This window comes from Oncorhynchus nerka, linkage group LG27, assembly GCF_034236695.1.
Source record: "Oncorhynchus nerka isolate Pitt River linkage group LG27, Oner_Uvic_2.0, whole genome shotgun sequence".
Taxonomy (NCBI): domain Eukaryota; kingdom Metazoa; phylum Chordata; class Actinopteri; order Salmoniformes; family Salmonidae; genus Oncorhynchus; species Oncorhynchus nerka.
Genome location: NC_088422.1, coordinates 36,040,827 through 36,111,972, shown reverse-complemented (window position 1 = coordinate 36,111,972; position 71,146 = coordinate 36,040,827). Strand labels below are relative to the sequence as shown.

Here is a 71,146-nt window from a genome sequence, read left to right as displayed (position 1 = left end):
GAACAATAAGGGGAATATGAGGTCCCCAGAGCGGGTTGTCGGGGGCTACAGTTGCCCAGCGGCCATGTTAGAGCCAGTCTCTAAGTGTTGCGAGGTTCCTGTCCATCCAGTGCTGGTTCAGTCTGATGGTCTCTAAAGCCTCCTGGACGCTACGCATCCGAGAGCCCCTTTCCTTCAGACTGGAGAAGAAACCCTGGACCTACACAGACAAGAGTTGACATGAGAGAAGAGGACTCTACGCATCTGATACACAGACATGATATAGTCAGCATGGTTCTGAGGTGTCAGCTCACTTCCTCCAGGTGTGTCTGAGTAGAGAACTGGGAGGTGGTGGACTTGATGATGCTCTGGATGGAATAGGACCCCACTGGAAACCTACACACACACACACACAGCCAATTAAAAACAGGCCACATCTTCACAACAGCCAATCCAAACAGGCCACATCATGCAATCAAAACAGGGCCATAGATTCTAATTGGGAAACTGTATTGTTTATGTGTCCATTTCTGTATGTTGACGTGTAAGTCTGTAAACGTATAATTGATCTTATTCTTTAGGGGCACTCACTTCTCTATGATCCTGTCCCAGCTCTCTTTGACAAAGTCCCAGACGAACAAGTGGCCAGCGAAGCCGTCGCTCACAGTGCTGATGACCAGTGGCAGCTCCTGGGTGTGGATAATCCCTCCCTCGAGCACCGTACTCAGAATCCTGAAGGAGGATGTGTTTAGTGTTGCAGAGACACACACCACAGGCCGCTACAAACATATCTGGGAACAGCTTAATTACAACTGTGACTCTCCGCACAACCTCTGGGTAGAGGTTAAGTTGGCCAGTTAATTGTCTGTATATTTATTGATTAAGTACCATGGACTAGAGGCCTTCACTGGTCCAAAAAGCTGGACCCGTTCTGAAATGGACCTGGGGAATTCCAGTCCAGACCCAATATATACGTATATATGAATATATATTTTTTAATATACAGACCCGTTCCCGAACGGACCCGAGGACAACTAGATCGGTTCCGTTTAGACCTCGTCGGATCCAGACCCGACCCGAGTGAGGGAAGCAGCAGAAAAATCCATTTTTAAGCTACTTTACTAACCCAGAGCTGATTAAGCACATTGGCGAGGAGGTAGAGAGAGGTGACGATCTAGCAGGGGCCGTGCTGTGCGGGTGACACAGGGTACAGGGAGGGAGAGAGAGACCGCAACCAAACAAGCCGACTCGCACTATAGTAGACTAAAAGCTGCCATACTGTAGCTAAGTTATTTATCATCCAATATGAGTACATAGTACCCGTCTTGACTGCATCAAACCAGGAGAACCTGGTTAACTAACCATCTAGGCTAATTGAAGCTACATGCGCTTTCTCATCCTACAGTTACAAACAACAACTCCATTCAGAATATAAAGTAGCAGCCTACCTGTTGGCTCTTGATTGTTGTAGCTCATCCTTCTCCTTTAACTTTCCATTCCATAACTGATTAGATATCTCCTAACCTTTTCCCCACACGGAGGCTATGACTGTAGCCTATTGATCCGTGAAGACCTCTACCATGTACCCCCACCCACCCACCCACCCACCCACCCACACGCGGTCTCCCTCACCATACGATGCGTCGTGGGTCCTGTGTGGAAGCGAGGGCCTGCAGTATCTTGCGTTTCTCCGAGTCGTAAGTGGAGAGTCTGTAGGTGTCCAGCAGAGACAGCCAACCAGAGTCAGACTGGGCTGCTACAGAAAACACCGCTCGCTGAAGATCACCTGGGATGCTGGAAGAGACAACACATCACTACATTACCACAAGATCACTATAGAACACATCACTAGCTTTACTCATTTCTGATGAAGACAATGGCAGCCAAAATATCTAATAGTATATATTTTTTTAAACAAGCAAGCCTGTCTTCATTGTTTATATCCATAAAGGGGCAATATACGATAAATACATACGTTTTGGACCTTTTACATTCATGATATATTGCCATTGATTCTTGAAGAATATTATAAATGCCTCATAAATGCCTCATGAGCTTAGTTCAACTGTTGCACCCCATCAGAACCCAAAATATAATCTTGTTTTACTACATCGTTTGAACAATTTTCAATCAGTCCATGTGTGTACCGATTGGTTTGGTTGGAGCTGGTCCACTGTTCGTAAAGGGCCGTGGCCTGGTCAGTACAGTTCTGCCGTCCAAGACTACATGCCACCTCTAGAAGGGCTGACCTCCGCTCCTGACTGGAGACGCTCTCCTCCACTCCCCAGTCCTGACTGTCCATCAGAGGGCCAAAATGACCCAAGATGTACGCCTGGAACACACATTACAAAGAGAACGTTAGCGCAGTCAGTTTGTCCCAAATGGTGGGACTAGGCCCCAGAACAAGGTACCTGACAATCTAGTGTGTACCTTCATGCGGGCCACCAGTCTTAGCTCCGGTCTCTTGTCCAGTAGTCTGTAGACAGAGCTGAGCTGTGATAGGGCCTCTGTCAGAGGAGCAGTCTCAGTCTCATTGGTAGTATAGTCCAACAGGCTGAGAACCTGACGGAAGGACACACGACCCAGCCTGATGAGCGGGAGAGAAAGAAATGAATAGATATGAATCAATTTAGTCTATTTGTGTCCGTTGTCTGTTCAGTTGAGCATCCAAAACATCTAACATATAGACATGTTCAGGTAATCGTACAAGTCCAGGCAGAGTAAAGGCCTCCAATTCATCCATTTCTTAACTATTTACCAGGTAGGTTGACTGAGAACACTTTTTTTTTACAGCAACGACCACAGTCTGAAAAAAATGAAATCCCATCCTTCTGACCATGCCACATTACAAACACACACACTGACCTGGACAGGGAGAAGATGTTGTGTATGAGCGAAGCGCGGTCGTGGGGTGTGAGTGTGCTGACGTCAGTCTTTAGAGCGTCTATGAGAGCTGCCCAGCCCTCGTCTCCATAGTGAACTATATAGAAGCCTGTGTTCATGTAGTTCAACTTCAGCCACTTAACACTCTCTGACACCTTCAGAGTCGCTAAGAGGAAAACACAGAACAATGCACTCAGACACATGAACATGCTCTTACCTCAGAGCATACAACCAGCAGGCCAAACATCACTAAGTACTATACAAGCCTGACACACGAACTAGACAATGCATAACATTAAGTCAGACTAAATGACAGCTACCCAGCTCAATGTACAGAAGTTGAATGTGTTATACCTGTCTTATTCCTCAGAGTGAACATCTGTCTGCAGGAAGGGGCGGAGCTACAGCTGTCATTCACGTATGTCACAGGGATGTGCCACAGGCTGAGGACAAAAATAAAACAGGTTGGTGTGTGTGTGTGTGTGTGTGCGCGCGAGCATATGTGTGTGCATGCATCTCACCTGGAGGTGTGTGTGGTGTTGTCTGTGGAGAGCAGGAAGTGTTCCTGTGTGAGGGTCACCTCACCACCCTTGCGGCTGACGGTAACCAATGGGAAGCCTTTCTGCAGTGTCCATGTTCTCATCATGTCTGACACACTCTCCTGCTGGGGAAGCACTTGGACCTGGCACATCCAGAAACAATAATCAATGATATATGTCCACTAATTAGGGCTAACACAATTTAATCAATTGGTCGATTGTTTGATCGATAGGCTGTTGGTTGAAGAATTTTTTTTAGTCAAGCAGTGGCAAATACACTATACATACAAGAGTATGTGGACACCCCTTCAAATTAGTGGATTTGGCCATTTCAGCCAAACCCATTGATGACAGGTGTATAACATCGAGCACACGGCCATGCAATCTCCATAGCCAAACATTGGCAGTAGAATTGCCTTACTGAAGAGTTTGGTGACTTTCAATGTGGCACCGTCACAGGATGCCACCTTTCCAACAGGTCAATTCATCAAATTTCTGCCCTGCTAGAGCTGCAACGGTCAATTGTAGTGCTACTGGTTTGTAGTCATTTAGGCAGTTTACCTTGGTGTTCTTGGCACAGGGACTATTGCCAGTTGGTCAGCGCATGCTCTGAGTACACGTCCTGATAATCCGTCTGGCCCTGCGGCCTTGTGAATGTTGGCCCGTTTAAAGGTTTTACATCGTTTACAGAGAGCGTGATCACACAGTCATCCAGAACAGCTGGTGCGCTCCTGCATGCTTCAGTTTTGCTTTCCTCGAAGCGTGCATAGAAGTAATTTAGCTCGTCTGGTAGATTTGTGTCACTGGGCAGCTCACAGCTGTGCTTCCCTTTGTAGTCCGTAATAGTTTGCAAGCCCTGCCACATTCGACGAGCATCGGAGCCGGTGTAGTGGGATTGAATCTTAGTCCTGTATTGACGCTTTGCCTGTTTGATGGTTCGTCGGTGGGTATAGCGGGATTTCTTATAAGCGTCTGGGTTAGAGTTCCGCTCCTTGAAAGTGGCAGCTCTACTCATTAGCTGTGTGGATGTTGCCTGTATTCCATGGCTTCTGGTTGGGGTATGTACGTACGGTCACTGTGGAGACGACGTCGTCGATGCACTTATTGATAAAGTCAGTGACTGATGTGGTGTACTCCTCAATGCCATCGGAAGAATCCTGGAACATATTGCAGCCTGTGCTAGCAACACAGTCCTGTAGCTTAGTATTTGAGTCATCTGACCACTTCCGCATTGAGTGAGTCACGACTACTTCCTGCTTTAGTTTTTGCTTGTAAGCAGGAATCAGGAGGATATGGTCAGATTTTATACAGTGTCGGAAGTTTGCTAGCACGAGCATCGGGGCCAGACCAAGTTAATAGCTGACAATGTTTCAAGTTACTTGTAGACAGGCCATACGTAGTCAATGTGATTCTTAGATACTTATCAGGATATTTTCTACCTGCGGGCTGCAATGTTTTTATTTGTTGCTTTTATGTTGGGTATTTTTATATATTGGCAATGGCAATAGATGTTACTTTTACATTATATGAAAATTATAACTTGCACGCAGATCAGTAGAAATGGTACGATAACTTAGCACTCCAAACGGAAAAGGTTGCCGACGGCTGGTGTAGCCTATTACCGCCAACTTCAGGAGCGTAACGGTGATGTGTCTCTTCATTTTTAATCACAGTGTTTAAAGCATCAGACAAGCTCAGTAGCCTAGATACAGTAGATTGTATTCAAACATATGGAAAAATACACGTTTCATTTTTTCCTCGGTCGACCAATCTTTTGTTGTTGTAAGGGGCAGCCCTACTACTTATATTACTAGTTGTCACATTGGGCCAGAGAGAGCTGGAGAATCATCCCCATCAGTAGTACTAACACAATAGACAAGACATCTCCACACACAATACGCATGCAGGGTGATGGTGTGAAAGGGGGAAGGGTACTACACCAGATTTTGCAGACACAAAATAAGGAACCTGTGAAAATAACTAAACATCAGGAAACAGAGACATGGTTTCACAGACAGACCACTGCTACCCGTGTGATGCTGTTCCAGAGGTCGTCAGTAACAGTGTTAGATCCTCTGTATTGACGCAGGTACTCGAGGAGACCTTTCCTGAACTGACCGTCTGGCAGGGTGGAGTTCAACATCAGCAGGAGGGACGCACCCTAGAAAAAAAAAAAACACACACACACATCACTGCTGTGACCATAGGGCTCGATATCATTCACTATACTAATCAATTAAGTTGTAAGTAAAGGCGAATAATGTAATTGAAGTACCTTCTCATAGGTGATCGAGTCAAACATCTCAGACACCTGTTCAGGTGTGTTCACCTGGGCCGACACTGAGACTGGGTGGGAGGAGTTCAGAGAATCTTTGGCCATCGCCTTGAACCGCTCCTCCAGGAACACATTGCCCTGGAGACGGAAGAGAGGTCATTCTACCGCGGCCATCTTAATCTACATTGACCCCTTGCACAGCACTTACACGTGACGTGGTACTACTTACTAGGTACAGCTGTGGGAACTCTGTCATTAGAGATGCGTACTGCCAGTAGGTGGCGAAGCCCTCGCTGAGCCACAGGTCATTCCACCAGCGCATCGTCACCAGGTTCCCAAACCACTGACACATGGCGGCATTAGAAGAGTGTTACGGCAGCTTTATAACAGTATCATAAGAGCATTAGACACTGTTAAAGCAACTGCATAAGAACAGCAGCACTTCTTAACCAAACGTCAACACAGCATTAAGACTGCCGACGTGCACACACACACACACACACACACACACACACACACACACACACGTGTTCCCCATTGCTGCATAATCGTCTACACACCTGGTGAGCGAGTTCGTGGGCTACGACGTTAGCGATTAGTTGTTTGTCAAGAAGAGAGGACTGGTTTTGTACCAAAAGGCTGGTCTCTCTAAAGGTGATCAGACCCCAGTTCTCCATCGCTCCCGCCAGGAAGTCTGGGATAGCAACCAGGTCTGGGAAGAAAGGAATGTGTGTGAGTGAGTGAGTGAGTGAGTGAGTGAGTGAGTGAGTGAGTGAGAGATATAGAAACGTGGAGGGGTCAATACCACTGTGTATTTTGTATCACATTATTGAAGACAGACTTTTCCCTCACATTGTTTTTATTCATCTTTTGGCCTTCATTTTTATTTTTGTGTGAGGGCAGAGTGTCTGTCTGTGTGTTTCGGTCTCTCCTCTCACCCAGTTTCCTCAGAGGGTAGTCGATGTCAAATACGGTATTGTAGAACTGCAGCAACCTGGACGCGGTGTCCAGAGCATATTGTGTGTGTTCCTTCTTCTCTGGCACAGAGTACACCGACACCTGCAACACACACACCATACACATGGAATAAATACAATAGAACCAAAGTTGTGGGGGGTAGGCACAGAGTAGACAGAGTTGCATTCTAGTGTGTTGCAGGCCATAGGACAGGGTATACGTACCAGTGTATTGGACACATTTCTAGTGATGCTGGTGAAGTTGGCTACAATGAAGGCCACCAGGTAGGTGCTCATATTAACACTAGTCTGCTCAAACTCATCCTCCAGCATGCCGCTGGGTAATGTTGTCGTCTTAGCCTGGGAAACACAACAGTTAGATTACATCTATATTTTAGCAAACGCTCTTATCCAGATTGACTTACAGTAGTTAGTGCATAGTTTCATTAACAGATGGTTTACACACTGGCATTCTTCATGTGAAGCGTCTCCAATAATCATTTGATGTAAATATACATTACAAAATGTGTTGACAACTTAAAAATACACAGGTGCACGCAAACTCACACACACACACACAGTGTACCTTGGGCATGTTGGACAGAGCGATGTATTCAGGTTCTCTGGTGATCCTGACCAGGAAAGTGGCTTTAAAGGCCGGCTCGTCAAAACAGGGGAAGGCCTTTCTGGCTGCCTGGGGCTCAAACTGTGTGGCAGCTAGGACCCTGAGGGTTGAATAGAATCACTCAGTCACAGAGAGCAAGGACTAGGCTTGAAGTTTACTAAAGGTCAACATACACTCAAGTTTTCACACTTAAAGAATGTGTCTCACTGCATTCACACAGAGTTATGTTGTTATTTTTAGGACAAACTTGAGTAAATAGTCTTTAGAGTGTTTTGCATACCTCTTGGCTCCAGTCTTGTCATTGTAGGAGCTGTTATAGAAGCCGTCGTAGGTGTGTGAAAGGTTGGCTGTGTAGTCCAACGTTAACACACACACCTGGCCTTCCTTCAGATCCGCTGGGAAGCTGACAGCTATCTGCTGCCATGGTTTATACTCCAACACCTTCACCTCAACACTCTTACCCTCTCCAACCTGGAAGGGTTACAGTAAAAACAGTATTTAACAAGGTGAAAAAAATCTAACTAGGTAAAAACATTTAGCTTAATGATGTTTCCCTTGCTAAGTAATACATCATTTATCTCCACAGGGAAAGCAACTCTTACTCTCTTCACATTGCAAGTAAGGAAGTTGCATAAGAACAATAACAGTTAAGTTTTCAATAATAAAATAATATTACCATTTCTGATTAAATAGTCAATGTTCGTAGCATTGCTACCTGAAAGGTTGCCTTGATGATATTGATCTCGGAGCTGTGCAAAACGACACGCTTGGTGTTGTGTTGTATAATCATGTTGATGATGGTGTGGCCGCTGAAGGTCATGGAAGTCAGGTTAGGGGTCAGGGAGAGGTCGTAGTTTACAGGTCGTACACTGGCTGGGAGGCGGAGCTCATTCCAAGGAAACAGCTCCCCATTGGTGCTTTTAGGATAGACCAGCTCCATAGGAGTGGAGGAGTTAGCCTTAGGACAGCCAGTCTGGGGAGAGAGGATCAACACGGTGAACACACACACCACCCCGTAGCTGTGGAGGCCGATGCAGTAACCACAAACGCAAGCACACACACACAAACGCAAGGAGGCACACACAAACGCAAGGAGGCACACACAAACGCAAGGAGGCACACACACACACACCTTAGTGAAGGTACAGCCAGGCAGGAAATAGAGAACCATCGCCATGGACGTGACCAGTACCAAGATGAACACGCCCACCACCAGCATACGGGCAGAGGGGCGGGAACATGACCTGGCCAAAAAACAACAAATAAAACGATTTAATAATCTATAAATATAATATCCATCTTTAGTATTGTTTCTTTCGTTGTTTCTATTTTACTGTAAAGTGCCTGTCATATTTAAATGCACTTTAAACCAAGTTTATTTCGACTTGAAAAGTAACCTGGGTGGAGCCTGTCTGATGTAAGGGGAGGCGCTAGGACTGCGGGTGGAGCTTCTGTTCATGAAGGACATGCCCAGTAGACGGGCTGACGACTCATAGTCCTCCTCCTCATCGTCCAGGTCGTTCTCTCCCAGACCTCGCACCAGCAGACGGGAGCTACGGGGCTCGTACACCACCTCATCTGGGTCCAACGCCGGGAACTCCTGGAGGAGGAGAAAGAAGAGAGAGAAAATAAAAAGAGAAGGCAAGATATAAAAATCAAACAGTTGGAAGAAAAAAAGGGAATAGTGATGAGGGGTTAATGTCAGTGTTGTATAGTATATCATTACCGGGAAGGCTGTAGAGTCCTTGGCCAGGTCCACTACGTCAGGTTCCTCCTCAAACATACTGTTCTCTATCATGTTCCTGGGCAGGGACGCTCGCTCTGGTTACACATACAAGCAAACAAAAGGTTAATTAATATATATAGATAGATAAGATAGATAAGATAGATACACACACACACGTTCAATAAAACGTGCATGTGTGCGTGGAGCTCCCTTTCATTTGATTCTCCCCAGTATCTCCTTAGAAAAACAGAGAAATTGTCAACTATTTGTTTCAATAACAACAATTACAACAGTAGTCGAACTGTAAAAAAAATGTCCCGTTGTGCCTCTTTGTAAAGGGTCCCATTTTTCTCCTGTAATAAAACCGTGCAGAGGGACTGAGCCCCTATGTGTGTTCTGATTCAGTGGTGGGTGAATGCAGGGCAGGGTGCAAACAAAGCTCTCACACACACACACACACACACACACACACACACACACACCCTGAAGTCCCAGTGCGTGTCAGTGAATAGTGGGTGTTGCGTGTAAGTGAACAGAGAGCCAGTATCATCATAACCGATGACACTATAAAAAAAGCCATCTCATACACCTAGTACGTTCTATTGCGCGTTTTCCATTGTGTGAGAACATGCACGCGTGTTGGTAGGGCCCAGCTGCCTAGACTGAGTGACTAGGAGAAGGCTAACTGAAGCCATCAGAGTTCATCCTATCCCTCCGTGCAGCAGATCTAGTCCTGATTCAGAAGTCCTGTGGTCTGCAGAGTATTCTGCTTCTATTAATAGGCCTTGATATGGAGCTGAATATTTATTTATTTTACCAGGTAAGTTGACTGAAAACACTTACTCATATACAGCAACAACCTGGGAAATAGTTACAGGTGGGAAGGGATCAATGAGCCAATTGGAAACTGGGGATGATTAGGTGGCCATAATGGTTTGAGGGCCAGATTGGGAATTTAGCCAGGACACCGGGGTTAACACCCCTACGATAAGTGCCATGGGATCTTTAGTGACCACAGAGAGTCAGGACACCCATTTAACGTCCCATCCGAAAGACGGAACCCTACACAGGGCAAATGTCCCCAATCACTGCCCTGGGGCATTGGGATATTGTTTTTAGACCAGAGGAAAGAGTGCCTCCTACCGGCCCTCCAACACCACTTCCAGCAGCATCTAGTCTCCCATCCAGTGACTGACCAGGACCAACCCTGCTTAGCTTCAGAAGGCTAGCCAGCAGTGGGATGAAGGGTGGTATGCTGCTGGCACATATTTAATAATACCCCAATCAAAATAAGAACCATAGCAACATTTTAGTCCATGTTAGAACTAGTATTGTGTGTCAAATGAGGCCATTATAAAAATGTGGTAACTGTTACTAAGACCAAAATGAGTGCACCTCAAATTGACACAGCAAGGTCTAATGTTATAGCTGAAGCAGCAACGAATCTGAAAGTGTCCGCAGCATCTCACCAGACTCTTCCTGTTTTCAAACAAACAGACACAGATCCACAGACAGTCTACAGACTTATACGTTTACCATATATGACTTATCTAGGGCCACACAGACCTGAAGTTCAAGGCCATAGTGGTGCTGGGACTAGACTCACCCCAGGCAGAGCCCAGACCAGGTATACTTGGTGCCTCAGGGCAGATAAGGTCAGGCAAGAGGCCTTTCCTCTGGGCTGTGTTAGTGAAAACAACCTGTGTCAGCTGAACAAGGAATAATCTCCTGGCATTTCGTTTCCATACTACTGCAGTCTGTGTCCAGGACAGGATTCACCCATCAGTTAGGCTTTCCATGTAGGCCTTGTGCATTCTGAATTGAAGTAGGCTAATGAAATAACATACAGTTGAAGTCGGAAGTTTACATTCACTTAGGTTGGAGTCATTAAAACTTGTTTTCAACCACTCCACAAATGTCTTAACAAACTATAGTTTTGGCAAGTTGGTTGGGACATCTACTTTGTGCATGACACAAGTCATTTTCCCAACAATTGTTTACAGACAGATTATTTAATTTATAATTCACTATATCACAATTCCAGTGGGTCAGAAGTTCACATACACTAAGTTGACTGTGCCTTTAAACATTTTCTGGAAAATTCCAGATATGATGTCATGGCTTTAGAAGCTTCTGATAGGCTAATTGACATCATTTGGGTCAATTGAAGGTGTACCTGTGGATGTATTTCAAGGCCTACCTTAAAACTCAGTGTCTATGCTTGACATCATGGGAAAATCAAAAGAAATCAGCCAAGACCTCAGATAAAAATTGTAGACCTCAAGTCTGGTTCATCCTTGGGAGCAATTTACAAACGCCTAAAGGTACCACGTTCATCTTTACAAACAATAGTACGCAGGTATAAACACCATGGCACCACGCAGCCGTCATACCGCTCAGGAAGGAGACACGTTCTGTCTCCTAGAGATTAACGTACTTTGGTGCGAAAAGTGCAAATCAATCCCAGAAAGACAGAAAAGGACCTTGAAGATGCTGGAGGAAACAGGTACAAAAGTATCTATATCCACAGTAAAACGAGTCCTATATCAACATAACCTGAAAGGCCGCTCAGCAAGGAAGAAGCCACTGCTCCAAATCCACCATAAAAAAGCCAGACTACGGATTGCAACTGCACATGAGAACAAAGATAGTACTTTTTGGAGAAATGTCCTCTGGTCTGATGAAACAAAAATATAACTGTTTGGCTATAATGACCATTGTTATGTTTGGAGGAAAAAGGGGGAGGCTTGCAAGCCAAAGAACACCATCCCAACTGTGAACCACAGGGGTGGCAGTATCATGTTGTGGGGGTGCTTTGCTGCAGGAGGGATTGGTGCACTTCACAAAATAGATGGCTTCATGAGGAGGGAAAATTACATGGATATGATGACCCACTGGGAATGTGATGAAATAATTATCTCTACTATTATTCTGACAGTTCACATTCTTAAAATAAAGTGGTGATCCTAACTGACCTAAGACATGGAATTTTTACTCCGATTAATTGTCAGTTATTGTGAAAAACTGAGTTTAAATGTATATGGCTAAGGTGTATGTAAACTTCGACTTCAACTGTACATGGAACATGTTTCAATTAGGCAAAAGCACTCAGAGAAATATAGCAGTGTCTGTCTATTGAGTAGCAGTGTTTCCATTGACACCAGTATATGTGTCTGTGTGTTCCAATCTGAACAACCAGAAGCCCTTTATTTATTATTTGCGGTAATAAAGCTGTAGAGCCATAAAGCAGACAGCTTCAGCAGAAGGGGTAGTGCTACTGAACCTACAGCAAGAATCTGCGGGTCCTTATCAGATTGAGCACACACCCCACACAAGGAGCCCTATCAAAAGCAAAAGGCTTGACCAAGCAAACAGTTGAGTGAGTTAAAAGGACATTTTATGGGTCTTTAGAACATAAACAAACTACTGAACTAATGCAGCCTCCAGTCAAGACTGTAAATAACACTAACACAGCTTGGCCTAGCCTCTAAAACAAGAGGATTTAGCATATTCGAGCAGCAGAAAATGTAAACCAATCCGAGTTGGATTTCCTCACCTTCCTTGGTAGGGCAAAGTGTAGGCCAAGGCTGAACAATAAGAATAATGTCCCAATAAGCACAAAGAGAAGATGGGGTGTCAGTGCAATCGAGTTTTTCAATCCAACAGGTTTGCTCAGATTTTCCCCTCAGATAACAGTAGGAACTTGGTTGCCATAAGATTTAAATTCCCTGCTCTTTAGATGGCTAATATGTAGCTAGCTAGCTAGCTAGCCTTTAAATGGGTTAGCTAAATAAATCCCTCTGGTGACAAGAGTCAAAAGTCAACCCTGACCTCAGCCCGAATGGGGAATGTGTTTGTGTCCCCAAGTGAATGTCACACTGACATATTGAGAACATAAGACACATTAGCTAAGAGACTCCCGGTTTATTCAGCCGAACCCGAATGTAGTTACTGTACTCAAGGCCAGGCGTCTATCAGATAACACACCCATCATTATAAGTGCATATATTGCTGATTAGTCCGTTAGCCAGGGAGCAGTTTTGGCAATCAAGAGCCTGACATTTGTTGACTTGAAACATTCGGCTATCTTAGCTAACCTTACTACAAGCTCAACTGATAGTTACTACAGAGAATGTGTCTGACTAGAAAGTCTAGGTAGCAGTTCGCTGGATACGCAAGCGTCGTCATTCCTTACCACTGTCAAATGGGTCCTCCATGACAAGATATCTGGACGAGCCGAACTGTCCTCACTTCACCAATAACAACACCCCGCTGGAGGACGAGGGAACCACTGCGGACCAAACTCCGCCACCAAAAAGACTGATGCTATCAGTAGCTTGTCAGATCAGGTGACTGTACAGCCAGGCTAAGTGGGCTAGCTAGCTTGGCTGCTAGCTAACTTCTGACACTAGAGAGCGGCCACAACTTTCCTCTCCATGATTTAACGTTTTTGAATTATAGATACGAGTCACAGTCGGTGAAGTTAGTAGCTTACGGAATAAAATAATGAATATGGTCAATCGTCCAAACGATGGTCTGTCAACAAACTGTTCGCCATGCATTTCAATGATAGCTTCCCATTCCCTTTCTCTCCGGGCAGTTATTGACAGATTTCTGTCATGTATTTACCGGAATTCTATTGGTCGGGGCTAAGAGTGGTGGCTCGAAGGTGAAAAGACAAATCCCTACCGCTTGCTGTGAAAACAAACTAGAATTTAGGAAATTCGTGTGCGTGTCAACGATATCTTATTGTACTGGATTTTCCATGTACTTTTTTTGTGAATCCATTATTAAATGTTGTGAACATCGTCTCATCGTACACATATCGTTATTAATTCTCAGGAAAAATAAAAAGTGTGGCTGGAATGGAGTACATGGAATGGTATCAAGCACATGGAAACCATGTGTTTGATGTGTTAAATACCATTCAAATTCCATTCCAGTCATTACTATTGGCTCTCGAGTTGGTCTAAGGGATGGCATCTCAGTGCTAGAGGTGTCACTGCAGACCTTGGTTCGATCCCGGGCTGTACCACAACCGGCGGTGATCGGGAGTCCCATAGGGCGGAGCACAATTGGCCCAGCATCGTCCGGGGTAGGCCGTCAGTAGTTTGTTTATCTGTTCTAAAGGCTCTGTGCAATATTCACACTAGCAACTGCAGGGGACACTCCAGTTGGCCTACATTATGTGAGTCAGTTGAGATTATCCCACAACTCAACCCTGTGCCTCTTTTTTTTTTTACATTTCGTTTTAACTCACTCAACTGTTTGCTTGGTCAAGCCTGTGCTTGATAGGGCTCCTTATGTGGGGTGTGTGCTCAATCTGATAAGGACCAGCAGGTTCTTGCTGTAGGTTCAGTAGCACTACCCCTTCTGCTGAAGCTGTCGGCTTTATGGCCCTACAGCTTTATTACCGCAAATAAAGGGCTTCTGTCTGCTCAGATTGAAACACACACACTCTGGTGGTTAATGCAAAACAATATGAGCCTGTCCTCCCCAATTAAGGTGCCGCCTGTGATTAAAAGACAGTTAGACCTCTGTGTTTGACCCTCCCTGTGGGTCGTCACCCCGCCTATTTCTACAATTTATCTTCTTAAAATGTGATTTTGAACCTAACCCTAACCACACTGCTAAATTTATGCCTAACCCTTACCTTAAATTAAGACCAAAAAGCTCATTTTAGTTTTCATGAATTTTACAATATAGCCCAGCATTTCGGGACCCTAAGGGGTTCTCTTTTTGGTTTTTGCAGTAACAGTACACAGCTGATTCAAATGATCAAAGCTTGATAATTTGTTGATTATTTGAATTAGCTGTGTAGAGCTAGGGGCAAAAAGCTAAATTCTGCACCCCTTGGGGTCCCGAGGACAGAGTTTGGGGGGAGTTATTACACTGGCCTGTCTCTCTCTCTCTCTTTCTCTCTCAATCACATGCACACACACACACACACTGTTCAGGAGGTCAGGAGTCACATGCAGTAAGATGATGTCCCCATGGCCCACAATCAGCATGTGACTGAGCTTTGGCCACTTATCTTTATCAAAAGACAGTCAGTCGCCACAGACAGCTATTCAATGTAGAGATGGATGCTTGACAGCACTTCAGTGTGTCACAGCACTTCAGAAACATTACAAGGGTGTGCATCTGTAAATGTGCAATAGCTAAGAAGTTCATTATGGGTCAAAGGAGCCAAGGGAACGGAATTGTTGTTTGTGTTCGTGTGTGTGTGTGTTTTCAGGAAGTGGTTGTTTCAGTAGTGTGAGAAAGTTGTACATTGCCATCAGAAAGTGTTCACACCCCATGACTAATAGATTAAAATGAGATTTTGTGTCACTCACCTACACACAATAGCCCATCACATCAAAGTGGAATTATGTTTTTAGAATTTTTTACAAGTTAATAGAAAATGAAAAGCTCAAATGTCTTGAGTATTCAACCCCTTTGTTACGGCAAGCCTAAATACGTTCAGGAGTAAAAACACATTATAAGTCATATTATAAGTTGAACTGACTCACTCTGTGTGCAATAGTATTGTTTAACATTCGTTTTTGATGACTACCTCATTTCTGTACCCCACACACACCCCTTTGAGCATGGTGAAGTTATTAATTACACTTTGGATGGTGTATCAATACAGCCAGTCACTACATACAGTTGGGCTCCCAAGTGGCGCAGCAGTCTAAGGCACTGCATCTCAGTGCTAGAGGCATAACTACAGACCCTGGTTAGATTCCAGGCTGTATCACAGCCGTGATTAGGAGTCCCATAAGGTGGCGCCAGCGTCTTCCAATTGTTCCAGCGTCATCCAGGTTAGGGTTTGGCCAGGGTGGCTGTTATTGTAAATAAGAATTTGTTCTTAACTGACTTGCCTAGTTGAATAAAGGTTACATTTTTATTTGTATTTTATTTCAATACAAAGATACAGGCGTCCTTCCTAATTCAGTTTACAAAGAGGAAGGAAACCGCTCAGGGATTTCACCATGAGGCCAATGGTGACTTTAAAACAATTACCGAGTTTAATGGCTGTGATAGAAGAACATTTAAAATGGATCAACATTGTAGTGACTCCACAATACTAACCTAAATGACAGAGTGAAAAGAAGGAAGCTTATACAGAATACAAATATTCCAAAACATGCATCCTGTTTGCAATAAGGCACAAAAGTCAAATTCCCAAAAATGTGGAAAATAAATTGACTTTATGTCCTGAATACAAAGTGTTATGTTTGGGGCTAATACAACACATCACTGAGTACCACTCTTCATATTTTCAAGCATGGTGGTGGCTGCATCATTTTATAGGCATGCTTGTCATTGGCAAGGACCAGGGAGGTTTTTTTGATAAAAATGATGGAATAGAGCCAAGCACAGGAAAAATCCTACAGGAAAACCGGGTTCAGTCTGCTTCCACCAGACACTGGGAAACAAATTCACCTTTCAGCAGGACAATAACCTAAAACACGAAGTCAAATATACTCTGGAGAAGCTTACCAAGACAACATTGAATGTTCCTGAGTGGCCTAGTTACAGTTTTGACATAAATCATCTTGAAAATCTATGGCAAAACTGGAAATTGGCTGTCCAGCAATGATCAACAACCAACTTGACAGAGCTTGAAGAATAAAAAAAGAATAATGTGCAAATAGCACTGCTGGGTGACTTAAAAAGTCATAGCCAGTCAATCAATAATATAATAGTACTTTTAGTGAAGGTGTTCATCTTTAATTTAGAATCTGTGGAAACTATGAGAATAGAAAAGTTCAGAACTTTTGTGGAACATCACAGCACAGGAAAATATTTGTCAAGTAGAAGTCAAGACTGGATGGTGTTTAGAGATAGATTGGAGGGGTTGACGGTAGCTGAAGGGTAAAATAAAAAATACAAATAGATAACTAATGTAAAATGTACCATGTCCGTGTACCATTTCTGTAAAATGTATATAGTATGTTAAACTGGAAGTAGAAGCCTAAGTATTGTTGTCCCTTAGTTTACTCCAATTAGGGGATGGGAGTTAGGGTTAGGGGAAAATAATAACAGAAAATATATCAAATAAATAAGCAAATAATATATGGGGAATAGGAAATTATGCAAATAATTACATTGATAGAACATACAATCTGCAGTATTTAGGCTGATCTACCCCTAAACATTAAAAAACACCAAAAAAAACAAATGTACAAAGATTTCTAAAAACATGTTTTTACTTTGTCATTATGGGGTATTGTGTGTACTTCTCCAAACAGCTTTTTCTGTTTATTTCCAGAACAAGTATCAGGTTAGCACCATCCACTTTTTTCCAGGCTATTGTCAAGACAACAGAGGAGAGATTCTGAGGTTCTCATTGCCTCTCTATCCATCCCTCCATCTATGATTCAAGCAATGTGCACGATAGGTCTGTTTTTTGAGTAAACCAACACTCAGAACACCCAGCAAAATGAAAAACATAGATATGTATACAACATGTTTACACACATACAGTTTAAGTCTGAAGTTTACATACACCTTAGCCAGATACATTTAAACTAAGTTTTTCACAATTCCTGACAGCTAATCCTAGTAAAAAGTCACTGTCTTAGGTCAGTTAGGATCACCACTTTATTTTAAGATTGTGAAATATCAGAATAATAGTAGAGAGAATGATTTATTTAAGCTGTTATTTCTTTCATCACATTCCCACTGGGTCAGAAGTTTACATACACTCAATTAGTATTTTGTCGCATTGCCTTTAAATTGTTGAACTTGGGTCAAACGTTTCGGGTAGCCTTCCACAAACTTCCAACAATAAGTTGGGTGAAATTTGGTCCATTCCTCCTGACAGAGCTGGTGTAACTGAATCAGGTTTGTAGGTCTCCTTGCTCGCACAAGCTTTTTCAGTTCTGCCCACAAATGTTCTATAGGATTGAGGTCAGGGCTTTGTGATGGCCACTCCTATACCTTGACTTTGTTGTCCTTAAGCCATTTTGCCACAACTTTGGAAGTATGCTTGGGGTCATTGTCCATTTGGAAGACCCATTTGTGACCAAGCTTCCTGACTGATGTCTTGAGATGTGTTTCACGGTTGGGATGGTGTTCTTTGGCTTACAAGCCACCCCCATTTTACTCCAAACATAACGATGGTCATTATTGCCAAACAGTTATATTTTTGTTTGATCAGACCAGAGGACATTTCTCCAAAAAGTACAGTCTTTGTCCCCATGTGCAGTTGCAAACCGTAACCTGGCTTTTTTATGGCGGTTTTGGAGCAGTGGCTTCTTCCTTGCTGAGCGGCCTTTCAGGTTATGTCGATATAGGACTCATTTTACTGTGGATATAGATACTTTTATACCTATTTCCTCCAGCATCTTCACAAGGTCCTTTTCTGTTTTTCTGGGATTGATTTGCACTTTTCGCACCAAAGTACGTTAATCTCTAGGAGACAGAACGCGTCTCCTTCCTGAGCGGTATGACGGCTGCGTGGTCCCATGGTGTTTATACCTGTGTACTATTGTTTGTACAGATGAACATGGTACCTTCAGGTGTTTGTAAATTGCTCCCAAGGATGAACCAGACTTGTGGAGGTCTACAATTTTTTTTCTGAGGTCTTGGCTGATTTCTTTTGATTTTCCCATGATGTCAAGCAAAGAGACACTGAGTTTGAAGGTAGGCCTTGAAATACATCCACAGGTCCACCTCCAATTGACTCAAATGATGTCAATTAGCCTATCAGAAGCTTCTAAAGTCATGACATCATTTTCTGGAATTTTCGAAGCTGTTTAAAGGCACAGTCAACTTAGTGTATGTAAACTTCTGACCCACTGGAATTGCGATACAGTGAATTATAAATTAAAGAATCTGTCTGTAAACAATTGTTGGAAAAATTACTTGTGTCATGCGTGAAGTAGATGTCCTAACCGACTTGCCAAAACTATAGTTTGTTAACAAGAAATTTGTGAAGTGGTTGAAAAATGAATTTGAATGACTCCAACCTAAGTGTATGTAAACTTCCAACTGCAACTGTATGTTTCCTACTGAATCTTCAGCAGTCCCCTCCCTCTAGTGGCTGTGAGGTTGTAGTGTGTGAGACCAAGCTTCATTCTGTCTCACATACAGAGACTGCTGTTTTTGCCTTTTCAGGCTTCTCCTACATTCACTGTTGACACCTACAAATTGGTTTTCTGTTCGTATTTCATTGGCTCTTACTCTGTGTAATTCCACATGATCTTGGTCTTCTTACTGCTCTTACTCTGTGTAATTCCACATGATCTTGGTCTTCTTACTGCTCTTACTCTGTGTAATTCCACATGATCTTGGTCTTCTTACTGCTCTTACTCTGTGTAATTCCACATGATCTTGGTCTTCTTACTGCTCTTACTCTGTGTAATTCCACATGATCTTGGTCTTCTTACTGCTCTTCAAAGACTTTGACAACTCTTCATTATTAAACATTTTCATCAAATTCAACAAAACCAATTCCAAGTCCCTGATGTAAACTGAAAATCATGACCAAATTATATACACACACAACTATCCATAAAATAAATCAAATAAAAACAAAGCTCTAATCAAGCATGTTCTACCGCTGTCTCTCTCTCCCTATCCCCCATCCCTCTGTGTCTCTCTCCCTATCCCCATCCCTCTGTCTCTCTCTCCCTATCCCCATCCCTCTGTCTCTCTCTCTCTCTCCCTATCCCCATCCCTCTGTCTCTCTCTCCCTATCCCCATCCCTCTGTCTCTCTCTCCCTATCCCCATCCCTCTGTCTCTCTCTCTCTCCCTATCCCCCATCCCTCTGTGTCTCTCTCTCTCCCTATCCCCATCCCTCTCTCTCTCTCTCCCTATCCCCATCCCTCTGTCTCTCTCTCCCTATCCCCATCCCTCTGTCTCTCTCTCTCTCCCTATCCCCATCCCTCTGTCTCTCTCTCTCTCCCTATCCCCATCCCTCTGTCTCTCTCTCTCTCCCTATCCCCATCCCTCTGTCTCTCTCTCTCCCTATCCCCCATCCCTCTGTCTCTCTCTCTCTCTCCCTATCCCCATCCCTCTGTCTCTCTCTCTCTCCCTATCCCCATCCCTCTGTCTCTCTCTCTCTCCCTATCCCCCATCCCTCTGTCTCTCTCTCTCTCCCTATCCCCATCCCTCTGTCTCTCTCTCTCCCTATCCCCATCCCTCTGTCTCTCTCTCTCTCTCCCTATCCCCCATCCCTCTGTCTCTCTCTCTCTCCCTATCCCCCATCCCTCTGTCTCTCTCTCTCCCTATCCCCCATCCCTCTGTCTCTCTCTCTCCCTATCCCCCATCCCTCTGTCTCTCTCTCTCCCTATCCCCCATCCCTCTGTCTCTCTCTCTCCCTATCCCCCATCCCTCTGTCTCTCTCTCTCCCTATCCCCATCCCTCTGTCTCTCTCTCTCCCTATCCCCATCCCTCTGTCTCTCTCTCTCCCTATCCCCCATCCCTATGTCTCTCTCTCTCCCTATCCCCCATCCCTCTGTCTCTCTCTCTCCCTATCCCCATCCCTCTGTCTCTCTCTCTCTCCCTATCCCCCATCCCGCTGTCTCTCTCTCTCCCTATCCCCTCCCTCTCTCTCTACCAATCCCCCTCTGTCTCTCTGTCTCTCTCTCCCTATCGCCCCTCCCTCTGTCTCTCTCTCTCTCTCTCCCTATCCCCCCCTCCCTCTGTCTCTCTCTCTCTCCCTATCCCCCTCCCTCTGTCTCTCTCTCCCCTATACCCCCCTCTGTCTCCCTATCCCCCTCCCTCTCTCCCTCTGTCTCTCTCTCTCTCTCTCTCTCTCTCTCTCCCTATCCCCCTCTGTCTCTCTCTCCCTATCGCCCCCTCCCTCTGTCTCTCTCTCTCTCTCCCTATCGCCCCTCCCTCTGTCTCTCTCTCTCCCTATCCCCCTCCCTCTGTCTCTCTCTCTCTCCCTATCCCCCTCCCTCTGTCTCTCTCTCTCTGCCTATCCCCCTCCCTCTGTCTCTCTCTCCCCTATCCCCCTCTGTCTCCCTATCCCCTCCCTCTCTCTCTCTCTCTCTCTCTCTCTCTCTCTCTCTCTCTCTCCCAAAGAGCACTTTTCCCTCTCTCTTTCTCTCCCTATCCCCATCCCTCTGTCTCTCTCTCTCTCCCTGTCCCCTCCCTCTGTCTCTCTCTCTCTCCCCCTCTGTCTCTCTGTCTCTCTCCCTATCGCCCCTCCCTCTGTCTCTCTCTCTCTCTCTCCCTATCCCCCTCCCTCTGTCTCTCTCTCTCTCCCTATCCCCCTCCCTCTGTCTCTCTCTCCCCCTATACCCCCCTCTGTCTCCCTATCCCCCTCCCTCTCTCCCTCTGTCTCTCTCTCTCTCTCTCTCTCTCCCTATCCCCCTCTGTCTCTCTTTCCCTATCGCCCCTCCCTCTGTCTCTCTCTCTCTCTCTCTCTCTCCCCCTCCCTCTCTCTCTCTCTCCCTATCCCCTCCCTCTGTCTCTCTCTCCCCCTCCCTCTGTCTCTCTCTCTCTCTCTCTCTCTCCCTATCCCCCCTCTGTCTCTCTCTCCCTATCCCCTCCCTCTGTCTCTCTCTCCCTATCCCCCTCCCCATGTCTCTCTCTCCCTATCCCCCTCCCTCTGTCTCTCTCTCCCTATACCCCCTCTGTCTCCCTATCCCCCTCCCTCTCTCTCGCTCTCTCTCTCTCTCTCCCAAAGAGCAATTTCCCTGTCTCTCTCTCCCTATCCCTATCCCCCTCCCTCTGTCTCTCTCTCTCCCTATCCCCCTCCCTGTCTCTCTCTCTCTCCCAAAGAGCACTTTTCCCTGTCTCTCTCTTCCTATCCCCTCCCTCTGTTTCTCTCTCTCTCCCTATCCCCCTCCCTCTGTCTCTATCTCTCTCCTTATCCCCCTCCCTCTCTCTCTCCCTCTCCCTCTCCCTATCCCCCTCCCTCTGTCTCTCTCCCTCTCCCTATCCCCTCCCTCTGTCTCTCTCCCTATCCCCCTCCCTCTGTCTCTCTCTCTCTCCCTATCCCCCTCTCTCTCTCTCTCCCAAAGAGCACTTTTCCCTGTCTCTCTCTCCCTATCCCCCTCCCCTCTCTCTCTCTCTCTCTCTCCCTATCCCCTTCCCTCTCTCTCTCTCCCTATCCCCCTTCCTCTGTCTCTCTCCCTATCCCCCTCCCTCTCTCTCTCTCTCTCTCTCTCTCTCTCTCTCTCTCTCTCTCTCTCTCTCTCTCCCAAAGAGCACTTTTCCCTGTCTCTCTCTCCCTATCCCCCCTCCCTCTGTCTCTCTCTCTCTCTCTCTCTCTCCCTATCCCCCTCCCTCTCTCTCTCTCTCCCTATCCCCCTCCCTCTGCCTCTCTCTCCCTATCCCCCTCCCTCTGCCTCTCTCTCCCTATCCCCCTCCCTCTGCCTCTCTCTTTCTCTTCAGTCTATCTGTCGGTCCAGCCAGCTCCTCAGAGTTCCCAGGTTCCTTTGCAGCCAGAGGATGTTCTTCTGGATGTTATCCATGGCAACCTCAGTCACTCTCAGCTGAGATGCCTGCTCATGGATCGACTCAAAGAATACACGCACCTGGGGAACACACACACCTGGTAAGCATGGCCGTGGGTTATGGGACACACCCTCTCCCTCGCTCAAACAGAACTTTGCTTCTGACAACAAATGATATTGCCATGGAAAGATCAGTAATCTCACCTCAGTGAGTTCCTCTGTGGAGGAGAACTGGGCTGTGGTACCAATGATGATGTTTCTAATAGAGAACGATCCCAACTGGAACCTGCAGGGTAAAAACAAGAGCAAAACACCACAGGTTGGCAAAAGCCCCCAGGCTATGGGATTGCTGGCCTACTACTACCTACTTTGTCATCAGTATTAGTCTCTCAGTTAATCTTTCTCCCTTTCCCTCTCTCATTCTCCACCTATTTATCCTCAGTGTTAGTCTCCTTCTCTACATTTACATTTACATTTAAGTCATTTAGCAGACGCTCTTATCCAGAGCGACTTACAAATTGGTGCTTTCACCTTATGACATCCAGTGGAACAGCCACTTTACAATAGTGCATCTAAGTCTTTTAAGGGGGTGAGAAGGATTACTTTATCCTATCCTAGGTATTCCTTAAAGAGGTGGGGTTTCAGGTGTCTCCGGAAGGTGGTGATTGACTCCGCTGTCCTCTCCTCCCTCCCTTTATCCCTTCCCTCTCGACCACCTACTTGTCCACCAGGGTGCTCCAGTATTTCTGGACGTAGCTCCAGGCCAGATGATGTCCCCTTGGGTTCCTGGCTACCATGGCGATGAGGGAGTCCAGGTCCTGGGTACGGATCACCTCTCCCTCTAGACCCAGCTCCAACAACCTGGGGTAGAAACACACACACTGAATGTAATGTCAAATATTGAATTGACCGAGTATAGAAGACTGTACACACCTGGTTAGTTTGTTAGTGTCTCGGCTGCTGGCCAGGGCAGAGAGGATCTTGCGTTTGTGCGTCTCTGAGAGGGAGTGGGTGTATGTCTGGAGGAGAGACGCCCAGCCCGCGTCCTCCTGGGCCCCTACTGAATACACTGTCTCTGCCACGTCTGCAGGCAGGCTGGTGGATGGAGAGGCACAGACAGGACATGGTTTACTTCTGCAGTCAGGCAAAGTTTGCACCTTTGATTGGTCATGGATTTCAGGAGGTATGTTACTGTCAAAGGGATGTAACCACACTCGCAAATAGCTGACAGACAGACAGATAGGCAGGCAGAGAGACCTACTTAAGCGTGCTGTTGGAGTCCAGCCAGTGTGTGAAGCTGCGCTGGGCCTGCTTCAAACAGGGGAGGTCTCCTAGATGGCAGGCCAGGGAAAGGAGCTCCGACCTCAGTCGCCTCTCAGACACAGAGCCCTTGTCGCTCCACGTCTGACGGTCAATCACATCACGGAAATACCACAGGATGTACGTCTGCGGAAAACACACACAGAGAGGACATCAGAGAGGACACAGAGAGGACATCAGAGAGGACATCAGACCCGACACAGAGAGGACATCAGACCCGACACAGAGAGGACATCAGACCCGACACAGAGAGGACATCAGAGAGGACATCAGACCCGACACAGAGAGGACATCAGACCCGACACAGAGAGGACATCAGATCACACACAGAGAGGACATCAGATCACACACAGAGAGGACATCAGACCACACACACAGAGGACATCAGACCCGACACAGAGAGGACATCAGACCCGACACAGAGAGGACATCAGACCCGACACAGAGAGGACATCAGATCACACACCGAGAGGACATCAGACCCGACACAGAGAGGACATCAGATCACACACAGAGAGGACATCAGATCACACACAGAGAGGACATCAGACCACACACAGAGAGGACATCAGACCACACACAGAGAGGACATCAGACCACACACACAGAGGACATCAGACCCGACACAGAGAGGACATCAGACCCGACACAGAGAGGACATCAGACCAAACACAGAGAGGACATCAGATCACACACAGAGAGGACATCAGACCACACACAGAGAGGACATCAGACCACACACAGAGAGGACATCAGACCACACACACAGAGGACATCAGACCCGACACAGAGAGGACATCCGACCCAGAACAGAGAGGACATCAGACCACACACACACAGAGAGGACATCAGACCACACACATGGAGAGGACATCAGACCACACACATAGAGGACATCAGACCACACACGGAGAGGACATCAGACCACACACGGAGAGGACATCAGACCACACACGGAGAGGACATCAGACCACACACATGGGGAGGACATCAGACCACACACATGGAGAGGACATCAGGCCCCACACGGAGAGGACATCAGGCCCCACACACAGAGGACATCAGACCCCACACACAGAGGACATCATACCACACACATAGAGGACATCAGACCACACACATAGAGGACATCAGACCACACACACAGAGAGGACATCAGACCACACACGGAGAGGACATCAGACCACACACATAGAGGACATCAGACCACACACAGAGAGGACATCAGACCACACATGGAGAGGACATCAGACCACATACATAGAGGACATAAGACCACACACATAGAGGACATCAGACCACACACAGAGAGGACATCAGACCACACACAGAGAGGACATCAGACCCGACACATAGAGGACATCCGACCCGACACAGAGAGGACATCAGACCACACACATAGAGGACATCAGACCACACACATAGAGGACATCAGACCACACACGGAGAGGACATCAGACCACACACATAGAGGACATCAGACCACACACATAAAGGACATCAGACCACACACGGAGAGGACATCAGACCCGACACATAGAGGACATCCGACCCGACACAGAGAGGACATCAGACCACACACATAGAGGACATCAGACCACACACATAGAGGACATCAGACCCCACACACAGAGGACATCAGACCACACACATAGAGGACATCAGACCACACACAGAGAGGACATCAGACCACACACAGAGAGGACATCAGACCCGACACATAGAGGACATCCGACCCGACACAGAGAGGACATCAGACCACACACATAGAGGACATCAGACCACACACATAGAGGACATCAGACCACACACGGAGAGGACATCAGACCACACACATAGAGGACATCAGACCACACACATAGAGGACATCAGACCACACATGGAGAGGACATCAGACCACACACACAGAGAGGACATCAGACCACACACGGAGAGGACATCAGACCACACACGGAGAGGACATCAGACCACACACAGAGAGGACATCAGACCACACACGGAGAGGACATCAGACCACACACATAGAGGACATCAGACCACACACAGAGAGGACATCTGACCCGACACATAGAGGACATCCGACCCGACACAGAGAGGACATCAGACCACACACATAGAGGACATCAGACCACACACATAGAGGACATCAGACCACATACATAGAGGACATCAGACCACACACATAGAGGACATCAGACCACATACATAGAGGACATCAGACCACACACATAGAGGACATCAGACCACACACACAGAGGCCATCAGACAACACACATAGAGGACATCAGACCACACACATAGAGGACATCAGACCACACACAGAGGACATCAGACCACACACACAGAGGCCATCGGACAACACACATAGAGGACATCAGACCACACACATAGAGGACATCAGACCACACACATAGAGGACATCAGACCACACACACGGAGAGGACATCAGACCACACACGGAGAGGACATCAGGCCCCACACGGAGAGGACATCAGGCCCCACACACAGAGGACATCAGACCCCACACACAGAGGACATCAGACCACACACATAGAGGACATCAGACCACACACATAGAGGACATCAGACCACACACATAGAGGACATCAGACCACACACGGAGAGGACATCAGACCACACACATAGAGGACATCAGACCACACACACAGAGGACATCAGACCACACACATAGAGGACATCAGACCACACACGCACTCAAAACTACGCAACTGAACCAGAATGTTTTTAGAATTGTTTTATGTGTTTGTGTGATGTGTGTGTGTGTGCACATGTATGTGTATGTGTCCTACCCTGAGGTTTTGTGTGACATCAGGTATGTCTCTCCTCTCCACTATCCTGTAGAAAGCTTCCAGGTAGCCCAACCCCTCGAGTAAGGGAACGGTGTGACTTTCTGATCGCAGGTAGCCAATAAGGTCCAAGGCTTTATCGAGTGACAACCGACCTGCCCTATCGAAGTAGTATAGAGAGATGACGTCAAAAATAAAACTCTGTTTGTGTTGTCTATTCACATATATACGTATATATATTTTTACCCCCTTTTTCTCCCCAATTTCGTGGTATCCAATTGTTACCGTCTTGTCTCATCGCTACAACTCCAGTAAGGGCTCGGGAGAGACGAAGGTCGAAAGCCATGCGTCCTCCGAAACACAACCCAACCAAGCCGCACTGCTTCTTTAACACAGCGCGCATCCAACCCGGAAGCCAGCCGCACCAATGTGTCGGAGGAAACACCGTGCACCTGGCGACCCGTTTAGCGTGCACTGCGCCCGGCCCGCCACTGGTGCGCGATGAGACAAGGATATCCCTACCGGCCAAACCCTCCCTAACTCGGACGACGCTAGGCCAATTGTGCGTCGCCCCACGGACCTCCTGGTCGCGGCTGGCTGCGACAGAGCCTGGGTATGAACCCAGAGTCTCTGGTGGCACAGCCCTAGACCACTGCACCACCCGGGAGGCTGTCTATTCATATATTAACACACACGGGTAGGTTTCTTACGTGGTGAGTTGGAAGGCGTTGTGTATGAGGTGTGTTCTGTCCATGAAGGTGAGAGCTGTGTGGTTGTCCTTCAGTAGTTGTATCAAGTCGTCCCAGCCTGAACCATCATAGTGGACCAGGTAATAACCAGCCATGTCCACATTCACCTTCACCCAGCCCACCTCCTCCCCCACCTCCACACTGTCTGAGGAGAGGAGAGACTAGGCAATCAATGAATTAGTGAAACCTCACGAGCGAGACCACAACTATCTTCCCTGTGAGTGTGGTCATTAGGTGTCTTACCTGTGAGTGTGGTCATTAGGTGTCTTACCTGTGAGTGTGGTTATTAGGTGTCTTACCTGTGAGTGTGGTCATTAGGTGTCTTACCTGTGAGTGTGGTTATTAGGTGTCTTACCTGTGAGTGTGGTTATTAGGTGTCTTACCTGTGAGTGTGGTCATTAGGTGTCTTACCTGTGAGTGTGGTTATTAGGTGTCTTACCTGTGAGTGTGGTCATTAGGTGTCTTACCTGTGAGTGTGGTCATTAGGTGTTTTACCTGTGAGTGTGGTCATTAGGTGTCTTACCTGTGAGTGTGGTCATTAGGTGTCTTACCTGTGAGTGTGGTCATTAGGTGTCTTACCTGTGAGTGTGGTTATTAGGTGTCTTACCTGTGAGTGTGGTTATTAGGTGTCTTACCTGTGAGTGTGGTCATTAGGTGTCTTACCTGTGAGTGTGGTCATTAGGTGTCTTACCTGTGAGTGTGGTCATTAGGTGTCTTACCTGTGAGTGTGGTCATTAGGTGTCTTACCTGTGAGTGTGGTCATTAGGTGTCTGTGGATACTTGTTGAGGTGTCAGTCCTGTATGTTAGAGGGATGTGCCACAGGAACCTAACACAGAGAGATCAGCGAGGGGAGGGATGAGGCGCAGGAATATGACCTCACTGCACATGACAATCACAGAGAATGTGTGTTTGTGTGTGTGGTGTGTGTGTTTACCCCTGCTGCAGGCTGGGCCATGCTGGATCAGAAGGATGTGCGGTCCTCAGGAACCTCTCTTGTTTCAGCAGGAGATGAGACCCCTGCCTAGTAACCGTTACCAAGGGCACACCTGTCTGCAGAGTCCAGGTGTTCATCATGGATGTCAGGTCCAGGTGCTCCCCAGCGTACAGGTACTGACACACACACACACACACACACACACACACACACACACACACACACACACACACACACACACACACACACACACACACACACACGTAAACGTCACACTCTTAAATCAATGGTAAGATTTGACTGTTGGTATTGTTATGTAATGTACTGCTGTGTAAAGAGAGGTGTGTTTACTGCATTCTTAGCTGCCTGCCTGCTGCTGTAACAGTTTTCTCCAGAGCTGAACTCCTCCTCTGAACACGTCTGAGAACAACAACACAGCACCTTACATTTACACACCAAATCATCCTACACAGAGGGATCAATTAAGCAATAAGGCACAGGGGGGTGGTGCCTGGATACAGCCTTGGTATATAGGATGGATACATATATATGGATACAGGCCATGGTATATTGGCCATATATCACAAACCCCCCAGGTGCCTTATTGCTTTTATAAACTGGTTACCAACTTAATTAGAGCAGTAAAAAGAAATGTTTTGTCATACCCGTGGTATATGGTCCGATATACCACAGCTGTCAGCCAATCAGCATTCAGGGCTGGAACCACTCAGTTTATAATAAAATATATATCATTTGAACGATCTACGCACATTGGCCAGGCTGTCCCACAGGTCCTGGTTGTGAGCGTTGCTGTAGCTGTACCTGCGAAGGTAGCGCACGATTCCACTCTGGAACACTTGGTCAGTCAGGTAGTGTCTGAGCATGTGCAGGACACATGCACCCTGGTGGATAAACACATAAACAGTACAGTACATTAACACTGTGGCCCTGATCCAATACTTTAGACACTCATCCTTACTCCCTCCCTTGAAGCAAAGACAGGGTTGATAAAAGCAATGTGATGGAAAAAAGATGTGCGTGTTTGCGTACATGCATGTGTGCGTTTTTGTCTACCTTGTCGTAGGATACTGTGTCGAACATCTCTTCAATCTGTGTGGGGCTCTCAGCCGCACTGGAGATGGGACGGGAGGAGTTAAGAGAGTCTCGACCAATCGCAGCAAAGCAGGTGTCCACCAGATAATCCTCCTGAGCGATAAAAAAGGGCACCTTTTCAACAGGAATATCCCTCAGGGACATGTGAAACATTCATACTAATCAATAATACTACTGTGAAGTTGGAGTAGGGATGTGTACAACATATGAGTAACAGGATCCTACCACTCTGAGTTTGGGGTATGTGGCGTTGACTGAGATGTACTCCATGTATCTGGCGAAGCCCTCGTTCAGCCAGATGTCATTCCACCACTGCATGGTCACCAGGTTGCCAAACCACTGATAGACAGACAAACGGGCAGGCAGGAGAGGACAGACAATGAGAGATGTCAGAGGAAGAGGAGGACAGACAATGAGAGATGTCAGAGGAAGAGGAGGACAGACAATGAGAGATGTCAGAGGAAGAGGAGGACAGACAATGAGAGATGTCAGAGGAAGAGGAGGACAGACAATGAGAGATGTCAGAGGAAGAGGAGGACAGACAATGAGAGATGTCAGAGGAAGAGGAGGACAGACAATGAGAGATGTCAGAGGAAGAGGAGGACAGACATCCTTCCAGTCATTTCATTCAGGTCCATTCACTGTGAGGAGATCTATTTGTCTTCCAGTGAGGATACACTTCCCGAAGAATGCAGAGGGTTATGACATGAAAGTCTAATCCCTCTTCACACTACCAAGGTTTACTTCCTGCCATGACCTGCTACTTCCTGTTCAACACCCTGAACAACTTTCTGTCCGGCTCTCACCTGGTGGGCGAGCTCGTGGGCGATCACCATGGTAACCCAGACCCTATCGGAGCCTGAGGAGGTGGCGGGGTCGTAGAGCAGGCTGGTCTCTCTGAAGGTGATCAGACCCCAGTTCTCCATCGCTCCGGCCTGAAAGTCTGGGATAGCAACCAGGTCTGGAGGGGGGGGAAGGTAGCAACTGCTATTGAACCCTGGTCATCAGCACCGTTGAGTTACCTTGTTTAGGTAGTGGGTATTTGATGTTGAAGTATTTAGTTACCTTGTTTAGGTCGTGGGTATTTGATGTTGAAGTATTTAGTTACCTTGTTTAGGTAGTGGGTATTTGATGTTGAAGTATTTAGTTACCTTGTTTAGGTAGTGGGTATTCGATGTTGAAGTATTTAGTTACCTTGTTTAAGTAGTGGGTATTTGATATTGATATATTTAGTTACCTTGTTTAGGTAGTGGGTATTTGATATTGATATATTTAGTTACCTTGTTTAGGTAGTGGGTATTTGATGTTGAAGTATTTAGTTACCTTGTTTAGGTAGTGGGTATTTGATATTGATATATTTAGTTACCTTGTTTAAGTAGTGGGTATTTGATATTGATATATTTAGTTACCTTGTTTAGGTAGTGGGTATTTGATATTGATATATTTAGTTACCTTGTTTAGGTAGTGGGTATTTGATATTGAAGTATTTAGTTACCTTGTTTAGGTAGTGGGTATTTGATATTGATATATTTAGTTACCTTGTTTAGGTAGTGGGTATTTGATGTTGAAGTGTTTAGTTACCTTGTTTAGGTAGTGGGTATTTGATGTTGAAGTATTTAGTTACCTTGTTTAGGTAGTGGGTATTTGATGTTGAAGTATTTAGTTACCTTGTTTAGGTAGTGGGTATTTGATGTTGAAGTATTTAGTTACCTTGTTTAGGTAGTGGGTATTTGATGTTGAAGTATTTAGTTACCTTGTTTAGGTAGTGGGTATTTGATGTTGAAGTATTTAGTTACCTTGTTTAGGTAGTGGGTATTTGATGTTGAAGTATTTAGTTACCTTGTTTAGGTAGTGGGTATTTGATGTTGAAGTATTTAGTTACCTTGTTTAGGTAGTGGGTATTTGATGTTGAAGTATTTCTCATAGAACTCCAGTAGTTTTACTGCAGCCTTCAGAGCATAATGGGTCTGCTGCCATTTCTCAGGAGCAGCATAGACAGATACCTGAAACATATGACAGTGATGAAATCACACATACCGCCTGTACACACACACGTACACACATTCACACTCACCCCTGTCCCACCTACCTTGATCCCTGAGGCCGTTGTTGCGCTGACAGATCTGAAGTCACACACGATGAAGGCCACCAGGTAGGAGCTCATCCTCACACTCACAGCAAAACGGTCCTCCATTAGACCATCATCCAGGACCACAGTCTGCTCCTAAAGGGGAAACACACACACATTGTAATGCACACTCACATACTATGATCCACCTGCCACCTGTGTTGCTTTTGTGTGTTAACTCACTACAGGCATGTTGGACAGGGCGGTGTGTGCCCGGCTCCTCCTGATACTGATAGAGTAATTAGCCTTGAAGCTCGGCTCATCAAAACAAGGAAACGCCATCCGAGCACTGGTGGGCTCAAAATGAGTGGAGGCCAGGTTCCTGGAGAGATAGATAGAGGGTGGGCAGAGAGAGAGAGTGGAGAGCAGAGAGAAAGAGAGAGAGAGACATTACAAGTTGTTTATCATGTGATGTCTCACAAAAAAAACATTTGGTTAGGGAGTGATGCACAACACAGCCTTTCTCCCTCCCATGGAGAGAGAGAGGGAGATACACTCACACACGCTCCGTACCGTGTCTCTCCGCTGCTGGTTCTGTAGGTGCTCCTGTAGAAGCCATAGAAGCCTTCTCCTAGCTCCGCCCCAAACTCCAGAAATAGGAAGTACTTCTGCCCACCACTGAGCACTCTGGGAGAGAAGATGGCAGTCTGCTCATGGGTAGGATTGTGGAGCACAGGGAGCACCTGAAGACACACATGCAGTAGTAATTAGACATGTCAGAGAAGACAAAAGTGGGACATTGATACAAACTGAGCATGACGGTTTAGTTCTGAGGGAGTAGCCTACCTTGTCTGACAGGTGAGCCAGGTTCTGGTCCAACATGGTTGCTGTAGTGATACGGAGCCCCTTGCTGTGCAGCACCACCCAGTTGGTATTGTTCTGAACCTGGAGCTCTATCCGGACAGTACCGCTGTAGCTGAGCATGGTGAGGTTAGGGTGGAGCAGGAGATGGTAGTGGAGCGGAACAATGTACCCCGGAAGACGGAGGTGGCTCCAAGGGAATGAGAGGCTTCCTGTACCTAAGGGAGGCTGCTCCTCAGTGGGGTTAGGGGGCTCAGAGGCCTGGGTCGGGCTAGCGGAGGTCTGGGCCACACCAGCCAGAGACAGGAGGGCCAGAACCAAGAACCTGACCATTATGGTGGAAATGTTGTTGGAGGACTACTGTAAGGATAAGGATCACTCTTGAGAGCATCAAACAGTCTGCAGGCATTCAGTTGGTTTTCAGAATGTAGAGAAACACAGGGAGGATAGCTGTTGATAATTACACTTCAGGAGGAACGTAGTCTCTCTTTGGTTAGACGGAAATGTATAACCTTACAGCAACAGGCTAGGAGAAATGTCCAGAAGTTATTTCTTGAACCTGAAGGAAGACAGAAGAAGGAGCTATGTTATTTTTTCTTACAGTGAATCTATTTCATCTAGGATCTCACACAGTAATGAAGTGGTAATGTGTTGAATTAATTAGGTCTGATTTTATATAGCCAAGAAGCTGAACAATTTCAATTCCGGTCTGGTCGAGAAAGGCTGCTATCTATTCTATGCAATGATACACACGCTTACAGCCAGGCAGCAAGCCCAGTGTGTTAAATGTCAAAAAAGAACATGGTGAGTGGAAGAGATAGCTGGTTGTAAGTTACCCTAGCTGTCCAGGCAGGCTACAATAGAGAAGGACTGGTTGTTAGTTACCCTAGCTGTCCAGGCAGGCTACAATAGAGAAGGACTGGTTGTTAGTTACCCTAGCTGTCCAGGCAGGCTACAATAGAGAAGGACTGGTTGTTAGTTACCCTAGCTGTCCAGGCAGGCTACAATAGAGAAGGACTGGTTGTTAGTTACCCCAGCTGTCCAGGCAGGCTACAATAGAGAAGGACTGGTTGTTAGTTACCCTAGCTGTCCAGGCAGGCTACAATAGAGAAGGACTGGTTGTTAGTTACCCTAGCTGTCCAGGCAGGCTACAATAGAGAAGGACTGGTTGTTAGTTACCCTAGCTGTCCAGGCAGGCTACAATAGAGAAGGACTGGTTGTTAGTTACCCTAGCTGTCCAGGCAGGCTACAATAGAGAAGGACTGGTTGTTAGTTACCCTAGCTGTCCAGGCAGGCTACAATAGAGAAGGACTGGTTGTTAGTTACCCTAGCTGTCCAGGCAGGCTACAATAGAGAAGGACTGGTTGTTAGTTACCCTAGCTGTCCAGGCAGGCTACAATAGAGAAGGACTGGTTGTTAGTTACCCTAGCTGTCCAGGCAGGCTACAATAGAGAAGGACTGGTTGTTAGTTACCCTAGCTGTCCAGGCAGGCTACAATAGAGAAGGACTGGTTGTTAGTTACCTAGCTGTCCAGGCAGGCTACAATAGAGAAGGACTGGTTGTTAGTTACCCTAGCTGTCCAGGCAGGCTACAATAGAGAAGGACTGGTTGTAAGTTACCCTAGCTGTCCAGGCAGGCTACAATAGAGAAGGACTGGTTGTTAGTTACCCTAGCTGTCCAGGCAGGCTACAATAGAGAAGGACTGGTTGTTAGTTACCCTAGCTGTCCAGGCAGGCTACAATAGAGAAGGACTGGTTGTTAGTTACCCTAGCTGTCCAGGCAGGCTACAATAGAGAAGGACTGGTTGTAAGTTACCCTAGTTGTCCAGGCAGGCTACAATAGAGAAGGACAGGACTGTAATTGTAATCTGATACTGGGATAGACAGACACAAATGCACATTCACCCCCTAAACAGATGAATACCTTTGTTTTGATGTTAGTCCAACACTATCACCATATAACAGAAATAATGTTGCCCTGGCACCCCAGATGTTCCCTGAGTTGGATGGAGGTGTAGACGGAGGTTCCTTCCATGTTTTTATTCATTTACCTCATTTGAGCTGCATCATCCTTCCCTCGCTCTCTGTCTCTGCTGACAGCTTTCATTTTCTCTTTCATTCTCCCGCCCCCTTTCCCATCCCCACGAGTACAGCAGCTGTGTGTGTGTGACCTTCCCTTTTTGTCAACTTTTCCTTTCTTCACCAGTCCAGCCTTCATATAGGATGGTTTAGATTGTCTATGCATTACTGACTGCAGTGATATTATTAGAGTGTTTCTTCATATTTTCCAGGCTGATGTTAGGACTGTATATATGTATATATAGCTGTGTCTGTATTTAACCTGTCAGCTGGTGAGGCGGGTGAAACCAGGTGGTTAATCCACACTACCCCCACAACAACACCACCCATTTCATACTGGAGGCCAACATACTATATCCAACACACTGTCTCTCCTGTATACACACACTGCAAGAACACATACTTTCCATGTGTCTCGTCCATAGTGCACAACTAGCATTCTGACAGTACCAGGAGGTTCCTGAAGTGATGCTCTTGGTAGGAATTTGTGTGTGTGTGTGTGTGTGTGTGTGTGTGTGTGTGTGTGTGTGTGTGTGTGTGTGTGTGTGTGTGTGTGTGTGTGTGTGTGTGTGTGTGTGTGTGTGTGTCAGGGTTCGGCTCAATTCAGAATTTAATTGTGAATGCCTCATAAACTCCAATTCAATTATAGAATTTGAATTGAAGTAGTAAACAGGATACAGAATTGCAATTCACATTTTTATTAAAGGAATTCAATTCAGTCAAATTCAATTAAATTCAAATCCCTCTTCTATTCTATATTAGGTGTAGTCTACAAATATACACATAAAAGATCATTATATACTTAAGCAATAAGGCTCGAGGGGGTGTGGTATATGGCCAATATACCACGGCTGAGGGCTGTTTTTATGCATGACGCAACGCGGAGTGCTTTGATATAGCCCTTAGTCGTGGTATATTGGCTGTGAGGACAGACGCTGGGAGACGAGAAGCAAATACAGGGAGTGAACATTTAATAAATAACCGACAAAAAACAAACAAGGACAGCGTCTGAACAGGGGAAACATAACGACAATAATGCTGACACGGGTATCAAACTGAGGAACAGACAGATATAGGAGGGGCAATCAATAAAGTAATGGAGTACAGGTGAGTCCAAAGAAGCGCTGGTGCATGCAACGATGGTGACAGGTGTGCGTAATGATGGGCAGCCTGGCGCCCTCGAGCACTAGGGAGGGGGAGCTGGATCAGGCGTGACATTGGCCATATACCACAAACCCCCGAGGTGCCTTATTACTATTATAAACTGGTTACCAATGTAATTAGAGCCGTACAAATACATGTTTTGTCATACCGGTGGTATACGGTCTGATATACTACGGCTTTCAGCCAATCAGCATAAAGGGCTCGAACAACCCAGTTTATAAATGAATATCAAATATTGTTGAAACAGTTGATTTGAATTATCAAGTAAAAATCAACATGCCAATAGTCTAAGTTATTATATTTAATTAATCACTTAAATCTTGTTAAATATGTGGAAAATACTACATTTCCCAGAATACACTAGTTGACCCTGAGACCTTCAAAAAGAAGCCAAACAAATTAAATGTTTGGGCGAAATATAATTGGGTATTGGAAGCACTAAGGTTAAAAGAGAATAGAAATATTGAAAAGTGATATATTCTTTGACCTCTGGAAGTGTGACCTGTCAAATTCAATGAAACTCTTGTGTTCTATGACAGAGTGTAATTTATTTGAATTGCACTGAATTCAATTCTACTTCCTGTTATTCAGACTCAAATTCTAATTTTACATCCTGTGGGGTGTGGCCAATTTGAATTTCAACTCATTAGTTGAGAGTCAATTCCAAAATCCTGAATTGAGACTAAACCTTGGTGTGTGTGTGTGCATGTGTGTGTGTGCGTGTGTGCGTGTGTGTGTTTGTGTATGCAGGTGTACTTTGGGGATGATTATTATGATCAGCCTCTCACCTCATATCGAACAGCCCAGAGCTGCAGGTGTCCTCTGTGGTTACCTGTTTACTACTGATCTACTGCTGGCAGACTACTGATTTACTCACACAGTAGAGGACACAACCAGAGATCTCCCTATTGTACACTACAGTAGGATTCTATGGACCTCTGAACTATAGACACAACACTTTGTAAACATGATACCAGTAGAACGACTGTGAAAGAGCAGAGGTGAAATAGCTTTTCTGTCTTCTCTCTCTCTTGCTCTCTCTCTTTCTCTCTCAATCTGTGGGGAGATTCTGTGGCGGGTGTGAGGTCACATGACTAGGGGCTGGTAATCCCCCACAATGCACTGCTTCCCAGCTCAGTTACATGTCACCACCCTGTGGAATAATACTGACAAACTCACTCACTCACTCACTCACTCACTCACTCACTCACTCACTCACTCACTCACTCTCACAACTCATGTACTCTCACAACTCATGTACTCTCTCACACAGATGCATAACAGTGCCATAGAGGAGGATGCTCATCAGCCACACAGACATGACAGAACAACATAGGATTCTCCTCTGCCTCCCCATTCTCTACATTTGGACTGGTGAGTAACAACTTGTGAGGTAATCAAAACCAATCTAATTGTATTCATCACGCATACAGTTTACAGTAGGTATAAAAGGTGCAGCGAAATGCTTTTGTGCCAGTTCCATCACCATTGCAGTACAATAATCAATATCAATAATACGAGTCAAATACAAAATAACAAGTAATAGAAGAGGTAGTGTCGTAATAATAGCCTTTTATGTACACAGTATGATATACAGTATAGATACAATAGGATAATAGATACTGAATGTGCTATGTCAATTGTGACTGTATTTACAACTATAAAGTGGATATAGTATCTTGGTTGCGCAGTTGAATACATAGTATATAATAGAACAGCAGAGTTGCGTGTGTGTGTGTGTGTGTGTGTGTGTGTGTGTGTGTGTGTGTGTGCGCGTGTTAGGTTAGGTGTGAGACTAGGTTAGGTGTGAGGCTAGGGTTACAATTAGGGTTCGGGTTAGAATTTAGTCCGTGCAAATAGTCTCTAAGGGGAAAATAATTGAATAAGGTGCAGGTGCAGGTAGATAGCTAGGTTTCGCTGTTCAGCAGTCTGATGGCCTGGTGGTAAAAGTTGTCCCGGAGCCTATTGGTCCAAGACCCAATGCTTCGATCCCGCTTGCCAGATGGTGACAGAGTGAACAGTCTGTGGCTAACTAAAGAACTGACTAACTAACTAACTCACTTAAACATATATCTTCACACACTTTATTTTGTTCTCGATAGTTTTTTGTTGGTTTGTTCTTTTTTAGTTTGTGAACATACTGAGTAAAAACAAAAGGACTGACTGGTTGAGTCTGAGACTATTACAGACTGTCTTTCTCTTTCCCCCTCTTCCATCCCCTCTCCACCTTACCACAGGGCCAGTACATGGTGATGTGTTGGCCTCCCTGGCAGGTGAGAGGGTGGGCTGGACGCTGCTGGTGTGTGTCACCTCTGACCTGAGTAGGGGTCACCTGGAGGTTAACTGGATGTCACCTGGGGAGGGAAGGTAGGACTACACACACAACACACAGACAGACACACACACACGACCTGATGTTACTTGGGGAGGAAAGGTAGGCCTACACACACAACACACAGACAGACACACACGACCTGATGTCACCTGGGGAGGGAAGGTAGGCCTACACACACAACACACAGACAGACAGACACACACACACACACGACCTGATGTTACTTGGGGATGGAAGGTATGCCTACACACACAACACACAGACAGACACACACACACGACCTGATTTTACTTGGGGAGGAAAGGTAGGCCTACACACACAACACACAGACAGACACACACACACGACCTGATGTTACTTGGGGAGGAAAGGTAGGCCTACACACACAACACACAGACAGACACACACAACCTGATGTCACCTGGGGAGGGAAGGTAGGCCTACACACACAACACACAGACAGACAGACACACACACACACACGACCTGATGTTACTTGGGGATGGAAGGTATGCCTACACACACAACACACAGACAGACACACACACACACGACCTGATGTTACTTGGGGAGGGAAGGTAAGCCTACACACACAACACACAGACAGACACACACACACAACCTGATGTTACTTGGGGAGGGAAGGTAGGCCTACACACACAACACACACGACCTGATGTTACTTGGGGAGGGAAGGTAGGCCTACACACACAACACACACACACAACACACACGACCTGATGTTACTTGGGGAGGGAAGGTAGGCCTACACACACAACACACACACACAACACACACGACCTGATGTTACTTGCTCAACATTTATGAGAATATTGTTATCTCTGTCCTTTCCAACATGACGGTCTAATGACTTGACACCTCTGTTCTCTCTGACATGTTCATCTAGTGAGTCCTGCCAGTGCTCTCTACAGTGTTGCCGGGGAGGAACAGAACAGTGGCCGTAGTGCCGTGGAGATAGTAACGGTGGCGACCAGTGAGTCCTGCCAGTGCTCTCTAGTGTTGCCGGGGAGGAACAGAACAGTGGCCGCAGTGCCGTGGAGATAGTAACGGTGGCGACCAGTGAGTCCTGCCAGTGCTCTCTACAGTGTTGCCGGGGAAGAAAAGAACAGTGGCTGCAGTGCCGTGGAGATAGTAACGGTGGCGACCAGTGAGTCCTGCCAGTGCTCTCTACAGTGTTGCCGGGGAAGAAAAGAACAGTGGCTGCAGTGCCGTGGAGATAGTAACGGTGGCGACCAGTGAGTCCTGCCAGTGCTCTCTCTAGTGTTGCCGGGGAGGAACAGAACAGTGGCCGTAGTGCCGTGGAGATAGTAACGGTGGCGACCAGTGAGTCCTGCCAGTGCTCTCTAGTGTTGCCGGGGAGGAACATAACAGTGGCCGTGGAGATAGTAACGGTGGCGACCAGTGAGTCCTGCCAGTGCTCTCTACGGTGTTGCCGGGGAGGAACAGAACAGTGGCCGTAGTGCCGTGGAGATATTAACGGTGGCGACCAGTGAGTCCTGCCAGTGCTCTCTACAGTGTTGCCGGGGAGGAACAGAACAGTGGCCGTAGTGCCGTGGAGATAGTAACGGTGGCGACCAGGGAGTCCTGCCAGTGCTCTCTACAGTGTTGCCGGGGAGGAACAGAACAGTGGCCGTAGTGCCGTGGAGATAGTAACGGTGGCGACCAGTGAGTCCTGCCAGTGCTCTCTACAGTGTTGCCGGGGAGGAACAGAACAGTGGCCGCAGTGCCGTGGAGATAGTAACGGTGGCGACCAGTGAGTCCTGCCAGTGCTCTCTACAGTGTTGCCGGGGAGGAACAGAACAGTGGCCGCAGTGCCGTGGAGATAGTAACGGTGGCGACCAGTGAGTCCTGCCAGTGCTCTCTACAGTGTTGCCGGGGAGGAACAGAACAGTGGCCGTAGTGCCAGTGGAGATAGTAACGGTGGCGACCAGGGAGTCCTGCCAGTGCTCTCTACAGTGTTGCCGGGGAGGAACAGAACAGTGGCCGTAGTGCCGTGGAGATAGTAACGGTGGCGACCAGTGAGTCCTGCCAGTGCTCTCTAGTGTTGCCGGGGAGGAACAGAACAGTGGCCGCAGTGCCGTGGAGATAGTAACGGTGGCGACCAGTGAGTCCTGCCAGTGCTCTCTACAGTGTTGCCGGGGAGGAACAGAACAGTGGCCGCAGTGCCGTGGAGATAGTAACGGTGGCGACCAGTGAGTCCTGCCAGTGCTCTCTACAGTGTTGCCGGGGAGGAACAGAACAGTGGCCGTAGTGCCGTGGAGATAGTAACGGTGGCGACCACTACGTCATACAGCTGTTTAGTCAGTCACGCCAAGCCAGAGTCATCAGGACACACCATGCCACCTTCACAGGTAGGGCTCGGTGTGTGTGTGTGCGTGCGTGAGAGGATGTCTTTTAAATCTTGACTATGATGATGACCATAGAAGAGAGGATGTCCAGTACGTCTCCTAGAGTAGCTGTGTGTTCATGAGTTTAGGCGCGCTTCTCAGAAACTTGGAGATTGGACAACTGGCTTCCACTCTGACCTAAATCTCCGTCAGTTAGAAACACTAAGGGCTCGATTCAATCCGCTTGAAATGTAAAGGTCATTTCCAATTGAGCCGATATATGCAGCGTTAACCGTGAATGCAGTCTCCACGAATGCTTGAACACTGCCTTTAGATTGTAATCGCGCCACAGCGCTGAACTTCGACAATACAGATTGAATCGAGCTCTAAGACCAGAGACAATGTGAGATAACGTAAGATATGTCAATAAAATGCAAATCAGTTGTAGAACAATATTATTTGGTCTGTAGAAGTATTTCTTGTAAACAACGACACAAGGCAAATCAAAGACAAAATACATCAGAAAAAGACACATTGGGTCCGTTTTTCATTTATTGTTTTTTAAATAAAACACTTGCACAAATGTACATTTTTTCCCCCAAGTTTTCATTAGTGCCTCCATAAGAGTAAAACACTGACATAGCAATGGAGCGCCACTAGGTGGCAGTACAATCACATCTGAAACAGCCAGAATATGGAGCGTACCTTCCTCTAACAGACACTACGTTTATACATAAGTTACGTATTTCAACATTGAGCAGTCACTCTTCACCACACGGACACTCACACACAAGTTAAGAGTTCACAATGCCAGAGGCAGACTGAGCATACATTTCCCACCAGACACTGCTTTGTCATTTGATATGAGGGCATATATATCCCATCAGCGCGTGTGACTTCGTCTCGGCCTGTGGAAGTCCCAGTGCCCTGCCTATAGCAGGTAGTTATGTAGGTCTGCAGTATATGCAGGCTTCTGTTCCACCCCAGCAATAACTTGCCTGGTTCAACTAATCAACCAATCATCGAGATCTTGATTAGCTGAATCAGGTGTGTTAGTGCTGGGCTGGAACTAAAACCTGCGTATACTACTTCCCTCCAGGACTGGAGTTGTGCAACCCTGGTCTACAGTTTACTAAAGCCTAGTCCGTGTATCTCAATCCGGGAGCAGCCCGTCAGCTCTGGCAGGAGTAGCAAAACAGAGTCCATCTACAGTAGCAAGTTTACTAAGAGTTAGAGGTGGGTAGGGAGGAAGGGGGTTAGGGGGTAGAGAGGTTACGGTTTGGGTTCGGAGGGGGTGTGTGGTCATCATGTTCGTATATGAAAACAGGCGAGCTTCGATGGTGAATCACCGTATGTGGTTGTCTTTGGTTGCAACAGCAAGCAAACTGAACACTCATAGAGAAACACACAACATAGAAAAGCTGATAGTCAAAGCTGTTTGGTAAATGGATTGAACTGTTACCACCAGCTGAAATGTAGCGCCAGTAAGAAAACTCAGTAAGAGCAGGTCATAGTCAATACAGCAGTGTGAACGAGCAGTGAACAGTGAACACGTTCATAAAAAGAGGACTGTCTCTTCAGTCCTTAGACAATAAGCCAGGTAAAACACGCTAACCTGCGCACACACACGCACACACACACACACAGTATTTGCAGATATACTGTAAATGATAATCAAACATTGAACGGCAATGGTGGGTCTGAAACTGTTCTGAACAGCTGCTATGGTACCATACAGAATACATTCAACAGAAAATAGCTCACATTAAGTTATTATAGAACAGAGGCTAAATCAACTCAACTGCCTTTGGAATCTCTGCTTTAAAAGAGGTTCCGTTAACTGTCTCAAATGGTTCCCTATCTCCTATATAGTTCACTGTTTAGTTCACTACATGCCCTATCTCCTATATAGTTCACTGTTTAGTTCACTACATGCCCTATCTCCCTATGGTGAAAAGTAGCATACTGCAGGGAATCAGGTGTCATTTGAGATTTGCACTGTGAGTGACAAAACTGCAGATGAAATCCACAGCTTGGGCTGTTGGAGGATGGTAGGGGGCAGTGGAGAGAGGGGTCATTGATATGGCCCCTTAGACTCTAAAGAAGGGCCATGTAGGGGGAGAGTTTGAGGGGTTGGGGAGGGGGAAATTGTGAGGGGGTGGGGTGGAAGGGGAAGAGAGTGGGGGTGGGGTTGAAAGGGGAAGAGAGTGGGGGGTGGGGTGGAAGGGGAAGAGAGTGGGGGTGGGGTGGAATGGGAAAGAGAGTGGGGGGGTGGGGTGAAAGGGGAAGAGAGCGGGGGGTGGGGTGGAAGGGGAAGAGAGTGGGGGGTGGGGTTGAAAGGGGAGAGGGGGAACACTGGTGTGGATTTAGCAAAAAATCTAAATAAAGTGCTTCTCTTAAAACAACTTCCTCTGTCTATGAGGTATAAAAAAAAAACTATCACAACAAAATCACGCAAAAATAAAAACCAAAACAACGCCATCCAGCGTTCCAGGATACATCACACTATTTACAGTCTGGAGTGTGTTTCTACAATATACACACACAGGTTGGAGTGTTGGTTGGTAATCCTCACATATAGACAGGTCATCATCTCCAGGAAGCCTGCTAGGTCCCACACAGCAGAGATGGGAAGAACACAGGAGTGTCGTGGAATCTGCTCAGATGCCAGCTGTGGACTCCTTTATGGCAGTAATATGCCTTAGGGTGTTCAGTCAACTATTCTCTTTTCACCAAGAAGAAGAAAAAGTGAAATCTCCAGAGGGGCTCTGGTTAGAAGTTTCTCTTAGACACAGATCCAGAATCAGCTTAGTTTACCCTCCTCAATCATAACCGTTAGGGGAAAACACAAAACTGACCTTAGATCTGCATAGAGGGAACTTTATCCTACAGCTCAGCTAGGGGCTCTATATGAACACACACACACACACACACACACACACACACACACACAAACACACAAACGCTATACCAGTGCAGAGCCGAGCGCAAAGAGAGTGAGCAGTAGGAGCCATGTGATAGGCTGGGAGGTGTCGGCGGAGCTTTGCGGGAAGATCCTCCAGCGTTCCCGGTGGGGGTGGAGACTCTCCATGTCCTTCAGAGCGCTGAATGCTGCTGCCGTGAAGTTAGCGTCCCCGGTGGTCATGAGGTCAAACACACATGAGTGGAAATAAATATCCTGTAACTCCAGCTGCTCCCTGCAGCGTGCCCGTGCACCCTCCACACTGAACCTCTGGGGGGCGCTGTAGGGAGCCGTGTGGGAGGGCTGGCCCTTGCCCTGGCCGTGTGGCTGCTGGAGATGTAAGCCCAGGGCTGGAGGGGGTAGAGGGAGAGGCAGTGGCAGGTGACCTCCCCGGTCGATGCGTTCCGAGGTGGGACATCCGTTGAGGCAGAGCTGCAGGTCCTGCGTAGCGTCGTAGGCATGGGCCATCTCCTCCGGGATGCGCACCGCCAGGGTCAGGTAGCGCCCCAGCTGTCGTACGATAACTGTCACGCCGATGTAGCCGGCGTGCAGCTCCACGTGGTGACCGGGGCTACGCTCCGAGATCCACAGCGCCCGTACCTTACCGGTAGAGTCACCGTTATTCCCGTTAACGTTGTGGTTGGGGGCCCCACTGCTCACGGTACCGTCTACGAAGGCAGCGGGCAGGTCATCTGTTACTGCCTGGTAAACACGCTGGTCTGTACACTCCTCAAAGGGCTTGAATATGATGGTGATCTGTGGGCACACAAAAAGGTCATCGTATGACCAGGCACACAAGAACTTTGATCTTTGTGTAAAACAGGTTAAAAACAGGTTTTCCAGACACTTTATAATATCTTACATTACAAACATGGCAAGGATATTGACCTTCACTTGTTTTGTTCAAACCCCAATTCTTTGCAGCAAAGAGGACACTGACTGCACACTGACAACTAATATACAACACTACAATATAAACTATAAATGGCTTTTACTGTGTTATATATTGGTTACACAGACACACACACACACACACACACAAACACACCCATGTGCCCTGAAAACGAGCTGAAATCATATTTGTCAGAGGGCTCAGCCCAACTCTGTCTTACACAAACACACCTACACACAGACACACACCTACACACACACACAAACACTCATGCCCTTAACTCGCCACAGAATCCATTTTAGCAATGACCCAATTACTTTTTAACAAGCCGTGATTAGCAGACACAGCTAAGCAAACACACCCAGGCTAACGGCTAGCAGTGGCATGGTGTTAGCCTTAGCCGGGTCCTCCAACTGTATCTGCAAGGCTGTGGCCATAGCCACACAGTTTTAGGGTTAGCATTAGTGATAGCATGAATGACTGCTTTGTCCAGTTGTCAGCGATGAGGGATGAGGCCTGAGCAGCCATTAGGCCAGGAGCTGCAGGCGCAGTCACGGGTGTGTGTGTGCTAATAATTAGAACGAATAGCGAGCCCCACCCCTGACACAGGGTCAGAGCACCAGTCGTACAACTATCCCCTGGGCGGGGGGCAACATGGCCGCTTGGCCACCACAGAACTGACTTAGTGACGTCTAAAGACCTTCTCAGCCTGTGTCTGTGTGTCTGTGTCTGTGTTGTGTGTCTGTGTCTCTGTGTCTGTGTGTCTGTGTTGTGTGTCTGTGTGTCTGTGTTGTGTGTCTGTGTTGTGTCTGTGTTGTGTGTCTGTGTTGTGTGTCTGTGTTGTGTGTCCATGTGTCTGTGTGTGTGTCTCTGTCTGTGTGTGTGTCTGTGTCTGTGTTGTGTGTCTGTGTTGTGTGTCCATGTGTCTGTGTGTGTGTCTCTGTCTGTGTGTGTGTCTGTGTTGTGTGTCCATGTGTGTGTGTCTGTGTCTGTGTTGTGTGTCCATGTGTGTGTGTCTGTGTCTGTGTTGTGTGTCCATGTGTGTGTGTCTGTGTCTGTGTTGTGTGTGTGTCTGTATTGTGTGTCCATGTGTGTGTGTCTGTGTCTGTGTTGTGTGTCCATGTGTGTTGTGCGTTTTTTGTATTTTTATGGTATGGCGCCCCTCGTTCTCGACCGTAACCTGCTTAAAGCCATATGTGTGTGAAAGGTCTCGGCCCCTCTGCTGACACACACATAGTGGTTCCTTTCACGCGCCGCTCATTTCAGGGTATTAGGGGTCATGCTATAAGCAGCCATTAACTAAGTTAGGATTCCAACACCACGTTAGTCACAAGTGTTAGTCACAAGACTCAACTGTCCACTCTGCTCTCCTCGCACCTGTGTGTGTGTGTGTGTGTGTGTGTGTGTGTGTGTGTGTGTGTGTGTGTGTGTGTGTGTGTGTGTGTGTGTGTGTGTTCTCGACGAAAAGAGCTCTTTCTCTGAGACACAGCAGCTCAGAGCTGACTATAGACACACACACCAGCCATTCAGTAAACTCAAACTAGAACACAAAAAAGACTAACACAGTCTGCAAAGTGAAAACGCAACACGTAAAAAGAGGTTTCAAAAAGAGAGAGAAGGGGGTTGCTATAAAACCTATCTGGGCCAGGCTGCAGCTGCAAAGCTCTTCATACTAGACGGCTTATTTATTCTGTGCGTCACTCTCAACCTCTTTTCTCCCATCCCAGAATGTACTGTTTACTGCATCTTTACAACACTGCTGCTTCAGTGGAGAGCTGGGTAAGAACCTCCATTTATCAGACGTCTTATCGAGGGAGTACCTCAGGGCTCTATACCGGGGCCTGTTCTCTTCTCGATATACTAATTCACTACAAGATGGAACATGCTCCAAATAAAGGTTTTTGTTTTATATTGAAACAAAACAGTCTTCCTGTATTTATTAGTGTATAACTTTGTACTTTGTGGACTTGCACCTGTTCTGAACCATGTAGGAAGGAGTTATTATTCTTTTTTTTTTTTTACTAGTTAAGTGCCGAGGCTTTCATTTCAATACACAGTAATATACCGTACGGATTTCCCCTCACCTTATTGGTCGCTGTGGCGCTGGATCCCGTTACCACAGGAACGTTGGTCACCTGCACAGACAAGAAGTCGTTATCAATCAGCGGCCACGCCCCTTCCACCTTGCAGGTCTGGAAGCTGTCCTTAAACGTCCGCAGATGGGGATCCCCAAACAGCCCGCAGAACAGGTAACCCGGCCGCGTGGGAGTGTGCGTGTGAGAGTGAGGGTGTGGGTGAGTGTTCTGGGTGCGGCTGTGGTAGTTGCAGGGCTCTGATTGTATCTCGGGGTGTGTGGAGGAGGTGGGCCCGTCACGGGAGCAGTTTCTCTGGGTCATGAGGTCTGAGATGCCCAGGACAGCAGAGTGGAAGACCAGGTTGCCCCTACAGGACTTGGCTGTCCTCTGGGTGCAGGCGCTGTAGGACCTCAGAGCCTTACAGAACTCTACGTCAAAGCCCTCCAGCGCTGGGGTCAGGTGAGACGTCAGGGACACAAAGTCAGTGGTGCACTTCTGGATACGACACTGAGGGGTGGCCACCTGGCAATGACCTGGAGAAACACACACATACTAACAGTCAGTACTATGGTACAACTACAATATTATTACAGTTCTATTATTACAACACTAATACAGTACCAGTGGCCCTGGCGGGCCGCAATACATGTAGAACATCAATGTTCCTTCATGGTACCAAAGACCGATAGAGAACACGTGGTGCAGATGGTATGTGTGCCAGACCAAGGCTGTCATAGAAACTCATAGTCATGGGGTTTTGGCTTTGGCTTGACATACATCTTTAGGAAAGATCTCGCATTCATTTATACACACACACACACACACACACACACTCAGGTCGGTTAGGAGCTTTGATCTCTATGGCCCAAATTAACACAACGCTACGGGCCTGTTTATATTAAACCAGTAAAGCTGAGAAAGAACAGGCTGGCGTGTGTGTGTGTGTGTGTGTGTGTGTGTGCGTGCGTGTGTGTACAGTAACACTGCTTTATGACTTTTAGAAACCAGAACAAAGAGCAGTGCTGAGAGACTCAAATAGAGACTTGCAGACTTTCCCACAGAGCCAGAGATAAGGCTGAGACACAGAGTGGAAGAATAACAGATCACACACATCCACACTGTTAGATCCTCTATGCTGTCTGATGAAGCTTGTCCTTCTCCAGACTATCATGGCCCCGTGTTCATGGTATGGTCTCATCGTTTGTTGTTGTTGAAAGAAGTTTGATATCTTGGTCAGGGGTGATACGACAGCCGCCCACTGCTTTGGACCGTTGGTTGTCCTGGTGTGTCTGAGCTATAAAAGAGGAAAAATCTAGAAGTTCTTCAGAGGTCTCAGTGTCAGCCTGACCGAGAGAAGAGAGAGAGAAGAGGAGGAGAAGAAGAGAGAACTGGAGGAGAGAAGAGGAGGAGCGACGAGAAGGAGAGGAGAGAGAAGAGGAGGAGCGAAGAGGAGGAGAGAAGAGGAGGAGAGAAGAGAGGAGGAGCAAAGAGGAGGAGAGAGAGAAGAGGAGGAGAGAGAGAGAGAAGAGGAGAGAAGAGAGAGAGAAGAGGAGGAGAGAAGAGGAGGAGAGAAGAGAGAGAGAAGAGGAGAGGAGAGAGAGAGAGAGAGGAGGAGAGAAGGAGAGGAGGAGCGAAGAGGAGGAGAGGAGGAGAGAGAGAGAAGAGGAGGTGAGAAGGGGAAGAGAGGAGGAGAGAGAGAGAGAGAAGAGGAGGAGAGAAGAGGAGGAGAGGCCAGGCCTAATGTATCAGCCACAGTGAGCTCCTATTAGATTAGACCAGAGGCTCTCTAATGCAGAAACAAATACACAAACACAAACACACACACACACACACTAATAACTATCTCTGAAAGGATCCTGGCTCTGCTTCCACTGCCAACAACACGCACTGTCAAAGCTCATCTGATTATGGCATGATTTACTAACAGACACCAGCACACACACAATCACATGAACACACACACAGCCACATGAACACACACACAGCATAGGTCTATTCACACATAGAACTAATGCTAACAATAGGCCTAGTTCCCCTGGTGTATACAGAGATAAAGCAAACACGTCCATAGTTTTCTTGGTGTGAATGCACTGAACCATATGATAAAGGGATAAGAAAGGAGAAGAGGAATGTTTGCAGAAAGCCAACCCTCTCTCACTATCGCTCTCAGGGCTGTGTGGTGAGAGGGTTGTGTGTGTGTCAGTACCTGATCCTACCAGGTGGGGGCAGTATTGTGGTGGGTATTAGAGGGAGGGTACACAATATATCACTCCACTCACACTCTGGGTTAGAATGTCCCTCCAGTGTGTTAAATACTGACACTACTCCTCAGCTAACACACAGCCACAAACACACACACCTCTAAAAGACCCAGAGCCTTAGAACTAATCCAAATCCTCATCATGAATCCAACTCTATTTTTACAGTATGACTGATGATTCAATTAGTTCTCCAGGTGGAGTGTGTCTACGTACAGTTGGTATCTCTGTGTCGATCAATCTCCACCTTCCCCATCTCAAACACATTTTTACTGAAATAAGGAAATCAAATAACAGCTGGATGCCACACACACACACACAGACACACACACAGACACACACACACATCCACACAATGCTAACATTATCGTCTGACCCTTCCAGGCTTCCCTTAATGGACAAATTAGTTTTCTACATCCCAGTGTTTACAGAATGACACATTCATACTGGACTCCTGGTGAGAGATCCCGACTCAGTCTCACTCAGCCGTGTGTGGGCATAGGCCAGACATAGCCCACCCCTCTCCCTGTCCAGGAGTCACTTCTCCTCCCAGCCACTGATCCGTGTTGTATATATTTTTTCAAACAATACAAAACACACACATAGAAATGACAGCATACAAACACAAAGAAACATTAAGGACATGACCCTGCCCAGACCCACCTGCTCATACCCCCATCTCCAGCACCCACATCATTCTCTGCCTCATGGTCACATGCACCATGTCGTCTCTCTTCGTCGCCCACACACTTTCAACATTTAGATAATAAAGCACTTGGCCTTTCCATTGTGTTACCGATGGAGGATTGGTTGATTTCCAGTTTTAAAGTAACCGTTTTCCTTTTATCAGTGTTGTATTTACTTAAACACCAAGGATCCAGAGCTCACTCACTCACTCACTCACTCACTCACTCACTCACTCACTCACTCACTCACTCACTCACTCACTCACTCACTCACACACACAGAGAGTTACTCACAGATACAATGAGTGAACGACTACACACATTCTCATTCTCAGGCTGAATCTTGAGAGTGAAACTCCACAGCAAACGCGTGCGTCTCCAGGTCTTTCTGATCACACTGGTCATTGTGCAGTGAGTCTAGTATGAACGTACTGATAACTGTGACTGACTGTGGGACAATACACAGCTGCTCTGGCCTCCGCTTCAGACAACACTCACTTCTGTTTCAGTCCACACACACACACACACACACACACAGGGCTGAATAACGGTAAATTGTGGGGATGGCTGGTGGTAATGACACTGCAATATAATATCAGGAGTGATAGCTGATGACTCCCCAGCTTGTCTGATGCGTCCGGTGGTGATGAGCACTATGAGAAGACAGCTGTGGAGCCTTGTTACCAGCTAGCTACACACACCACACCCTCAACACAATAACACACAGACCAGCTAGCTACACACACCACACCCTCAACACAATAACACACAGACCAGCTAGCTACACACACCACACCCTCAACACAATAACACACAGACCAGCTAGCTACACACACCACACCCTCAACACAATAACACACAGACCAGCTAGCTACACACACCACACCCTCAACACAATAACACACAGACCAGCTAGCTACACACACCACACCCTCAACACAATAACACACAGACCAGCTAGCTACACACACTACACCCTCAACACAATAACACACCCCAAGTCCTGTTACTAGCTAGCTACACAGACACACACACACTATAACACACACACCAAGTCTTGTTACTAGCTAGCCACACACACACACACCAAGTCATCTAAATAGTGTGTTGTGTATATCTCCTCGTTGCAACATCTGACATTCACAATGAGACAGGACATGCTGATAAATTAAAAGTGTCAATCAATTAAATGCAATTATAATGTAAAATGTGTTATATGGTGTCCTGAACTAACTTAGAAAAGTGAAATAGGACCAACTTCTAAATAGATCATTTGAAATGTAACTGATTTAAAATGTACATTCTTATTGGCAGGGAGCGTCAATGTGCTTTTCATGCTTCTCAAACCGTCCCCATCCCCCTACTGAACAGAACTATGCACAGACAGTGTCATGTCCAGCTGCCTGGGACTGTGTTAAATGAATTACCAGAGGTGTGACTGCTGCGCACACACACACACAAATACACGCAAGAGTCAATGAGCGCGGGCTGGATGACAGGGCCTGGGGTCTGGGTTATGGCTGGGGGACATCCAGAGAGGGGTGGTGGGCTGTCACAGTGTGAGTCCAGAACAGGCCTCTCTGTGTAGGCACAGCAGTCAGCTAGCTCTGGGTCACAAGGGCAAACCCAGCCTCTATAGGATGACTTCAAGTAGCCTACTACCACCCTCTGGTATTCTAGCCTATTCTATTTACCAATCCTAGAGTTTCTGTATGATTTGATTCCCTTCTAATATATTACAGATTATATGGTTCTATTCTATTCTGTTTTGTTTTCTATTTAACCTTTATTGATACATATGAATTCAATTAAGAACAGATTCTTGATGACACTGTTTCCATATGGTTCTGTTCTTTTCTGGTTTATTACATTTCATTCTATTCTATTGTCTCTATTTGGTCCTATTACACTGAACTCATATTCTTTTGTGTATTAAAAGTAAAAGTAGGCTAAAATGTATACATTTGTGACATAATTATACCGAATTATAATTTACATTCCCATTATTATTATAAGCCTACATTATTTTAAAACTGTGTCAACAAGCCTTTGTTAGTCTGGCTGGATGTAAAGGACCTGACACCAAGACATCAGCAGAGCCACATTTCCCTTCTCTATCAGCCATAGCGACCCACAGCAGAGCCACCCTTCCCTTTCTCTATCAGCCATAGCGACCCACGGCAGAGCCACCCTTCCCTTTCTCTATCAGCCATAGCGACCCACGGCAGAGCCACCCAACCCTTTCTCTATCAGCCATAGCGACCCACAGCAGAGCCACCCTTCCCTTTCTCTATCAGCCATAGCGACCCACAGCAGAGCCACACTTCCCTTTCTCTATCAGCCATAGCGACCCACGGCAGAGCCACCCTTCCCTTTCTCTATCAGCCATAGCGACCCACGGCAGAGCCACCCTTCCCTTTCTCTATCAGCCATAGCGACCCACGGCAGAGCCACCCTTCCCTTTCTCTATCAGCCATAGCGACCCACGGCAGAGCCACCCTTCCCTTTCTCTATCAGCCATAGCGACCCACGGCAGAGCCACACTTCTCTTTCTCTATCAGCCATAGCGACCCACGGCAGAGCCACCCTTCCCTTTCTCTATCAGCCATAGCGACCCACGGCAGAGCCACCCTTCCCTTTCTCTATCAGCCATAGCGACCCACGGCAGAGCCACCCAACCCTTTCTCTATCAGCCATAGCGACCTACGGCAGAGCCACCCTTCCCTTTCTCTATCAGCCATAGCGACCCACGACAGCCACCCTTCCCTTTCTCTATCAGCCATAGCGACCCACGGCAGAGCCACCCAACCCTTTCTCTATCAGCCATAGCGACCCACGGCAGAGCCACCCTTCCCTTTCTCTATCAGCCATAGCGACCCACGGCAGAGCCACCCTTCCCTTTCTCTATCAGCCATAGCGACCCACGGCTGAGCCACCCTTCCCTTTCTCTATCAGCCATAGCGACCCACTTCAGAGCCACCCTTCCCTTTCTCTATCAGCCATAGCGACCCACGGCAGAGCCACCCAACCCTTTCTCTATCAGCCATAGCGACCTACGGCAGAGCCACCCTTCCCTTTCTCTATCAGCCATAGCGACCCACGACAGCCACCCTTCCCTTTCTCTATCAGCCATAGCGACCCACGGCAGAGCCACCCAACCCTTTCTCTATCAGCCATAGCGACCCACGGCAGAGCCACCCTTCCCTTTCTCTATCAGCCATAGCGACCCACGGCAGAGCCACCCTTCCCTTTCTCTATCAGCCATAGCGACCCACGGCAGAGCCACCCTTCCCTTTCTCTATCAGCCATAGCGACCCACGGCAGAGCCACCCTTCCCTTTCTCTATCAGCCATAGCGACCCACGGCAGAGCCACCCTTCCCTTTCTCTATCAGCCATAGCGACCCACGGCAGAGCCACCCTTCCCTTTCTCTATCAGCCATAGCGACCCACGGCAGAGCCACCACTGGAGAAACTCCGGAGAAACAAGAGAGCGATGGGGGAGGAAACACTTTCCCTTCTGACTGCTGCGCTACCGCGGTCCGCGGGAGAGAGAAAGAGACAAGCAATATCAGACAATAACACAACGACAACGGGAGGTTCAGGTTCGAATACACTCCAATAGGCTACAACACACAGGCCTATAAAATGCACTATAGACTAATCTTAACCAAATGCTAGGCCAATCCGAAATACCTAGTTTTGGCATTATTAACTGGTTATTAACTCACCATTAGCCTCTAACTGTTAAGTCACATTCACAGCGCTCGATCTGAAGTTTTCCGCGGACAAGGAACTAGGTCCCGATGAGGCTACTGAGGAAAATCAACAACATTTGAAGTTATCTAGTTAGCCTACCTCTGTGCGCCCCGTAACAGAGAGCGACGATCAGCAGCAGCAGCGGTCGCAGGGAAGGCGAGGATGCGAGGCGCTCAGCCCCGCGGTAACAACATCCGGCTCTCCCCATCCCCGTCCATGCAGGGCCAGGAGGGGAGAGGGGACAGGCAGCCACCGGGGAGAGGGGTGAGGTGCGGCGGCGGGGTTTCCGTTAAAGTCAGGCCTCTGCTCTCCTTCTCCCTCGCTCTCTTCTTCCTCGCTCTTCTCTCCTTCCACTCCTCGGGTGCGCAGGGGCATTAAAGTGCAGATTCTACGCGGAATGCGATCGGTCAGGGAGGAGGAATGGAAAGAAAAGGAGAGGAGGAGGAAAGGGGAAAAACAGTAGCGGTTGAAAAATAGCAGTCCTTCCACCGAACACTTTCACTCCTTCTTCGCTCCCTGCATCAGATTTCCTGTCTCTAGCAGCGCTATTCCGTCCTGGTTGAGTTTAGTCTTGTTGTAGCAATAAATCTCGGCTCCGCTCTCTCTCTCTCTCTCTCGCCCCTCTCCCTCCTCTCTCTCTTTCTCTCCAGGCCTCACCTAAGAATCCTCCCCTCTCCTCTCTTCCTCAGATCGATAGCAAATCAACCAACCCTTTTGCGGAAAACCCGCCTCTGAGAGAGCAGGACCCGCCCGCCCTGTCAGCCTTGGGCTTCGCGGGGGAGAGAGCGAGAGAGAGGGAGAATACAAATTCCACCTAGACACGTTGCCCTAGGGCACTGGTTCTCAATCCTGGTCATGGGAACCCAAGGGGGTGCACATTTTAGTTTTTGCCCTCGCAGTACACACCTGATTCAAATGATCAACTCATCGAAAGGCTTTGATGATTTGAATCAGGTGTGTACTGCTAGGGCAAAAACTAAAATGTGCACCCCCTTGGGTTCCCAGGACCAGGATTGAGAACCAGTGCCCTAGAGCACATAAAAAACTACACATACCTCGGCCTAAACATCAGGTAACTTCCACACTGTGAATGATCTGAGAGACGAGGCGAGAAAGTCCTTCTATGCCATCAAAAGGAACATACATTTCGACATAGCAGTAAGGATCTGGCTAAAAAATTATTGAATCAGTTATAGAACAAATGGCCCTTTATGGTTGTGAGGTCTGGGATTCGCTCACCAACCAATAACTCACAAAATAGGACAAACACCAAATTGAGACTCCTCTGTGTACAATGTAAAACACCAAATAATGCATGCAGAATAGAATTAGGACGATACCCGCGAATGATCAAAATCCAGAGAGGAGAAGTTCAATTCTACAACCACCTAAAATTAAGCAATTCCCAAACGTTCCATAACAAAGCCATCATCCAAAAAAATATACCTGGAGAAGAGCTCCCTAAGCAAGTTGGTCCTGGGGCTCTGTTCACAAACACAAACAGACCCCACAGAGCCCCAGGACAACAACACAATTAGACCCAACCAAATCACGAGAAAACAAAAAGATAATTACTTGACACATTGGAAAGAATTGACAAAACAACAGAGCAAACTAGAATGCTATTTGGCCCTAAACGGGGCAGAATACCTGACCACTGTGACTGACCCAAAATTAAGAAAATATTTGACTATGTACATAATATGACATTTGAAATGTCTTTATTCTTTTGGAAATTTTGTGAGTGTAATGTTTACTGCTATTTTTTTATTGTTTATTTCACTTTTGTTTATTATCTATTTCACTTCCTTTGGCAATGTAAACATATGTTTCCCATGCCAATAAAGTCCCTTAAATTGAGAGAGAGAGAGAGAGAGAGAGAAAGAGAGAGAGAGAGAAAGAGAGAGAGAGAGAGAGAAAGAGAGAAACAGTGTTCAGTTATTAAAAATAATAATGATAATGTATAGATGCAGTAAGGCATTATAAGTCATTGTGGATCATCTTATGGCTATATGTAGGTCTAGCTGTTACTAGCCTGAAAAAAACTATTTCCAGAAGCCAGACAAAGACTTAGACAATGTGAAGTTTTACTAGCCCTAACTCATTATTATGATGACACTCTATCATGGCGAAACGTCTTCAAACCGACACTCATAATTTATGACCCCTCTCTCTGCCTCATCATATGCTTCCTGTGAGTCTATCTCAGGTTTCTCTGCTTCACAGCAACACACTGTGTGTGTGTGTGTGTGTGTGTGTGTGTGTGTGTGTGTGTGTGTGTGTGTGTGTGTGTGTGTGTGTGCGCGCGCGCGTGTGCGCGTGTGTGTGTCTGTTAATCCTCTCCTTTAGTCCAGCTGGAATGTGCCAGGTGTTGGGAACACTTAGACACCAGTAGGAATCTCTGTTCACATTAACATCACTTCTACTCAGTGTGGTCAAGATGTGTGTGTGTTCTGTAGGCTTGCCGGAGTATGGAACAGAGCGGCTCTGTGGATGGTGTGGTACAGGTAACGGCCAAAATAAAGGAAACACTAGCATAAAGTGTCTGAATTGGGCGTTGGGCCACCGCAAGCCGCCTGCGCCGCCAGGTGCTTCAATGTACCTTGGCATAGATTCTACAAGTGTCTGGAACTCTATTGGTGGGATGCGACACCATTCTTCCACGAGACATTCCATGATTTGGTGGTTTGTTGATGGTGGTGGAAAACACTGTCTCAGGCGCCACTCCAGAATCTCCCATAAGTGTTCAGTTGGGTTGAGATCGTGTGACTGAGACACACACAAACACACGCACCCTAAAACCCCTATGCTCCTTTGAGAACCCTCCTTCAATGAGATCTCTTCTTCTTGCCATGGTAGCCCAGGTAATGAGCAACTAGGTATTTTTATACAGGACTCTAAGCTTGATGGAAGGTTTTATGTGTTTCATAATCAAATCAAGAACCACACCTGTGTGGAAGGACCTGCTTTCAATATACTTTGTATCTCTCATTTGCTCAAGTTATCCTCTATTTTGGCAGTTACCTGTATGTTTGGTATGTGTTATAGGTTGGTCAAATCAAAGCACATTTGACTTTGTCACATGCTTCGGAAACAACAGGTGTCGACTAACAGTGAAATGCTCACTTATGGGTCATTTTCCAACAACGCAGAGATAAGATACAAACATTCTAAAATGCATAGTGACATGAAGAATACATTCTCAGTGAATAACCGATGACAATAAAGGGTAAAAGTAACATGGCTATATACAGGGAGGACTAGTACTGAGTTGATGTGCAGGGGTACAAGGTATTTGAGGTAGCTATGTACGGATACACGTGCAGGGGTAAATTGACTAGGCAACATGATAGATAATAGACAGTAGCAGCAGCGTATGTGGTGAGTGTGAATGTGTGTGTGTGTGTCGTCAGTATGCATGTGTCCGTGTGCTATGCCGTGTGTGTGTGTTGGGATGTCAGTGTAAGTATGTGTGAGTGTGTGGGTAGAGTCCAGTGAGTGTGCATAGAGTCAGTGCAATAAAAGGCAAATGCAGGGAGACCGATCATGTAATAACTACAGCTATGACTCATATGTACACCCCCCCATACTCACAGCACACACCGCACATACGCCCCACTGTCCTTCAGCACACACACACACAAACACACACACACAACTAAACTCGTCGGACATGGCCAGAGGAAATGATCCTCGTTAACCAGACACTGATATTAGATTACATCTGCTGTTTCCTGTTAGCTCCTCTCTGCTCTGGGGACAGTCTCTTCACATCTTCTGGGATTGAGTCACATAGCTGGCTCTACACAACATGACGTGATGTGGATAATTATCTCAACATTAGTCTATTTCAGAGGGGAGAAAACACAAATGTTATTTTGGAGCGGCCAGGTAAACGCTCTTCACCTGGTCTGTCATTTCAGCATACAAATGTTGCTTGGTTCAATTACAGCTCTCATCTGCTATTCATTAAGGCTAATGTAACATCTCTTACTAAACACAGATACACACATTCTAACCACACACACAGACACACAAATACACACTCGAACTGTGCACATACTTGACTCTATTCATCAAGCTAAATTCATATTTCCATACTAATCCATTTAATTACATCCACAGCTGAGCCTGGAGAGCAGGGGAGGCTGAAACTGACACACACACACACACCCTTTCTTCACCTCCACACCTCCATCCCTCCCTCCTTCCATCTAACCGTCTTTCCCTCCCTCTCTCCATTCCCTCAAACAGCCCGTCTGTCACTACATGACTCACACCTCTGTCAGCCAGGGAACACCTGCATATGTGTATGTGTATATGTGTGTGTGACATCAAAACTATGAAATAACACATATGGAATCATGTAGTAACCAAAAAAGTGTTCAACAAATCAAAATATATTTTAGATTTTAGATTCTTCAAAGTAGCCATCCTTTGCCTTGATGACAGCTTTGCACACTCAAATCAATATCGAATCAAACTTTATTTGTGTAACAATGTGCGCTGTGAGTTGGGAAGCAGGTTCAGGGAGTGAGTGTTTTTATAAATAAACGCAACACAATACAAAACAAGAAAACACAAACATTGCACAGACGTGACACAGGAACAGAAACAATAACACCTGCTGAAGGAACCAAAGGAAGTGACATATATAGGGCAGGTAATCAGGGAAGTGATGGAGTCCAGCTGAGTCTGATGACGCGCAGGTGTGCCTAACGATAGTGACAGGTGTGCGCCATAATGAGCAGCCTGGTGACCTAGAGGCCGGAGAGGGAGCACACGTGACATGATCCCCGACGCGCGGCTCCGGCTGCAGGACGCCGACCAAGGTGACGATCCCGGGGATCAGGAGCAGACCGGATACCTCTGCAGAGGCGCGGAAAACCTGTCAATCCAGCTGAGATGCAGGAGCATGGTGACTTAGAGCGCCGGAGATAGAGCATACCTGACGGTACCCCCTCCTCAGCGCATTCGGCTCCAGCCGCAGAACGCCAACCCCAGGGACGATTCCGGGGATCAGGAACGGACCAGTCACCCCTGCTGATGCGCGGGAACCTGTCACCGGCTGGGACACAGGAACCTGACAGACCGGCTGAGGCAGGGGAGCCTGGCGATCCAGCTGAGGCATGAAAGTCTGACGAGCCGGTGGAAGCAGGGGAGCCTGGCGGTCCGACCCGGCTGAGGCATGAGAGCCTGATGAGCCGACAGAGGCAGGAGAGCCTGGCGATCTGGCTGAGGCATGAAAGCCTGTAGCGGCTCCCGGACCTGACGTCATTCCCACCGAAACCAAATCCATTTTTTAAAAACACTCCCTGATGCTTCCCTTAGGTGAGGCGTTATTCTGTAATGTGTGGGCTGAGGGTCTGAAAGCAAGTTCAGGGAGTGAGTTTTATAATAAATAAACGCAACACAATACAAAACAAGAAACATGAACAACGCACAGACATGAAATTGTAACAGAAACAATTACACCTGGGGAAGGAACCAAAGGGAGTGACATATATAGGGAAGGTAATCAGGGAAGTGATGGAGTCCAGGTGAGCCTGATGGCGCGTAGGTGTGCTTAACGATGGTGACAGATGTGCGCAATAATGAGCAGCCTGGTGACCTAGAGTCCGGCGAGGGAGCACACGTGACAATTTGTCACATACGCCGAATTCAACAAGTGTAGACCTTAACGTGAAATGCTTACTTACAAGCCCTTATCCAACAGTGCAGTTCAAGAACAGTTAAGAAAATATTTACCAAATAAACTAAAGTAAAAAAGTAAAAATAAAATATCAATAACAAGGCTATATACAGGGAGTACAGGCACCGAGTCAATGTGAGGGGATCAGGCTAGTCGAGGTCATTTGTAAATGTAGGTAGGGGTGAAGTGACTATGCATAGATAATAAACAGCGAGCGGCAGAAGTGTACAAAACAAATGGGGGGGGGGGGGGGGTCAATGTAAATAGTCCGGTGGCCATTTGATTAATTGTTCAGCAGTCTTAAGGCTTGGGGGTAGAAGCTGTTAAGGAGCCTTTTGGTCCTAGACTTGGCACTCCGGTACTGCTTGCCATGTGGTAGCAGAGAAAACAGTTTATGATTTGGGTGACGGAGTCTCTGACAATGTTTGGGGCTTTCCTCTGACACTGCCTATTATAAAAGTCCTGGATGGCAGGAAGCTTGGCCCCAGTGATGTACTGGGCCGTACGCACTACCTTCTGTAGTGTGTCAAGTTCAGATGTCAAGCAGTTGCCATACCAGGCAGCGATGCAACCGGTCAGGATGCTCTTGATGGTGCAGCTGTAGAATTTTTTGAGGATCTAGGGACCCATGCCAAATCCTTTCAGTCTCCTGAGGGGGAAAAGGTTTTGTCGTACCCTCTTCACAACTGTCTTGGTGTGTTTGGAACATGAAAGTTCGTTGGTGATGTGGACACCAAGGAACTTGAAACTCTCGACCCGCTCCACTACAGCCCTGTTGATGTTAATGGGGGCCTGTTGGTCCACCTTTTCCTGTAGTCCACAATCAGCTCCTTTGTCTTGCTCACATTGAGGGAGAGGTTGTTGTCCTGGCACCACACTGCCAGGTTTCTGACCTTCTCCCCATAGGCTGTCTCATCGTTGTCGGTGATCAGACCAACCACTGTTGTGTCGTCAGCAAACTTAATGATGTTGTTGGAGTTGTGTTTGGCCACCCAGTCGTCTGTGAATGGGGAGTACAGGAGGGGACTAAGTACACACCCTTGAGGGGCCCCAGTGTTGAGGATCAGCATGGTAGAAGTGTTGTTGCCTACCCTTACCACCTGGGGGTGGACCGCAGGAAGTCCAGGATCCAGTTGCAGAGGGAGGTGTTTAGTCCCAGGGTCATTAGCTTAGTGACGAGCTTCTGGGGCACTATGGTGTTGAATGCTGAGCTGTAGTCAATTAACAGCATTCTCACATAGGTGTTCCTTTTATCCAGGTGAGAATGGGCAGTGTGGAGTGCGATTGAGATTGCGTCATCTGTGGATCTGTTGGGTCGGTATGCGAATTGGAGGGGATCTTGGGTTTCCGGGAGGATGCTGTTGATGTGAGCGATGACCAGCCTTTCAAAGCGCTTCATGGCTACCGACGTGAGTGCTATGGGGCAGTAATAATTTAGGCAGGTTACCTTCACTTCCTTGGGCACAGGGACTATGGCGGTCTGCTTGAAACATGTAGTAATACATGTAAACATGTAAACATGTATTACTGACTCAGTCAGGGAGAGGTTGAATATGGAGATGGATGGTGCATGGAAAATCCCACCAGCCCTATATTATCCGTGTCGTGGTTCAGCCACGACTCAGTGAAACATAAGATTTTACAGTTTTTAATGTCCCGTTGGTAGGGTAATCTTGATCGTAGGTCATCAATTTTATTTTCCAATGATTGCACGTTGGCCAATAGAACGGATGGCAGTGGGAGTTTACTCACTCGCCTACGAATTCTCCGAAGGCCCGACCTCCGCCCCCTCTAACTCTGTCTTTTCTTCACGCAAATGACGTGGATTTGGGCCTGTTCCCGGGAAAGCAGTATATCCTTCTCGTTGGACTCATTCGAGTTCGAGGTGAATAATCGCTGTTCTGATGTCCAGAAGTTATTTTCGGTCATAAGAGACGGTAGCAGCAACATTATGTACAAAATAAGTTTAAAAAATGAATAACAAACAATGCAAAAAAACTCACAAAATAGCACAGTTGGTTAGGAGCATGTAAAACGTCAGCCATCCTCTTCGGCACCATTTCACACTCTTGGCATTCTCTCGACCAGCTTCATGAGGAATGCTTTTCCAACAGTCTTGAAAGAGTTCCCACATATGCTGAGCACATGTTTGCTGCTTTTCCTTCACTCTGTGGTCGAACTCATCCCAAACCATCTCAATTGGGTTGAGGTCAGGTGATTGTGGAGGTAAGGTCATCTGATGCAGCACTCCATCACTCTCCTTCTTGTGTGTTTTGGGTCATTGCCCTGTTGTAGTTGCAGAATGCTGTGGTATCCATGCTGGTTAAGTGTGCCTTGAATTCTAAATAAATCACTGACAGTGTCACCAGCAAAGCACCCCCACACCATCACACCTCCTCTTCCATGCTTCACGGTGGGAACCACACATGCCGAGATCATCCATTCACCTACTCTGCATCTCACAAAGACATGGCGGTTGTAATCAAAATTCTCAAATTTGGATTTCCACCGGTCTAATGTCCATTGCACATGTTTCTTGGCCCAAGCAAGTCTCTTCTTATTATTGGTCCTTTAGTAGTGGTTTCTTAGTAGCAATTCGACCATGAAGGCCTGATTCCCACAGTCTCCTTGGAACAGATGATGTTGAGATGTGTCTGTTACTTGAACTTGTTGAAACATTTATTTGGGCTACAAGCTGAGGTGCAATTAACTCTAAAGAACGTATCCTCTGCAGCAGAAGTAACTCTGGGTCTTCCTTTCCTGTGGTGGTCCTCACGAGAGCCAGTTTCATCATAGCGCTTGAGGTTTTTTGCAACTGCACTTGAAGAAACTTTTAAAGTACTTGGCATTTTCCGGATTGACTGACATTCATGTCTTAAAGTAATGATGGGCTGTCGTTTCTCTTTGCTTATTTGAGCTGTTCTTGCCATAGTATGGACTTGGTCTTTTGCCAAATAGGGCTATTTTCTGTATACCACCCCTATCTTTTCACAACACAACTGATTGGCTCAAATGCATTAAGGAAAGAAATGGAAAGAAATTAACCTTTAACAAGGCAAACCTGTTAATTGAAATGCATTCCAGGTGACTACCTCATGAAGCTGGTTGAGAGAATGCCAAGAGTGTGCAAAGCTGTCATCAAGGCAAAGGGTGGCTACTTTGAAGAATGCCAAATATTAAATATATTTGGATTTGTTTAACACTTTTATGGTTACTACATGATTCCATATCTGTTATTACAATGTAGAAAATAGTACAAATAAAGAAAAACCCTTGAATAATTAGGTGTGTACAAACTTTTGACTGATACTGTATTGTTGAACTCGGAAGTTTACATACACCTTAGCCAAATACATTTAAAGTCAGTTTTGTACAATTCCTGACATTTAATCAGAGTAAAAATTCCCTGTCTTAGGTCAGTTAGGCTCACCACTTTAATTTAAGAATGTGAAATGTCAGAATAATAGTAGAGAGAATGATTTATTTCATTTGCCAGAACTATAGTTTGTTAACAAGAAATGTGTGGAGTGGTTGAAAAACAAGTTTTAATAACTCCAACCTAGTGTATGTAAACTTCCAACTTCAACTGTATGTCTCAGTTTTTAAAACCAGGTCAGGGAACACCTGTGACCTGTGTAAGTAGCTATTGTTGCTCCAGTCTGACCCCAAAGTCTATCCAGAGCAGGGGTCACGGAGACACAGTGAGCCAGCCATCAGCCAGGCCCTTCCTGAGTAAATACAGCCTCACAGACAGATTCTTTTGTCTACTGGTACATGGATGATAAGAGATACAAACAGTTTAAATGTAATTTTCATTTACCTGCCTGAGTAGGATTGGAACAGAATAAGACCACAGTCTCGGGACTCCTAGCCCTGGGACTCACCTGGGAACTGACAGCAGCTATTATTGTGCTAAATAGCAAAGAACCCCACACAACCACCCTCCCCCCACCACACACACACATACACACACACAAGGGGCCATTACCAGGCCTGGGTTTGTGTTTGGGTGTGAGGGGTCATAAAATCACAGGACAGCAGAACGCTGAGCTACACACACAAACACACACTGGGTCAGAGGTCAGAGTATGATAGTCACAGGTATCTGATGTGACCTGATGAGAGTCAATGATAAAGCTCCCTATGACAACATGTGTCTCTGTGTTGTGAGGTTAGTAGGTAACTCAACCCTATAATGGTGTGTTTCACTTGGATATCTCTGTCTCTTACAGTACATCTTACCTTACCACCTATCTTACCTTACATACTCACCTTACCTCACATGTGCCTTTACCGCTCAGTACCTTAGGTTACACTCAGCTATCAGACTGGACTGTGTGTCTAGATAACACTCATCAGGTGAGACAGAAGGAGAAAGAGAGTGTAAGAGGAACTGGAGGTAGAGAAAAAAGAGAGATAGATGAGATAGATATGTAAATCACATTGTTGAAGAATGTGTAAGATGGTTGGGGTGGATGTGACACAGATATCTTGTCTCTGATTGGTTCCTACATTATTCTGGACCAATAGCAGAGCAGAGCAGAGCTGTGCCTCTCCCAACCATACAAAGAGCTTCCTTAATCGCTGGTCCCGGCCCCCTGGCAGGGAAGACAACACAGCTCCTATTCCACATCACTCTCCTTCTCTCCTTCTCCATCCCTAATTATCCTATTCCACCTCCCTTTCACTCTCTGGAGCAATCTTGTCCTCACCTCACCCCCCTCAATGTCTTATTTTCCTCTTCTCCTCCTCTCTTTTTCCTCTCCTCCTCTTCTTTTCCCCCATCTTTTCCTCTCATTTAGGCCTTGCATCTACAACATCTGAAACAGGCAGCCAATAGACAAACAGGGTGGGGGAGTAACTGATTACATGTAATCTGATTACAAAAAAACTGCAACTGTAATCATTTATGTTACAAGCAAAAATATTGTAATCCGATTACAGATACTTTTTAAAAAACTAGATGATTACTTGGATTACTTTTACATTCAGAAAGAATGTTTACGAAAAAACGTTGACACCTTTCTGTTTTCTCAATTAAGTTCAATTCAGCATTGAAAAAAGGCACTACCTGAGTGAGTTCATCTCTGGTCCCGGCCCCCTGGCCGCATCCTCAGAGTGTGTGATGACCAGCTGGTGGGTGTCTTCTGTGACATCTTAAACCTACCCCTGTCCCAGGCTGCCCAGCTGCATTAATAAGGACACCACCATCGTCCCAGTGCCCAAGAAAAACAAGGTGACATGCCCAAATGACTATTGCCCGTCATGCTGACCTCGGTCATCATGAAGTGCTTCGAGAGTCTGGTCATAGCCCACATAAAGGGCAGTATCCCAGGCACACTGGACCCACTCCAATTTGCCTACCGCTCCAGCAGATCCACTTAAGATTCTATTTCCATTGCTATTCACACAGCCGCAACAAATTTGGACAAGAAGAACACCTATGTGAGAATGCTGTTAATTGACTACAGTTAAGCATTCAACACTATTGTTCCTTCCAAGCTTGACCCCAAAAGCCGTGGGTCTGGACACCCCTCTCTGCAACTGGATCTGAGACTTCTTGATCGGCAGACTACAGGCCATAGTCTGTGAGGGTTGGCAACAACACCTCCTCCACACTTACTCTTAACACAGGGGAACCCTAGGAAGGAGGTCTGTGAACTGGCATTGTTGTGTCATGACAAGAACCTCTCTGTCAATGTCAACAAAACAAAGGAGTTTGTCACACCATGATCTGTTTCATCTGTCTTTGACACACCTTCAGGTGTCACCCATCTGCCTCATTATCCCCTGTGTATTTATACCTGTTTCTCTGTTGGTCTGTTGCCAGTTCTTCTTGTCTTGCCAGGTCTTACCTGCGTGTTTTCCTGTCTCCCTGCTTTCTCAAGTTCTGTTTCCTAGTTTCCCCAGTTCTGACCATTCTGCCTGCCCTGACCCCGAGCCTGCCGGCCGTTCTGTACCTGCCTGACTCTGACACGTTTACGAACCTCTGCCTGTCCTGACCCCGAGCCTGTCTGCTGTTCTGTACCTTATTGACTCTGCCCTGGATTACGTACCTCTGCAGACACAGTATATTTTACAATAGTTATCTTTTATTTGTTTTTAGTCCCATCCTTCAGTAACCCTCAACCCCTCCCATCTACCTCTGCAGACCATCCAGTTTAGATTTGTATTTGCCATATATTTTTCAACTTGTGCTGTTTCACAAAAGTTCTGAACCTATATACATTTTATGGACACAGTATATTTTACATAGTATATTTGGACACAGTATATTTTACAAACTACACGGTAATGTAAAAGTTGTATTTTTTTGTGATCCAATACATAACAGTACACTTATCATAATTTGGTTTTATTCCAGAGATATTACAACAATTATCTGGATCCTCTATGATGCTGGAGGGATCTAAATTGTGGATTTAAAAGAAAATAGGAATCATAAGCATAAAATGACACCTTTGATTTTAAGCCCTGGACTTCTAGACCCTTGATATTATTGTTCAATGTAATTTTAATAGCCAACATTTCGATGGCCTTAATAAATAGATATGTTGATCATGGACAACCTTGTTTTTCTCCACTTGACAATTTAATACTCTGAGATGTAGCCATATTTACTATTTTACACCTAGAGTTACAATACATAACTTTAACCCATTGTTTTAGAGATTCTCCACTCTTGTCATAAAGGCGCAACAGCATCAGTGCAGCCTTTGATATTATTGACCATAACCTGTTGTTGAGAAAACATATGTGTTATGGCTTTTCAACATCTGCCATATAGTGGATTCAGAGCTATCTATCTAATATATTTTCTTTAATGGAAGTTTCGCTAATGTCAAACAAGTAAAGTGTGGTGTACCGCAGGCCCTCTACTCTTTCCTATTTTTACCAATGACCTGCCACTGGCATTAAATAAAGCATGTGTGTCCATGTATGCTGATGATTCAACCATATACATATCAGCAACCACAGCTAATGAAGCCACTTAAACTTTTGGCTAAGAGTTGAGGAAAGACTGACTTTATAAGAAACATTAATGTGTTGGAAAATCCAAACTGTTTGCATGGTCAACTTACACAGAGCACTGACACACACTTACCCCACCAGACATCCCACCAGGGGTCTTTTCACAGTCCCCATGTCCAGTACAGAGCCATGAGTGCATGGAACTCTTTTTCATCTTACAGTATATAGTGCAAATGAACAGCAAACATGGTTTCATAAAACAAACAAAGCAACACCTGACGGCACATCTCCTCTTCCCCATGTGACCTACATGTTGTGTGTATGTACTGACATGTATGTGTAACTAATTGATGTACACACACACACTGGCTACATGTTAATGTTTTTAAATGTATGTACAGTGGCTTGCGAACATATTCACCCCCTTGGCATTTTTCCTATTTTGCTACCTTACACCCTGAAATTAAAATAGATTTTGGGGGGGATTTGTATCATTTGATTTACACAACATGCCTACCCCTTTGAAGATGCAAAATATTTTTTATTGGGAAACAAACAAGAAATAAGACAAAAAAACGGAAAACTTGAGTGTGTATAACTATTCATCCCCCAAAGTCAATACTTTGTAGATCCACCTTTTGCAGTAATTACAGCTGCAAGTCTCTTGGGGTATGTTTCTATAAGATTGGCACATCTAGCCACTGGGATTTTTGCCCATTCTTCAAGGAAAAACTGCTCCAGCTCCTTCAAGTTGGATTGGTTCCCCTGGTGTACAAAAATCTTTATGTCATACATACAGATTCTCAATTGGATTGAGGTCTGGACTTTGACTAGGCCTTTCCAAGACATTTAAATGTTTCCCCTTCAACTCAAGTGTTGCTTTGGCAGTATGCTTAGCGTCATTGTCCTGCTGGAAGGTGAACCTCCATCCCAGTCTCAAATCTCTGGAAGACTGAAACAGGTTTCCTCAAGAATTTCCCTGTATTTAGTGCCATCCATCATTCATTTAATTCTGACCAGTATCCCAGTCCCTGCCGATGAAAAAAAAAACACAGTGAAGCATGGTGGTGGCAGAATCATGCTGTGGGGGTGTTTTTCATCGGCAGGGACTGGGATACTGGTCAGAATTAAATGAATGGTGTTGCGCCAGACGTAGCGTTTTCCTTGATGGCCAAAAAGCTCAATTTTAGTCTAATCTGACGGGAGTACCTTCTTCCATATGTTTGGGGAGTCTCCCACATGCCTTTTGGCGAACACCAAATGTGTTTGCTTATTTTTTCTTTAAACAATGGCTTTTATCTGGCCACTCTTCCGTAAAACCCAGCTCTGTGGAGTGTACGACTTAAAGTCGATCTATGGACAGATACTACAATCTCTGCTGTGCTTTGCAGCTCCTTCAGGGTTATATTTGGTCTCTTTGCTGCCCCTCTGACTAATGCCCTCCTTTCCTGGTCTGTGAGTTTTGGTGTGCGGCCCTTTCTTGGTAGGTTTGTTCTGGTGCCATATTCTTTCCATTTTTTAATAATGGATTTAATGGTGCTCCGTGGGATGTTTAAAGTTTCAGATATTTTCTTATAACCCAACCCTGATCTGTACTTCCCCACAACTTTGTCCCTGACCTGCTTGGTGGTGCCCCTTTGCTTAGTGGTGTTGGAGACTCTGGGGCCTTTCAGAACAGGTGTATATATACTGACATCATGTGACAGATCATGTGACACTTAGATTGCACACATGTGGAATTTATTTAACTAATTATGTGACTTCTGAAGGTAATTGGTTGCACCAGATCGTATTTAGGGGCTTTATAGCAAAGGGGGTGAATACATATACACGCACCACTTTTCTGTTTTTTATTATTATAATTTTTTTGAAAAAAGTTCTTTTTTTCATCTCACTTCACCAATTTGGACTATTATGTGTATGTGCATTACATGAAATCCAAATAAAATACATTCAAATTAAAGGTTGTAGTGCAAAAAAAATAGGAAAATATGCCAAGGGGATGAATCATTTTGCAAGGCACTGTAAAATGTAGAGTCTTCTGTCTGTAATGTCTTTTTCGTTATATGTCGGACCAGACCCCAGAAAGACTAGCTGTCGGCTAATGGGGATACTAATAAATCAAATCAAATCTGCTTCCTAAGGAGACTCCGGGTCCTCTCCAAATACTACCGCTGCACCATTCTGAGCGTCCTGACCGGTTGCATCATGGCCTGGTACGGGAATTGCATCATCCAAGACCGCAAGGCCCTCTAGCAGGTGGTGAAGATGGCCCAGCACATCACTGTGACCGTGCTTTCACCCATCCAGGACATCTACTCGAAATGGTGCCTGAGGAGGGCACGCAGCATCATCAAGGTCCCCACACAATCCAGCCACGAGCTGTTCTCTCTCTTACAGGCAGTATCGGAGCATGAGTTTCTATCTACAAGCCATCAGGCTGCTGAACACTTGAAATGGACTGACGACCTGCTCTGATTCTCTGCATCTTAGCACACATCACAACTGTTGCTACCAGACTCACACTTGTCCCCCATCCCCACCCCTTCCTCAATACACGTGTAAATATTGTACTATAAATAGTTCCTTCCTGTATTATATTTATGCTACAATATATATATATATTATATATGTTCACTTTATGTTCGTATTCTTATTTTTTTAAAGATTTCTTAATGTTGTTGCCTTGTCGAGAAGGAACCTGCAAGTAAGCATTTTGTTGAACGATGTATTCCATGAGTATACTGTACATATTACTAATAAAAGCAGCACAGTTGAAAACAACAAAACCTGTGTCCTCATCCAGACCATACTCACACACTGAGTGGAACAGCTGAGGAATGTAATAAGGCAGAGGAGGATCATGCAGTTAGTGGTCGGATTGGATGAATGTTTGTGTGTCTGTTTGTCAGGGCAGCTGTGTGTCTGTCTCACACATCCTTAAGTACAGATAAAGGATATCAAGGATCTGGAAGGATTCTGTATGGAGGAATGGTCTAAGACACCTACCAATATGTTCTCCAACTCATAAAACATTTTAGAAAAAGGCTCAGTGCCGTTATCCTTGCAAGGTGAGGTATTGAAAGGTATTGAAAAAAGGGATGTCAATAACGAAATCTCTGTCTCTGAGCAATTGTATTAGTATAAAATTATATCATTTCCCAATTTCTTTCAGTATACAATATACACTGAACAAAAAACTCATTCTGATTGGCTGGGCCTGACTCCCCAGTGGGTCGGCCATATGGCTGCGCCCCTGCCCAGCCGTGAAATCCATAGATTAGGGCCTAATTCATTTATTTCAATTGATTGACTTCCTAATATGAACTGTAACTCAGCAAAATCCTTGAAATTGTTGCATGTTGCGTTTATATTTTTGTTCAGTATAGTTCAGTATTTGAATTATTTATTTTAAACAGTAATTTTTCCTCATCTTTATCAAGGGTGTCAATCATTTCGGACCCCACTGTATACACACACCAGCCAAGTTGCTCAAGATCCAAGGCAAAATTGGACGTCCGTCCAGGTAGCCAGGACGTCGGGAGATGATTTCAAAACCAGCTTCTAGGGGCAATGGTGAGTGAATCACAGAGGTGCTGGGGGCTGCCTTAATCGACATCAGATGTATCAGCCCCAGTTATTGTGGGGGTTAACTGCCTTGCTGGCTCATGATTCAAACAATCAACCTTCAAGTTAATGTCCCAACGCTCTAACTCTTAAGCTACCTGCCGCTTGGAAGTAGATAAAGGGCTTCATTGACAAAATCCTGAAGTATACCTTTAACCCTTACGTAACAGTTGCGTTGTTTTTGGTTTAACCCTATCCCAAACCTTAACCCTTACCTTAAACATTTGGAATTAATGCTAAACTTAACCTTCTAAATCTGATGTTTATGGACAAACATCGGATTCTGAAGTGAGACTGTGAGAGCTTGTTGCACACTTATAAAAAAGAAGTCAGAGGCAGGGTTGTTACACAGGTGTAGGTTAGGCAACACACCTGATGGAGGTGTGGGTTGAGTTGATTCTTGCAAGGATGCAACACAGCATCTCATGACAGTCATCATGGTTCTGAGACAATGAGACAGGCTCATTCACAGACGTCTCCCTCTCCTCCCTCTCGCTCTCTCCCAGATGGAGGGATCAGATCAGAGGTATAGTGAGGTTCCAGGCTGCAGATGGTCTGGTCTCCAGGCAGCTTCCTGATCCCCCGGAGAACGGAACACAGACATACATACAGACAGACAAAGCAGGTGTATATGTAATGTAGGAATATGAGCAGAGAAGAACACAGAGAGATAGAGAGAGAGAGAAAGAAAGAAAGAAAGAAAGACAGAAAGAAAGAAAGAAAGAAAGAAAGAAAGAAAGAAAGAAATTGAGGGAGGGAGGGAGGGAGGGAGGGAGGGAGGGGGAGGGAGGGAGGGAGGGAGGGAGGGAGGGAGGGAGGAGAGAGAGAGAGAGAGGAGAGAGAGAGAGGGAGAAAAGAGTGCGAGAGAGAGCTAGAGAGAGAGAAAGAGATGGCGGTATGTGTGTGTATAAATCACTCATAGAGCAGACACATAGTGTATTTCTCTGGGTGTTTGTTAATGAGGCCCAAACACAGGTGAAGGCCTCACATTCCACCAGCCAGGCTCCTGACAGATATACAGAGGAAGAGAGGGGGGAGATGGAGAGTAAGAGAAAGGGGAGGATTGGGGATAGAGAGAGGTGCGGGGGGTTAAGAGAGAGGAGGAGAGGCCGTTGAGAGAAAGAGGGCTGAGAAAGGAGGAGAGATGGGGAATAGAGAAAGGGAAAGTGACTGGGTTTGGGGGAGAAAGAGAGTTCTAAATACAGATGTAGTATCTTAATTTGATCACTCCTTTATTAATGATAATTTCCTGCGAAGGCTTCTAAAGTTTGTCATTCATTCTTTTAAGTTTTAGACTTGATTTGCCCTAATGAAAAATGTATCATCCCCTACAAAAACATCCATTAATTATAATCCACTTAACAATTCCCATTTCCTGTTGCTGCAGGACTATTTTCCAACTTGAGCAAACTGGCTCAAATTAAGGTCCTACATCTGTAGGATCATGCTAAACCTTCCCTCCTTTTTCCAGCTGTTAAAAACAGATGAAGGGAGCCCCTCTCTTCTCCCTCTCCTCCTCTGCCCCCCTATGGGATTGAGAGCTCTGAGTGGCAGATGGGTGGAATGTATAATGCATAGACTTAACAGGGTGTGTGTGTGTGTGTGTGTGTGTGTGTGTGTGTGTGTGTGTGTGTGTGTGTGTGTGTGTGTGTGTGTGTGTGTGTGTGTGTGTGTGTGTGTGTGTGTGTGTGTGTGTGTGTGTGGGTATGTGTGTGTAGTTCCATAGGGAGTAGGCAGGAGAGTCATTATAGATCTAATAGTTGTGTTTTAGACCCAGTGCCGTGCAGCTTTTTTTGAAGAGCAGAAGCCAAACGAGCTGTGAAGCATTTCATTACCCACAGCGTGTGTGTGTGTGTGGGGGGGTCTTCGCAATAGGCAACAGATCAGAGTACTGTATGCCAGTCTCCAACCAATAGCACTACAGTCTGCAGATGCAAAAATAGACCGCTTCTATTGCTAGAATATCACGAATGAATATTACACATTGGATTATGTACATTTTATATCTCATGTGGATGTTAAATCTTTTCTAATCAGTGTAATTACGTGTCATTGTG

The 71,146-nt window shown here is 46.1% G+C and overlaps 3 protein-coding genes and 1 long non-coding RNA gene across 5 annotated transcripts in view; 1 reads left to right on the top strand and 3 right to left on the bottom strand.

Moving 5' to 3' along the window:
• Positions 1-13,601, bottom strand: part of lnpep (leucyl/cystinyl aminopeptidase) — a 17,568-nt gene extending 3,967 nt beyond the window's left edge. Inside the window, exons 1-22 of one of the 2 annotated variants that reach the window (XM_065011626.1) lie at positions 13,179-13,601; positions 8,984-9,078; positions 8,655-8,857; positions 8,390-8,501; positions 7,973-8,230; positions 7,538-7,728; positions 7,219-7,357; positions 6,858-6,992; positions 6,615-6,735; positions 6,237-6,388; positions 5,906-6,019; positions 5,677-5,814; positions 5,422-5,562; positions 3,384-3,544; positions 3,217-3,305; positions 2,845-3,028; positions 2,410-2,566; positions 2,127-2,311; positions 1,612-1,773; positions 571-711; positions 294-375; positions 1-199 (exon numbers count right to left, since the gene is read on the bottom strand). The exon at positions 1-199 is cut by the window's left edge and continues 3,967 nt beyond it. In XM_065011626.1, coding sequence (XP_064867698.1) covers positions 68-199; positions 294-375; positions 571-711; positions 1,612-1,773; positions 2,127-2,311; positions 2,410-2,566; positions 2,845-3,028; positions 3,217-3,305; positions 3,384-3,544; positions 5,422-5,562; positions 5,677-5,814; positions 5,906-6,019; positions 6,237-6,388; positions 6,615-6,735; positions 6,858-6,992; positions 7,219-7,357; positions 7,538-7,728; positions 7,973-8,230; positions 8,390-8,501; positions 8,655-8,857; positions 8,984-9,078; positions 13,179-13,200 — 3,114 coding nt within the window. In that variant the 5' untranslated portion in view covers positions 13,201-13,601 and the 3' untranslated portion in view covers positions 1-67. The remainder of the gene's footprint in view (positions 200-293; positions 376-570; positions 712-1,611; positions 1,774-2,126; positions 2,312-2,409; positions 2,567-2,844; positions 3,029-3,216; positions 3,306-3,383; positions 3,545-5,421; positions 5,563-5,676; positions 5,815-5,905; positions 6,020-6,236; positions 6,389-6,614; positions 6,736-6,857; positions 6,993-7,218; positions 7,358-7,537; positions 7,729-7,972; positions 8,231-8,389; positions 8,502-8,654; positions 8,858-8,983; positions 9,079-13,178) is intronic. The other variant, XM_065011627.1, reaches the window with a different exon arrangement.
• Positions 13,602-22,284: 8,683 nt separating this feature from the next.
• erap2 (endoplasmic reticulum aminopeptidase 2) lies at positions 22,285-34,401 on the bottom strand. Its single transcript, XM_065011628.1, has 20 exons — positions 34,294-34,401; positions 32,229-32,802; positions 31,956-32,125; positions 31,626-31,764; positions 31,404-31,538; positions 31,197-31,317; positions 30,121-30,275; positions 29,540-29,653; positions 29,276-29,407; positions 28,972-29,103; positions 28,553-28,621; positions 28,202-28,377; positions 28,014-28,093; positions 27,228-27,411; positions 26,521-26,677; positions 23,652-23,836; positions 23,324-23,485; positions 23,111-23,251; positions 22,595-22,676; positions 22,285-22,471 (listed from the first exon to the last, which is right to left on the bottom strand). The coding sequence occupies exons 2-20, from the start codon at positions 32,574-32,576 to the stop codon at positions 22,325-22,327; spliced, it is 2,829 nt and encodes a 942-aa protein (XP_064867700.1). The 5' UTR covers positions 32,577-32,802; positions 34,294-34,401; the 3' UTR covers positions 22,285-22,324.
• Positions 26,671-40,623, top strand: LOC135565308 (uncharacterized). Its single transcript, XR_010461505.1, has 4 exons — positions 26,671-28,374; positions 36,759-36,859; positions 37,723-37,852; positions 38,728-40,623. It is a non-coding gene; the product is annotated as an uncharacterized LOC135565308 (long non-coding RNA).
• A 60-nt stretch (positions 40,624-40,683) lies between these two features.
• Positions 40,684-53,619, bottom strand: rgmb (repulsive guidance molecule BMP co-receptor b). Its single transcript, XM_029645755.2, has 3 exons — positions 52,898-53,619; positions 46,107-46,630; positions 40,684-43,886 (listed from the first exon to the last, which is right to left on the bottom strand). The coding sequence occupies exons 1-3, from the start codon at positions 53,004-53,006 to the stop codon at positions 43,134-43,136; spliced, it is 1,386 nt and encodes a 461-aa protein (XP_029501615.1). The 5' UTR covers positions 53,007-53,619; the 3' UTR covers positions 40,684-43,133.
• Between the last annotated feature and the right edge of the window lie 17,527 nt (positions 53,620-71,146).

Excerpts from the sequence above, each read along its gene's own strand:
- erap2 (XM_065011628.1), bottom strand. The coding sequence starts at position 32,576 with ATGGTCAGGTTCTTGGTTCTGGCCCTCCTGTCTCTGGCTGGTGTGGCC. Across the intron at positions 27,412-28,013 it reads CCTAATGACCACACTCACAG|ACAGTGTGGAGGTGGGGGAG; the intron begins GTAAGACACCTA and ends TCCTCTCCTCAG. Across the intron at positions 23,837-26,520 it reads ATGTCACACAAAACCTCAGG|ACGTACATCCTGTGGTATTT; the intron begins GTAGGACACATA and ends TGTTTTCCGCAG.
- rgmb (XM_029645755.2), bottom strand. The coding sequence starts at position 53,006 with ATGGGGAGAGCCGGATGTTGTTACCGCGGGGCTGAGCGCCTCGCATCC. Across the intron at positions 46,631-52,897 it reads CTGTTACGGGGCGCACAGAG|GTCATTGCCAGGTGGCCACC; the intron begins GTAGGCTAACTA and ends GTGTTTCTCCAG. Across the intron at positions 43,887-46,106 it reads GCGCCACAGCGACCAATAAG|ATCACCATCATATTCAAGCC; the intron begins GTGAGGGGAAAT and ends GTGTGCCCACAG.